A 72,089-nucleotide genomic window follows, 5' to 3' on the forward strand; every position below is an offset into this window, starting at 1 on the left:
TTCGTTCTTCTCATGTAAGCTCTTTGAATTATTTCTTGACCTGAATCGGATGCAAGATAACAATCCAAAGCAATAATACTATTGATACGTAAGCGTTCAACTTGTTAGGAAACATTTAAAACCACCTACGCAATAGTTAAACAAAAGACGTTATTGGAAATATACGAGACCGCTTGAAAGAAAAAATACCTATATTTCCAGGAACCCATATTTTACAAAGAAATGATTTAGAGAGAGAGAGAGAGCTCTTTTCGAAGAACGGAAAATTATTTCGCGTATTTATTCGTCAATTTGATAAATTCAATGCCAGTTTTTAGATATTTTTTAATATTTTCACAAGGAACATAGATATCTTATGTTCTGTTTTCTGGAAATTATTGTGCAGACTCCTAAAACTATATACATATTTTTTTAGTTATTAAAATTTCCTTAATAAGCGATATTCTACATTTTCTTTTCAAATCAATTACTGTACAAATATTTTTTACTTTGGCTGTATTCCATTCGCTTCCTACGTTCGATTGCACGTGTAGTATTGCCTTTGATATCCTTTACATGTCACTACGTCTAAAGTAAAGGAAAAGCAGAATACAAACAGGAAGAATATTTTCGCTTTTCGATTCGTTCCGTTCATTCTTTTTCATATTCTTTCGTAATACGGTGCAAATGAAGCGTGTTTTTTGCGTAGCAGTCAATATTTTCAACTCGTTTAAAATCGTCAAAGGATGGAAAATCGAGAGATAGCCGTGTGACCAACAATTAGCAAATGCAGCGTTAGCAGCTGCTGGTTCGCCTATGACAGCATTATTGATCGAAGAACCAGACGGTATCGATAAGGTTCACTCTTCATGGAAAAATTACACGATGCAGGGAAACTCGTTACAAAGATTATGCATGATCAGACTGAATGAAGAAATTTTTTATTGGAAGAATCGAGGGAGCTAAAGTAATGGGCACAGTAGCCAACTCCACTAAAAAGCAATTATAAAACTCAATCAAGTTCAGTTTCGATATCCAGACAATCTTTGAACTGTTAATCAAACGACCGCCCTTCCGGACGAAGCAGTCATCCGATAACAGGACACGATATCAAGTATACATCAAAGTAACAGGCCAAATTAGGTTCAAATGAATGTAGGCTTCGCCGCTGTTAGGTTGAAATATTTTCTTAAATAATTGGAAGCAAATTACGTGAGGTCTTTCATAAAGAAGTTAAACAGACTTTATCTGTATCAGTGAAATTGGGTTCAGTGGAGAAGACTAAGCCAAGATACTGATATATTACGTCTTTTTGCGTGAGGAGGGGAACATGCTGTGTTACGTATGCCCAGTGTGACCCGCGCCACTGGGTTATGTGGGGGACTCGGGCGGATGTGTTGCCATACCCCCACTAAAAACCTCTCCCTCCTACTTCCACTGCTTCAAGGGCGGACAAACCCCGGTAATACCTGTCGGCATTCATCAGGGTCGTCCTTCCTTTCATGCCCCATTGTATCTTCTTCTTCGGGCAGTTGCTACTCGCGTCATACTCTTAGCTAATTCAAATACTGGGCTGATGTAAAAAAAAAAAAAAAAAAAAACCAAACACCACACACGGAGTTCCCAAGCGGTCAACCACCCATCTTAGTACTATCCATCCGTGCTGCCCAGCGCGTTGCTTAAAACTTTCGTGATCGGACAGGAACGAGAGTGCACTTATCGCGGTTTGGGCGTTGGCCACTGATAAATTGCATCCGAAAGCAAGAAGGAACTGCAAACTAAACAAAAGACGATTCCTATAAAATTACTCCCTGGTCTTAAAGCCAGATATATTGTCAATTTGCCATTTAACAATAGCTGCTATTGCTCACCAATTTTACTAATACAGTCATGATGATCCTATCTCGTTACAGCGTACATGAAATTTCAAAATGTTTCATATGACACACGTACCTAATACATACATTAAAGGTGTCTATGAACATTCAAATACTTTCACTATACACACCTGATGAAGACAAACGAGAAAAGTGTCATGAATTTGTATTGAGGGAAGTTAATGATCGTTCCTCCACCCTGATACGGACTTCCATTGCGCGAATTCTGTCGGCTGATCTTTTTAAATTTCAATCAAGATGTTCGCCGACCGACTGTACGAGCCATTCACTCGTCACTGCCGGTGACAGCATTCGTTTCTTGCGTGACGTGTTATCGATCGCGAATTTTAGGTAGTTCTTGCGCTGGAAGTCTGCGGTTAACACGTATAGTTTCTTTCGCAAGCAATTATTAAGACATTAAGCCTTGTTGCAGCATGCAAGCATGCACTTTAAGAAAATTTTCGTAAGGAACTTTATGATAATTGAAGAAATAATACCTACATATATCAGCAGTTCTAAATTTCTGATATATGAAAGACAGTGGGGTGAATAATTTGTGCGATACACTATACAAGTCATTTATGAATAAAAATTGTATTATCGAAAAATTTATTTTGAATGTTAACGTATGTGATAAGTTTAATTTTGAGCGATTATGCTAGGAGCAATGTGGTAAGGTTGAAGATTGAATGTATCGATCGTAGTAAATTGCTATCTATTGTATACATTATATTTTATACTTCTTTTTGATGGTACGTATTTATAAAAAGGCTGAACTCCTCTTAAATGGCATAAAAATGAATATAGACAGTTATTTTTATGATTTCTTTCTATTAAAATTACGCAACTGATATACGTAACGTTATGCAATATCACGTAACTGATGATAGAAATTGTTTACTTCCTTTTCACAAACCTTTGACAGTATTCCAATTTAAATATGATGTTCCATCAAAGAGAAACTACGATTTTAACGCAATTAATTAAATAATAAACCAGATGTAGATGCTTTTTTGAATAAAAATAGTATAATGATAAAAAAAAAGAGACCTTAATATATAATAATAAAATTTCTTTGAATTTTTCGAAATATTCGATAACTCATTGAAATAATACACTTGTGTAGCTTGTATGATCTCGTAAAATTTTGTGCAGCCCTAATCAATAAACATTTCGTAGGATCATTCACAGAATTGCTTTTATGAAATTGTGCTTGAATTATGCCATGTGTAAAACCGGATGTTTAATTAAATCCTAACTTCAAACAGTACGTAATTCTGGGCCGTAATTTATATGCATATATTCTGATATATTTGATGATGTATTAAGTGAAGTACCATTTTAATTTTCAATATCAAACTCATTTTTAAAATCAATTTAATTTCACGATACAAAAATTGGAATAACAAAAATTGTGTAATCACTTCGATGTATTTCAACTGAAATGCAATACTTGCCTTTCGTGTATGTATAAGATCTAATATTATCTTTTAAAAGGGTGAACAATTGTTTCCTTGAAACGTTGAGTTTAGTATTTCGTAATTTCACAAAAATTCATAATAAGACAATTATTTTTCTATCACGAAAACGCAACCAACTCTTGTTAACAGGCTAATATTTAAAAAGGTAATAAAACAATATTTGATGCAACAGAATACTCGTTGTGAGTTTATGAGATCATTCTGATCTTCTAGTATATACAAATGTCCCAAGGGTTTATTTAAATTCCGATCCGTTAAATTTGCATTGTACTATTAAGTAAAGCAAGTGGCACATTAGCGATATTTAGATAAATGATCTCGTACTTCCTGTTATTTCAGGGCTAAAAGAAATTGGCTTCCGTAATTTCATTTACAAACACGAGAGACGAAAGGAATTTGTCCCGCTGTCGGTGTATCTATGCTATTAATCACACGGTTAAATCCCCGGATCTAATCCAAATGTGCTTAAAAGTGAAACTTCTCTATTAATATCTCCGTGGAATTTTATTTTTAGCTCTTTTCTTTTGCTGTAAATCTAACGGATAAATCGATTACTTTGATCTTAAAATTCTGCGAATAAATTGTTTAAAGTCAAAATATATGGACATTACGTCCGATCAAAAATGTTATGAAAATTATAATTATGGGTTGTTCAGAAAATTTACAGCGAAAGTTAAAAAAGTAAAAAAAGAAGTTAAACGAATAATATATGCACCGATTGAGTAATATATTATAGATGACTTTTAATATTTATAATTTCATGAGTCTTCCTTGAAAAATTGTTCGCCTTTTTCGGGAATAAATAATAATTTTTATAGACTTCTAAAGTATCTCGTTTCTCACCGTCGTTTTTTGACTAAGCTTGCTACGTAAATGCTACGATAAATAATAATGAGATTATACTATATTCAACGAATGAAACAGCTAAACAGCAACGATGGACAGCTAAGAAGTAAGAATTTCTTAAACATCGTCTGTCACTAAAAGAAAGAAACCAGTTTTATTAGCGAATTTTGGATATTTCTCCTCGATTCTCTTTCGTATTCAGTTCGAAATAACATTTGTTCGAGCATTTCGTTATTTAATGGAAGTTCACAACAAAGACGCTACGATGGTTTCGAACAATACGAAATAGAATTCGAAATGTAAATGAATATATTTACGTAAGTAGATAAGCATGTAGGTGTGTGTAAGCAACTTTGTAGTATAATATATTCAAATAATGTCAAAGCTATTCTCTGTTATTTAACTATAACAAAATGAAGTATAATAGAAAGTGCAAATTGTACCTTGCAATACAGATTTTTAAAATAAAACGAAGAGCATAATTGAAGGTGATCTCCTTTGTTCTATCGTACTCTCGACCTTTATTCTTACAATTTAAATTACACGATTCATTAAATCATATAACGACGTACATTTTCCTCGCTTTCTCAAACAGTTCATATCCTTGGTATTTTACAAAGTAGCGTAAAATAGACTCTTTTTTTACCAGATAATTATGAAAATATAATACAATAACTGTTTTATTATAATTTATACAGGCATATACTTTTAAATAATAGAAATGTAATTTTTCTTAGCAACATTAGCGAATCCTTGCTATAATAACTTCAGCGTGAAGATCCGTTTGATACCTTTCATTTAACACCCTTTAATACGTTTTATTCAAATTTCATTGACTGTTCGTTAAATATACCTGTAACGACTAATGATAATACATATTATGCGAGTTAATTAATGCACGATCGCTTGTATCTCGAGTACGAAAACAATTATTCAAATGAAATGAAAACAAAAGATAAAGTATAATATAATAAATAATGCAATAACACTGTATCATGAAGACGAATAAAAGCATAATTTATTGACTACAAACTTTCAATATAATCGTCGTTAACATTGATACGTTTTTGACGCGTAACAAATTTTTTTTATTCCGTCAGCGGAATTCTGCTGGCCTATTTTTGATGAAAGATTTCACAGCTGTCTTCTGCCCATCGTCGGGCTTCAAATGAATACCCTTCGATATCTTATTTAACTTCAGGCAAGGAATGGAAATTCGATGAATTTTTGTACGTATAACAGACAGTTCAGATCGGGTTGTCAGTTCACATCAGATATGGTTTTTCGATCGGTTCAGAATCTTTGCCGAATTAATAATAACCGAAAATAGCTTTCGCACAGTGCCGTACCTTCTGAAAATTCAACTGTCACGCGTATGATTACTTCCTTTATTTGTTCGTTCGTTCCGATATTTGTAGTTAGGAAAAATGAATTTAAATATTATTATCGGCGTCGTAGAAAGACAATCAACAGAGGAAATTGGTTATTTCTTATCGTAAAAGATCAACTGAGTTTGTATCGAATTCTCATGTCTCAATCAAGAAGAGATGAAATAAGAGTTTTTAATTATTTCCGGATGTCAATATTTTGATAATCTGTTAAAAAGAGTGGAAAAAGATTTAACAGAAGAGAACACAACTATGAGAACAAGCATCGGTTCCGAAGAGAGATTGATGATATGTTTGAGGTAAGTAAGTTTTATTAAATTTTATACTTAGTTTTATAATTAACTATAATGGCGATGTATTGATGATTTAATCAATGCAGACTGTTATCTTTATAAGGTTTTTATTCATAAAATTCATTTGGTGGTCTGGAAGCCAACCAGCCAATTTCGACTTGTTGGCAACGTCGTTCTAATCGAATCTCCCGAACGAAATTGATTGAACATAAAATATAGTCAAAATTGAACTGACTAAACTTTACTACGTGGCGAAGTTTATTCAACTGAGCAAACTCGGTGATGCGCTTTAACTTCTAATCTCACTAGTGATTTCCATGAAAGGCTCTTACAAACAATCAAAAAACACTTCCTGGAACAAATCCACCGCTCACTCAAATCATACCTAAGCAACTTTACAGTAAAAATAAAAGATGTATATTCTGAATTAAAAAAACATCAAGGCAGGGATACCGCAAGGAAGCGTCTTAGGCTCGATATTATGCACATTATACACGGTCGACACGCCAACATCTACCAACAGCAAAATACTGACATTTGCGGACGACAAGGCTGTACTAGTCAGGTACATTAATCCAGAAACAGCAGCCACATTACTGCAAGAGCACATCACAAAAATAGAAAAATGGCTACAAGTCAAAAACAAATAAATAAAAACCCCCAGTAAATGCAACCACATTACATTTACACTAAGAAAACGGAAACTACAAAATAAGGATAAAAAGAAAACAAATGTACTGGTTAACTAGTTAACTAGTCCAAACACATTGTTACGACCTTTCCCGGCGAGAGCCGGTTATGGGGGAACGCGTCAGCGAGAGGGGTAACTACGATTCTACTAATCGATGCTGCGAAATGGTCGCTCCCCGTGCGGTTCCGGTACAACCGGGGTGGCTCAATAAATGCAGCTGTGTTCTACATTCACATGCTTCTACACATATTCTACTCTCAACTGTAGAATACAGTTGCATTCATATATACATATATATATAAGTGTTAATCTCATATAAATATATATATATATATATATATATATATATATATATATATATATTTTTATATCAGATTAACACTTACAGCTTATACAGAAAGTATTGGTTTTAATCGTATCGGAAGTTACCGATAGAATGTTCGAGTGAGACCTTGTAAAATGTTACTTTTCGGAATGACAGTTCGCTTTAGACTGACTATCTTAGACCGATTCTTTGTTTTTCGGAAAGACAATCCCCACCACCCTAGGATTACGACACCGCACGCGCCAATGATCACGTAGGCCGATTTCTTTATAAAAACGAACAAATCGCAATCGATCTTTCTGGAAGTCGCGGCCAAGTGGCAACCAGACGCTCGTCGATACATTGTATGTTCATTGTATACCCGCCGGGAATGTAATACGGGAGACCCCGGGCGATGGTTAAAAATATGATCCGTAATGAATTCGCGGCGCAAAAACATCCTACGTGGCAAAACGACCGTTTCTGCAGTAACCATAAATGTGGGTCGTAGAGATTATTGAAGGTGCAGAGACACGTGGATGCCCGCTTGGCCCGGGCGCATGGCGCGTGGCGCGGTCAAGGCAAAATCCCACTCGACGTTACGCCCACCACAGAAAAATAAATAAATTAAAAGTCTACAATACAATGGTAAAATCAATTTGGACGTACTGAATACCACTATGGGGGACAGCAGCAATAAGCCACATGGATAAACCAGAATTTCTAGAATCCCAGATACTGAGAACAATAGTCAACGCCCCATGGTATGTCAGAAACGAGGATATACGCAGAATTAAAAATACCAACGGTGAAGGAGAACATTTTGGCAGGTATGCAGAAAAATACAAAAGACGAACGACAACACCTCGAAACCAGCGGGCTGCTGAAGCGAGCAAAATTCTCACAGAAAGAAGACTAAAAAGAACTGACCTCGCTGAAGAAATAAAATAATCAAACTCGAATATGGTATTCCGCTGGAGGTAGCCACCCACATGTTATTTAGCAGTTAAATTAAGAAAATTTACCAAATGTCCAGCTCGACAAATTGTAAAATACAAATTAAATAATAAAAAGAAGAAACTAATGATTGACTTCCGACCTTAACTCGAAAAAGCTAAAACTGTTGTTCTGCTCTCACCCGAGATCACGTCAACGAAATAATACACACGATGGAAAATAAACAATACTGTACAGCCGTATTCCTGGACATAGAGAAAGCATTCGACAAAATAAACCACGAAAGCCAACTACAAACACTCAAAGAATAATTCCCGGAACAAGTATACCAAATAATAAAATCATACATAAGCTTACAGAACCTTTACAATAGAAGTAAAGAACGCACATTCCGATGTCAGACATCAAAGCAGGGGTTCCGCAATGAAGCGTCCTAGGGATCGTACACGCTACATACACGGCCAACATACCAACAACTACCAATAGCAAAATATTGAGATTCGCGGACGACACAGCCGTACTAATCAGGCATATTAACCCTGTAACAGCAGGGTTAATATAATATAAGCCAAATTTTTCTTTTTTTTTTTACTCTGTTATGACATGCGAATTAAAATGTGATATCCCATCTAAAAGATGCAAAACGACCTTCGACTGGCTTTGAAAATTTTTAACTTTAACATTTTACATTTTTACACTTCTTATTACTATTTTATTTTATTTAATTTTATTTTTAATATTTCTTTTCCACTTATTACATTTCTCCGTATCATCTACCGTTTGGCAGTTATTACCAATTGCAGATATTTGTACAGACGCTACATATTTGGTGTAAACATTTGGCAATCTCTGTGTACATTTTCACATTCGTCTCGATCAATATAATCACGATAATTGCGTCTCATTGGTGTATTAATGACATTTCAGTGTTTTATATAGGATACAGAATGTATGCGAAAATGGATTGATAAATAACGCTCACGCGTCACGTAGCTCGAGGACAAAAATAGATGCAATGGTACCGGTAAGCCGGGAGCTTGTAGCTTCATTCCTCCCCTATACCATACCAAAAATCAATAACTGTACATGACGCAATTACAGATACCGTTTATGGGGAAGTTGAATATTGACACGATGTCAACGAGACTCAAGCAACGTGCAATAATCGATTTAATAACGAGAAACGTTATAACCGTTATATTATAATATTATTACCGAATCGATAATGAATAGCCGAGAGCAGCAGTTCTGTATTTACGCCTTACCTTCAGCTGCCGAACATATGAATTGATGGATTCAATATAGTTTGTAATAGCAATTACCATAAAAGCTTATTCACACTATGGTGGATCATTCATTCACCGCACAAATTATTTGTTTTGCGTAGTACCGCATGACACACACATTTCATATGCGGGCGCACAGTAAAGTTAAATTATTAAATGAATTTACACAAGCCAAGTTCAATTACAATTGTATGTAGCACCTTTTCCGAGGAATCAATTGCCAGTATCCTTCCTTAACAGAGTTGCCAACATGTTCAAAGCAAATTGGAAATCTCAAATTGCGCTCTGCCATGGTATTAGTTCAGAATATTGCCGTTATTATTTGAACTTAGTTAGTTAATTGGGAAGCGAGAAACTACAGGCAACTATAATCGAATTTCACTTCAGTGAATTCGTTTAATTATCGCGTTGTATTTGGCGCCCCTTTCTCAAGATCGATTGGCGAATGTTTAAGGCATCTAATACCAACGGACAGAATGTAAATTTAATTCTAACAAAAGGGGAAGAATTAAGATTTATTATTATGCTTAAACATATTATAATATAAGGCATTCAATAATATTCAAATTGCGACTTCTAAACGGATTACAGATTTTTCCTGACAAAGTTCCACCGTTCCCTCGAAAGCCCGTCATAATTCCTTCGGGAACATCTCTTAAGCGTTTCAATGAAATTGTCGAGCACAGCACTCTTCTGGTCCCCAGCAAACTCAATTTCAATAGAACTACATTTAGCATTAATTATATGCGTAAGATGGGATTTATTCAAATCATGTCGTATAATAAATATTCACAAGATATATGTATACATTAAATATATTGTAATTTCTGTTTTCAGCAGTTTCGCTACTTTTATATAAAACAATATAAAAATGTAAATGTATGTAAGGTGGTTGAAACGACATAGCGAGATCATAATATCGGTCAATAACTATTTAAATATTTTTGTGCTAAATATGCTATAAAAAAAAAATATATATGTTTATATGTACTTGTATTAAATATTTGTAAATTCTATATACATTATTAGATTGATTGCAAACTTTACCGATGACCGTAATAGTCGTCTACGTCGGTTAAAACTAAATCATAGATATTTATGCAAATTTTTGTAAATTTCAATATTAAATTTTTGTAACTTACAGAATGGAATTTAAAAAATGTTGCATCTACTAAATATTATAAAATCTACTATGTTCTCAATGGAGTTTACAATAAAACTTTACCGTTGAACAACGATCGTCTAAATAAACATAAGTCTGGCGATGTAATTAAACCTGTGTTTTATTTTGAACTACTGATAACGATGAAACTTTTCATGTTGACGATGGTATAAAGAGATACGTGCATCCGCAAAATGAGCAAATGTAGGAAGCGAGTAAATAAATTTCAGAATTGTTAAATATGAAAATTACCGTTACACTGTGGATTTTATCCAACATCATGTATTCTGAACACGACTAAAGGATTAAAACCCCGGCAGATATTTGTTTCGTCCGAAACAAATATATATATATAGAGAGAGAGAGAGAGAGAGAGAGAGAGACAGACAGACAGACAGACAGAGAGAGAGAGAGAGAGAGAGAGAGAGACAGAGACAGAGACAGAGACAGACAAAGTAACATAGATATGTATAGTAACATAATCTCTAAGCGACCTTCATCTCGTGAAGTTTATGCCTATGGAGATCGCAGGTTTTAGCAAACGTGGACGTTGAAACCAAAGAATATAAGGAAATATCTTCTATTGCAGTAATATCATTTATCCCTTACTTTCTCTTAGATTATCGTCTTTCACTTGCTTCGGCTAATTCATTACGAACGGTACTCGACTCGCTGACAAATTGAAAGCGATTACGTCTTCGGATCCTCTCGCGTGTCGTTTCAGATTTCAGATTTAATTTTCGAAACTAAATTCCACTTCAGGATCTTCTTACGTTATATACATAACCCTATTTTATCATTAATTATTCGAGGCGATAGAAAACAAAAATGTATGTAGTTGTTCGTGTGCTAAAATGGCTTTGTAAATTCTAAAAAAAAAAAAAAAAAGAAAAAGAAAAAGCCTTGGAAAAATGAAAAAACCTTTCTCAATACTGGCCGAATTTCATGTAAAATACTTTTCACGTTGTCACAGTTGAAAGAGATATTTTAGTAGACTTACTCGGATGGATCACCTAGCAGATTACTACACACATACGTTCATCCATATACACACACACATACGCTTCTACTATCGTGAAACATATTTTGCGTTAGTTAAAAACTACGCGTAGGAGAAGAAAACATTTTTCCACACAGTTGTTTGTAATACAATTTGGACGAGATATTTTGCAACGCAATATCGTTTACATGACGCTTTGTACGAGATAGCTCGCAGAGAAATATCGCTCATGTGGCGCTTTGAACGTGATATGTATGTTACACGTTTTTCACTAGAAAGAAAGATCTCGCAAATTCGAGGAACGAATCTCGCAGAATGATTCGCAGAAAAATTAATTTGTAAAATACTGCGTATTTATGAATATAAAAGAGCATCGGTTTCCACGAACAAGTAATCCTATTCCTTTGTCGTATGAAATAATTCAAAGCACGGTATTATGCATAATGGTACGTTACAATCGTTACAAAAGTACCTCGTTTTTTCTACGTAACTCATTCTCCTTACAACGTACGCAGTATTTTGTAGGATGGCATTTCTTTATCGTAGGAGCTATTTTCTTAGGGAAACATCGACATTTAATGCAAAAGAGGAACTTTTTCTGAGATCTTTTTGCTTTGCGATAAAAATTTTCAACTGGTGTAAAATACTTCTTTAATGATCCAGAAATAATGTCTTCTTTTATCTCGCGAAAAGTTTTTCCATCTTCGTGACAAGAGAATATTACAAGACAATTAAATATCGTTATGATAAGCAAATGTAGAAAATACTTCTCGTGCCATTTCATAAATTTACTTATGGTCAGATTCTCCCGTAAAATTTGATGGATTTCATTTGCTCCACTCATGTATGTGTTATAATCTAGAACGACATTGAGTTTCTGCCGGTATTGTCCCGTACCGTGATCGATATTAGTTGACATCACCAAGCGAGGAGAATGTACAGTAGCAAGGGTTGATACTAGCTTCTTGTCTTCCCACGCACAAAAAGCCACCGTTTCGTTATATCTGACTAGCATTTGTCCTTTTTTTCAATTTTTTTATATCTCTTGCAATCGTCCCGTAACGTGGCATTTCCTTTCGTTTTAGACGTACAATACCGCAAACGTTAGTTCCATTTTTATGTAATATTTCGTACAAGGCAGGAGACGAATGGTAATTATTGAGGAACAGAGTTCTTCCTTGTTGAAGCAAATGTTTCGTTAAATGTAATACAATTGAACCGTAGGCATCAAGTGGTTTGGAATTCAAGTCACGTAGCAATTGTCCACTTCGAATTGTATACATAGCCAGTTTCACATTCAGCCAAAACAAAGGTTTTTAGTCCAAAAGTTGCTCGTTTGTTAGGAATATACTGGTTATATGGCAGTCTATCTTCCCATAGCATCACGCTTTCATTAACGACGATATTTCTTTCTGGCCGATACGCGCTTTGAAAGCGTAACGGTAATCTGTCGATAACAGGTTGTACTTTGTACGTTACATCGATGTCTTTTCCATTTATTTTTCTCATTATCCTCGTCGTTAAAATTTAAGAATCGCAGGATTCGCAAGAATTTGTCTCGTGACATAACGTTTCTTATAAATTGAAAGCTGTACATGGGATCGGTATTCCAATACATAGAGATCGTAGGTAAATGGACTATACACGTATAAATAATAATAGGGATGGCGGAATACATATCAGTAACGGTAATATTATAAGGAAGCCTGGAGAAACCGTATTTCTCGAACGAAGCAAAGGAAATATCCCGCGTATTCGTTTATTAGTCAACGATATTGCGTCGACATATGTGTCTCTTTCGTGTTCCAAAGCGGTTAACAACATTTGAACCTGAGATATTTTGTTCAAAGCATCGCATGAATAATATACCGTGAGGTATTTCGTATAAAGCGTTATACGAAACGACATTGCGTTGTAAAATATTTCCTTCTCAAATACGAGAGGATTAAAAGGATAAACATAACAAATGGAATATTGAAACGACGAACAGAATAACAGAGACTGTTTACTTGGAGGTATAAAGTCTGATGAATTTGTTTTGTCCTTGTTTATCTTATCGATTTGAATTAAACGTAATTACCTTTACGTAATTATTATGAATACCTTGTACAGAAACCACTGTACGTTTCAAAAGTCTAAGAAATGAATTTTCGTTTGCAAATTTCACCTATAAATTAGTATACACAAGCAACTTGTACATGCAGATAGAGAAATTCCACTTATTTCCTTGCATTTTGTTTTAAGGATGAAAGGATAAAATGGCTGAACGTAATAATCCTTCTTTCATACCAATTTAATGTAAGAATCGTATCGTTGAATAAACACAAATACCTACAAATCGAAAAATTCTGTTTAAATGAATATGTATGTATATATGCATTTACAATCAAGTTCCATGAATTCGTATCCATGAATTGAAATTATTTTCATATATTCGAGAACAAAAGGACACGTATTTATACGTAACTATCGATACTATCGATTTATACGTAACTATATATAAGGAAAAGGTATGCTTGTTTCTTTCGTGAAATGCAGATATACACAATTATGTATAATTTCATGGTAAATAAATGTTTAAATAAATATTGCAGAGAGTAATTAGTAGATATACCAATAAGTATTTAAGTATTTATAAATATGGTCTACCAATAAGTATTTATATTTTATTTATTTCATATTTTTAATTTTCTCTTTACGTCAAAAGTTCTCTTCTCCTATCTCAATTATCCCAGAACTTTTCAGGTTTTTCGGCGAAAAACTTTATTGTATAATTTCTTGTGTCGACCAAAGAGTTACAGTCTTTATCATTAAGGGAATTTTGTAATGACCTGAATAGGGGAAAATTTGAGGGTCCAACGTCTGTTGAACACGGTGGGCGTGCTTCAACATCTTTTGTCGAGTAATCAAAGACGCGCAAAGCCACGCATTGTTCTGACGAAACTGAAACTTCTGGACGTTTTTGTTCAATTGCTGTCTCTAATTCGTCTCATTGCGAGCAATATCTTTCCGAATTTATCGTCTGGTCGTTTGTCGTCATAAACAGCGGATATATTGTTTCCTACTTGTGCAGCATTTTTGCCTTTTCGGTAAAAGAAAAGCATCAAATGCCTATAATGCACTTTGTTTCCTTAAAATATTTAGATTTGAAACTAACAAAAATTAATGTATTCTAAGCAAGCCTTTTTCTAAAGATGCATCAAATATCACCTTTTACGATATGTACACAATTCATTTGTTTTCAATCATTCTGATATATTCAGACCTGTTTTAATGCCACCTACTGAACATCGGCACGAAATTTCCCAACAACCCAATGTATCACGTAATATATAATTTAAATATCTTTATAAAACAATCTCGTAACTCCTGTATATATTGCGTATGATGGAGGCAGACATAGTTTTGCTTCTTTCTCCTTTTTATAATTTATCATGTGTCTGATAAAATCTCATACGCATAGTTCATAGAAATAACTCAAATCTAATTTCTATATCACAATATCGAATCTTGATTCTGTAAGTATGATAATATAACCATAGTGTTCAAAGAATAGGAAATCAAAATATATGACTATTTCAGCTTGTTGAAACAGTTTAATAATATGTAAAAATACAATTTTATAGTTTACATGTACATCTATGTTTATATGTATGTAAGTACATATATACCATTGATCGTTTTAGATAATAAATGCTGTAAACATACTGTAAAATAAAAATAGGGATAAATAGAAGCTTTTTAAGTTTATGTAATATGTAAATAGCAAATCTGAAAGATCCTAAGAAGTGTATCAGAAAAAGTATAGAATCCAAAAATGACCAAATATTATTTCATTTTATAAGAGTTTTATTTGAAGAAGCTATTACATCTTTATATACTGTAACATTAAATTTGAATACAAGTTTATCTTAGGATAAGTTAAGTTAGTAATTTTGTTATATACGTACATAAAATAATACAAAATATATAAAACTAAATTCTATTTGTTTGTTGCTCATATTCTGGAAATATATAAGTGGAGTATAAACATATAAACATATTGTGGAGTTCTCTGATTTTAATACCACCCAATATCGATAAATGTTATATATATATATATATATATATATATATGCAGTATCGAGGGAAAACCCTAAGAAATTGAGATCTACTTGACCATGGATTGTTCACGTCTCTGAAACTTGTGCGTGCCGGGCATACCGGAGTCATGCTATAAGGGGAGGCCGTTAATTAATTGAGAAGCGAGTATTGTCAGGTTGCCAAGGAGTGTGGTCAGCGTGAAAAAGAGCGTTGGAACCGTTGTAACGAGAGTAGCGAATGACAAATGGTGACTACGTGTATATAGATTGGCCGTACATCATACTTGATTTTGTGTTGACGTGAACGATATTAAAACCTACTAGCACTATACTCTCCCCCATTACATTACACGATATGTACACACACACACACACACACACACACACACACACACACACACACACACACACACACACACACACACACACACACACACACACACACACACACACACACACACACACACACACACACACACACACACACACACACACACACACATCATATATCGTGTAATGTAAAACTTATATACTCCTCTCCGTACCTCTCTGTACCCCTCGGATCAATTTTTGTTTTTAAAGAGAGCTATTCATTTACTTCATACCTCTATTAAGTACACGTCCTTGCCCTGACCGTGACCGCGTCCCATTAATCTAGGGCATCCATAAATCTAGGGCACCCATAAATCTAGGGCACCCATATTCGGATTAAATCATAAATAATTATTTCTCAGCTTTATTATTTAAATACAGCTATAATAATAATAAAAAAAAAACTGGACTAAAGTATTTATATTTCCAAACATTTCAAAAGAAAAACTCCAATGTCCTTTCATCTCCGACATATATGTATATATATATTAAAATGTCACACCTACTTTTATCATCAAGTGACATTAAAAAACACAATGTATTGCGTTATCACATTCTCTGCAATTTCCGTATTATTAGCGAGAAGGGAGGTAGTATATTCAGGTAGATTACGAAAGGAACTAATATAATTGTGCTCGACAGAGATGTAACAGGTGCAACTACGCTGCGTGTTATTCATAACGAACAGTGCTTCGGCATCTCGAACATCTACACATCTTGATTTGCAAATAGCTATGCACAGTTGCAACAGATTTAATAAGGTCTCAGAACACTTAACTCGTCCTTCAACGTTTTACAACTTGCAAGATTTCTACGTTGAAAGATACATTATCAATTTGCCAATAAGTTACTTTCAAACACAAACTTATTATTTGTATATTAATTGTTGTTAATATCTTCTCTAATTATAGATATACTTATTATTATTTTTTTTTTTTTGCATCGTAATAATTATTATTACGCGTTTTCTTATTATCTGAATGATGTAATTTTATTACAATTATTAAGTTGTAAATACTGAATTTATTCAAAAATAATGAAGCAAAGATAATTGTTCAGAATCAATTAAATGTATGAAGCAAATTCAATACATTGTACATTATGCATCGCAACATTTCTTTCGTTACAAAAAAAAAGTTATTAATTCATGAATTTAATTAGTACTGATTAGTATTTTTCTTCTCAACTATAAACGAGTTATATAAGACCTATGCTTAATGAAAGGATATATCTGTTACCCACATAAACTCGTTATTCTCAATAAATTGCAGACATTCGATATTTTATTAAGTTTCCTCATCCACTAGCAGCAGCTCATCAATAATGAAAGTTCGTTATTGATCCAAGAATTGATATATCATAAAGAGTATGTGCGTATAGCAGCATCGAGAAAATGTTCAAAATCGTTTCTTTTTTCTTCGAAAACGAAGCGTCTTCGACTTGTTTTCTCACGATTGTATGAAATAGATACAATGGCTCATAAAAGTATTTTGCAACTACTATTTTTATGATAGAAAAGCCAAAAACCAATCTGAAAATATACATAAAAGTTATTTACAAACATATATTTAATAAAGATTAGCACACAGCATTAATAGCCTCCTTGGTATGCCTAGAAAAAATCTCAAAAGTGGTTCCAGTAAATATTTAGGCTTATTTCATACATATGGAAAATGTTTGATGAAATGTTAAATGACTGTTTAAATACTTTATTGATTTCTACAAAATATCTGCATACTTGTGTTAGGTGTTTTGTAATATCTATGTATATTTTCAGATTTGCTAAAAACTTTACCAATATAGCTATGACAATCGGATTTTGTTACAATACTAATGACATTTCAAAATGTTTCTTTCAAGACATATAGTATATTCATAAAAGGTGTCTTCTGCAAGAATATGAATACCTTCATGAGCAACTGTATAAAAAGAATGCCGTTACTTGACTCCTATTTTAATCTTCTAAAAGCTTTCCTGATCTTTCGTGGATTGAGTAATCGAGTGGGACTGATCATTGGGCGGTAATTGATGGTGGCAGTATTTTGTTGTACTAGAGTAGACGCAGTATTTTGTTTTACTAGAGTAGACGCAGTATTTCGTTGTACTCGAGTAGACGCAGTATCTCGTTGTACTTGAGTAGGTGCACTAAAACAACACATGGCAACACATTTTTTTATGGAAAAAAGATCCTGCTATTAATGTGTAAAATAATTTTATATTTTGTACATACTTAAATTCATAAACACTAAAACGGAACGATGGTCTAGTATTGGGATTAAAATTAAATCCTTCGGACTGGATTGAACCAGGTTCCTAAAAAGGAAATCATATATTAATCATAATAATGTTAATCATTTGTAAAACACAATCATTAACATAGTTGGTATCGCGAACCTCTAATATACTACAATACAATTTTGTAAATTTCTTTCTATACCGCTGTAAAAGTGCTTTCAAAAATAGGAATACAGTAACTCTTATCAGGTCATCGCATTATTCGAAATACTGTTTATCGATAAGTCATGATAGTCATATCTTATGATAGTAGCAATGGAATTTGAAAATGTTACGTATAACGTATATAATATTAGGTTGTCCGAAAAGTTTCTTTCGTTTTATAAGGAAATAATAGATGCACAACATTTTCTGTTTTATATTATTTTACTGAATTTTGAATGAAACGAAAGAAACTTTTGCGACAGCCTAATCTATTGCTAAAAGATTTTTACGAATGTTCGGTGTGTACAGAAGAGTGTACAAAGGGTGTACAGAATATAACAGAATAAATCGATTATCGAATATGCTAGGAATTTTTTCAGTGACTTAATACTTTTAGTTTACTTACAGCTGTATGATCTCCTGGTGACGAATCAAAATTAAACGCGCATTCTAGAGGAATAGATGATGAAGTAGACAATTGTTGACTTTGGGTAACAGGTTGCGATGTAGAAAATGAACTTGTAGTTGGACATTGCGGAAATGCTGCTAGTTCCTGATTAGGTCCGTTAAATGTATAATCGGTGGAATCAATCGATATTTGAATCTGAGTCGATACAGGGGGTATCATATTCGTAGGAAAATTGAATCGAGTCCCAGGCATTACAGCCGGTTCAGTAGGAATGACGTTAAATATAAATTTTTGATGTACACGTATAAGAGGCGTTGACTCGCCGGTAGACGTTCTAACAGTACTATCACCAGATACTGCTGATGTCACTGACAATGTGCCACGTACAGTTGGCATCCCGAGTGTTGTATTATATGTTGTTTCTTTTTGGTTTGTTGGTGTTGAATCGCAAGCTGCAGGTTTATTTTCTAGCACTGGAGAAGTGCAAGATTTACGTGAAATTGCGCCACCAAATTCACATTGTTTATTAGATAAACTAAAAGTAGCTGGTTTTAAAATTGATGATTTGGATGTTCGAGAATTATGCAAAGTTTGTGCTGCAGTAGGTACTTGAAATGCTGGACTTGATAATGTTGTTGTCGTTGTTGATTTCCACCAGAAAGGCGTAGATCTACTTTCTGCGTTATCACACGCTGACTCTTTACTTTTTGACGTTGGAGAACCAAGAAACTGGCTCGTACTTGTGTCACCAAATGAATATTGTTTTTTAGATAAACTAAAAGTAGGTGGTTTTAAAATTGATGATTTGGATGTTTCAGATTTATGCAAAGTTTGTGCTGCAGTAGGTACTTGGAATGCTGGACTTGATAATGTTGTTGTCGTTGTTGCTTTCCAACAGAAAGGCGTAGATCTACTCTCTGCGTTATCACGCGCTGACTCTTTACTTTCTGACGTTGGAGAACCAAGAAACTGACTCGTACTTGTGTCACCAAATGAATATTGTTTTTTAGATAAACTAAAAGTAACTGGTGTTAAAATTGACGATTTGGGAGCTGGAAATTCAAGGTTATTCCATTTATCGGTCCATTCTTCTTGGCATGCACATGAAACTGGTTCAAGTGTTTGTGCAGTTTTTACGTATTTATTATTTGACAATGTTAGAGCATTAAAAGCGTTAGAAATATGTAATGTATCTACTATTGTACTAGAAGTCTTAATCGCTGGAAATTCTGGCATTGAGTCTTTCTTCAGATTTTCTGAATCTTGCTTTACATCGGCCTTTGCATCATCACCTTCAATTCTTCGAAATTTATTTCTATTTTCTGAGATCGACGAAGCTGTATTTGTATTTTTTCCTCCTTCAAACATGTCGCATATAAAGTTACTTTTAGATATTGTAACATCAATCTCCTGTTGGCCATCTCTGTTAATATCAAATTTAACATTGGCAATATTTGCAGAGATAGATTTAGTCGACGTTGTACCTGGAAATGATTAAATCCTGATAGCAATATTAGCAGTAGAGTTAGCTATATTACAATTTGGACAAAAATAACAGAAATAATCGAATTAACAATTAATGCAGTGAACTGTATAGAAAATGTTTTATTATATATTTCACATATTTTTATAATGTCTTCCTTTTTTAATTGTCCTCGTAATATTATACAAATTCGGAAATTTTAAATTGTACAAAATAGTAGGTCACATTAATATTCGGACCGTCTAAACCAGAATTACTTTTTAGAAATTGGACCAGAGGACTTGAATTTCTTGGAGAAGTTAAAAGGATTAGATTACCAAATGATATGGAAGATAGACTTGGAAAGAAATTGCAATTAGTTGGGATTGCGAAGAAAACAGTAATAGTCATTTGTCATGACATTTTTATCTAAACCTGTAATGACTATTACGATCTTCTAACGATACGTTTCGTAGACTTATGTAGGTTATGTACATGCTTCAAGTTTCATCGAAATCAATTGATGCAGAAAGATGTAAGAATTGTTAGATAGATGTAGAATTGATAGATGTGGAAAACAGGTTTCGTTATTTGCAATTTTATAAATATTGCAGTTTTCGCCATTTTGAATATTTAGTTTATACCAATATTGATCGACGAACATTGAGCGCACAGTAGGGGTTAATTAATCAAAATGAAACATTTCATACCACATTATTTACGACGATTAAAAGCAGTTCAGTGAGCATTTAAAGTATTAATCACTTAGAATATAACACGATTTACATATCCACATTTAACACATAGTTAGACAAGCAGAATACACAAATCTGTAGTTAACAGTTATAAATCAATATGAATGATATATGAAATTCGAGATAAAACACAGGATAACCGAATAAGCCAACGCCCAAATCACATTGAGTACACTCGTTCCCGTCACTTAATCAAAATAGTATGGGACATGATCACAAACAGAACATTCCTAATGACCGAGGGTTCTCATACATCGAACAAAGAATTCACCATAAAAAACGGACTCCAACAAGGAACTGTAAACTCCCCGCTACTCTTCAACATATACAACAGTGACATATTAAACCTGTTCGACATGAACAAATCTACCCACAAACGCTCCATAGCCTTCGCAGACGACCTAATCATCTACGTAACAGGCCGTAAAACTAAAACAATAAACACAGACCTCCAAGAACTATTCGACAAAATCAACGATTACTACCACACATGGAAACTAAGAATCAACGCAAACAAATGCGAAAGCATACTGTTCAAACCCAAAACCAGCGAAATCGGCCCAGCAGAAAGAAAACACTGCAAAAATTTCCAATTAAAAGAAAAGTCATCCGAAGAGTCAATCATACCACACAAAAACTGCGTAAAGTACCTAGGCATAAACATAGATGACAAACTAAATTACAAACAACACATAGAAACCCAACTCGCCAAGGCCAATAAAGCATTCTGGAGAGCAAAAAGACTATTTTACTCGAAACATCTCAAGAGCAATGTAAAAACATTATGCTACCAAGCTCTAATTAGGCCAATTATAACATACGGTTGCCCAATCTGGTACAACATACCAGCATCGCTAATGGAGAGAATTCGCGTTTTCGAAAGAAAATGCATTAGAGCTTGCCAAAATGCGTACAGATCCGAACAGAGCGGATACAAAAAATATATAAAAAACAAAAAAATCTACGACCTAGCCAACATTCACCGCATTGACTGTCACATACTAAAACTAGCAAGAAATCATTTCGCACAAACGTCAAAAATAAAAGAAAACAGCCTAATCTTCAGCGGCTTATACCCAAACGTACTATATTACAAAAATACAATGACAACAGGCTACATCCCCTCAGAAGCGTTCCTATACCTAGACGAAAAAAATTACCTCCAAGACCAAAACAATATCCCGATAATTTTCCACATAAAAAGAAAAATAGGGATAAAGACAATACTCTACGAGGAAAACTTAAACGGACTGACTGCAGACACCAGGTGGAGGTACAACATGGCCCTCCCCCAAAAAGACACTAAAGACAAACACAGAAAAAACACAAAAAAATATTGGTGGATTCCAAACCCATAAGAAAATATAAGTGAAAACTACCAATTCGACAAAAAACCATTCCTACCACCGTGTAACCTAGATGTAAGTACTGTAAATATGTAAATACTGTAATCATTGTAAATAATATAATTTAACACCCCCCTCCAAAATCCCCTCTCATCCCCTTCCCTCTCATCCCCCCCCCAAAATCCCACAACGCATAAAAGTAATACACCGAGGAGTCCTGTTTTGCGGCCAAGTTTCAGGACAAAATACAACACACACAAGAATACACAAAAATCACGCACCAATGCGACTTAAACCCAAAAAACAAAAAAATAAACGCAAAAACCGAAAATCCACGACACATTAGACCATGGCTACGTCGTACCGACGCGTATCGGTACTTTTGCCTAAACACACTATACTCAAATTCATTGTTTATTGTGAATCTTAAAAATGTACAAAAAATCAAATATTGGCTAAATAAACTATTTAAAAAAAAAAAAAAAAAAAAAACACTCGTTCCCGTCCGAACACGAGAAACTTAAGCAACGCTGGGCACGGGTGGGGTAGTACTAAGATAGGTGACCACTAGGAGGGAACTGCGTGTGGTGTTGGTTTTTTCAGAGGAGATCAGCCCAACATTGAACTGGTTGAGAAGATGAAGCGAGCAGTAATTGAACGAAGAAGGAGATACGGAGCATGAAAAAGGACAACCCCCTGATGATTGCCGACGCCGGGTATTTACTGGGGTTGTCAGCCCTCAAAGCAGAGAAAGGAAGGCGGGGAAGGGTTTTTAGTGGGTATGGCAACAACATCCGCCCGAGTCCCCCACATAACCCCAGTGATGCGGGTCACTGGGTATGCGTAACAGCATTTTTTCCCCTCCTCACGCAAAAAAAAGGAAAAAAGGACAACCGAATAAAATAGCCAAGCATAATATGATAGTTTGATAATGGAATCTTGAAGCAGTTTCCTTCGTTCAATGTTACACTATTTTCTTTTACTATTTATGAACAAGGCAATTGTCGAAATGATTGCAAAATGTATTATAATAAAACAGATCGTATTTTTACGGATTAGCAGTTGTGACCGATTTGTAGATTTGTTTAACAATTGCAGTGACATCGTGATGAATTGTGGGGATACACTCCGGCATAATACAGGCTCAGAATCGCGTAATGATAGAAAAACTTTTCCTCCTTTTCCTTTTTTTTTTTTTTTACGAGTTTTTAAGATCATCATTTTCCGAAAATGGAATTCTATCGTATGTTCTTTTATATTTTCTCTAATCGTTACATTTATTTATTCTTTATAGAATAATATTAAGATTCTTTGCCTTAAAATGCCTTCGTACTTACGTAACTCATTTTGAGATAGCAGAGGCATGATCATTATGAATATGTTTTCACACACGGACAATAATTCAGTCAGGTAGCAGGTGGCAGGTAGCAGGTACATAAAACATATAATTTAACAAACACGAAGATGGCACCCAGCTGGGGGCAGCCACCCACCTGCTATATTTTATTTTTATTCTTTTATTACCAATAAATAAGATATAATATTTTACCAAATGTCCTTCAGGACAAATTGTAAAAACCAAGATAAACTAAAAAAAGATAAAAAAAAATAAAAAAAACGTAGCATGCAGAGCTGAATTTTATCTGTCCACTTTGAAGAATCACTACGGTTGAAACGAGGATAAAAAGTCGCATTTATATTGTTTCATTTTAGTACACACAAATGGAAACAGCGTTTATCCGTCGCATCTGTGCGAAGTGAAATATAAATTCGCCGAAAGCGACGTTTTCCGACGAATTGTTCGCTGTATCGATCCGCAGTGAGAGAGTGTAAATTTGACTTTACTTAGAACTCGCAACTACGAGGAACAGTAAGTAATTCCAACATAGAAATTCTCCACGAATTCCAATCTAAAACCTTAAGATCCTTAATAAATGCACCTTTGTACGTAAACCCTCCAATTAGTCAACTACTCGAGTTGTTGGAACAGATCCGCAGGCTAAAAAGACATTATATCTTATACCTAAGCACTAGATTCAAATAGAATCAAATATATTATAAATACTTCTTAATCATGTTATAGTATCACGTCAGATAAATTTATTTAAAATTCTCTAACGAGAATTGATTGTAAAATAAACGCAAATAAAAAAAAAAAAAACATATAACTTGACCAAACTACTGACCGCGTTTGACTGACCGCGTCTATACAAAGCATCTGTCGATAACTGCTGCTTAAAACAACTGCAAAACGATTGACAAAGGAAACTAATGTATAAGCATCTTTTGTGTGCTTTATTGATACCGTTCAACGTTCAATATTTTTCATCATATAATTGCAATCCTCTAAAGTTACCTCGAGAATATCGGTATTAAATAACTATTTAATTATTTAGTTATAACTAAAAGTTCCTAACATAATTACAATGTTTCATCTACTTTGTTACAAATGTGTAGCTGATAAAGTTACCTTATTGCAATTACGACGCAATAACTGCAAAATAAAGACTGTCCTTATACTTATATTATAAAAATCGTGCAAATAGAATAACAACGGATTGGTGTCCATTTTTTTCTTTTTTTTTTTGTTTTTTTTTTTTTTTTTTTTTTTTTTTCTTTTTGGATTACCGATAACTGATAAATTAACGTATTACGAACGTTTTACAGATTAAAACCACTAACAAGCTTTAGGATTTTTATCTGATTTTAGTAAGCACGGTTACCTTCGAATAACAGTAATCCTGTTTTCAACTGTGCATTTTTACACCCGGATGAATATATACTGAAGCAATCGCTTGATGTAAGTTTACCGTTAGACAAGGCATATCCTTGATAAGATCCTACTTACTACCAGTATTATATTCCACTAATTATGGATTAACGAGGCAGCCATTCTACATGGCAGTATAAGCAGGAAATGTAGAGTAGGATTCGTTTATACGATACTAGGTTAAAATTGACTTGAACTTCCCTTGAAAGCTTAAAATGGAGTTAAAATCTTTGCCAAATATGTCTTGAACTTGTATGATTCTGAATTATTTATTAATTCGGTTTGGTTTCTAAAGTGGGAGTGAACGATCGATAAAAGGTTCTACATCCTGAAATAAGTCAAGAATTTATAGAATGTGTTTTCACACGGCGCTTAAGTGAATACAGGCAAAAGTGAATCAATAAGAGAAGTTATTCTGCATTTCAAACTAAATCGAAAATGTAGAATAAAATTTCATAGTACCGTTTCTGGGAAAATAAGATTTGAAAATTTATCGAGTAGACGTGCAGCAAGTCGATTCTTAATTCAACGCATTAAACTCTATTTTCTTAAAGACGAAGCTTTACATAGAAGAAACTTGTTTTACATCTTTATTTTCGCAAGCATTAGCCAAATTCACATACATTAAACGAATTTGATTCTCTTGAAAAATCAGATAAATGGAAGAATGTTATTCTTCACTGCATACTTTTTACTTATTTTTGGAGATGGAATACCTCGTATTCCACATCTATCCTTCAAATTTTATTTTCCGTATAATATCTCGTATAATTTCGTACTAAGATGCAAGCAAGATGCTAGCAAGCCGCCCTTGAGAGAAGGTTGCTGGCGGGAAGCGTCGTTCCGAGAAAAGTAGATTTCCCCGTACCTCCTCTTAGATGGATGGTAGATTTAAGGACTTATTAAAAATAAAGACTATTTGTCCGTTTGAAGGATTTTAATTAACGAAATTCTAAGAATTATAGCGGGTGTTCGGTCTAGCTGAACATGTCCCGTGGAAATGCATCGCCATCTGGTAATTATCTTGCCCGAAGAATAGGGTCTGTGTGTGGCGAGCCTCGGGGTAGATATCCATTACAACGTTCACTGTCAAGTATCGCTACGACTATTTCTTTTTAAAGGGAGCTATACAATTATTCTGTACCTTTGTTAAGTAAAACGTTTATTCCGTGGTCGTGGCTGCATCTGACAACCAGTTATCGCCTCGAATCCAAACTCGTTATCGCAAATCTCACACAATTATAATCGATTTAATTCACAAAGGTTTATAATAATCGGTTTAATTTATAAAGACAGTATTGGGATATTTTTCAACGAATTCCAAGGGGGGAGGCCCGGTGTCCTTTCATCTCCGACATATTTATATATATATATTGAGGTTTTCACGTACGAAAAGTTAAATTTATATATATTCTATACAATATTCCATAGAGTAACATTAGAAAGCGTTTTGCAATAATATCTTCAATCGTAGTAGTGTACATGTTCTTCCACTTAATTTCAATTTCGATTATGCTTTGTGAAAAGGCAGTAGTTCCTACGCTCGATAAGAACATAAAATTACAAATTTCACGTTTTCAACATTAACTGATAATTTAACGGGTAAAACCAATTTTAACGAGCGTTCGATCTAATCTTCAAATCACGTGTTTTTCTATAAATGCATCGAACCACTTCGAAACAATGATGGAAAGATTTTACGATAAAATACAAATATACATAAATATCTTAATAATTACCGTTAATAATTACCTAAATCGTCTAACAATATAATCACGCGCTATCCATTGCAAGACGAACCAAATACGCTTAACTTTCAGATTGTAGAAGTTTGATAAAACGTTTTTTTATATATATATATATATATATATATATATATATATATATATTTCGTTGCATAATTTCGATACGAGATTAAATATTTCTTGTTTGAAGTAAAAATAGCAAATAAAAAGATTAATTACTCCAAGTAACTTTATTTGAAAATAACGCTTGAAAACGAATTATTATTGCTAGAATTGCATTTAATATCGTGCAAATATACATACAATTTCGCCATTACTAGCTTTATTACACATTCTGCAGTAGGTATTCTCAGAAGTAGGTATTTAAACTAAATACTGCGAGATAGAATGCTTGTCTTGTGAACAATTTAAGTTTCCAAGTCTGTGCAAATTATTGCGAAGCTTATAAAATGAGGTATGTGAGATATTCATAAGCTTATTCCACGGAATTTAATACACGGTTATACTGTAAATTTAATGCTTGAAAAGAGGAAGGTTTTTCTTCGAGTCGGGTTGTATACTACCGCATAAAAATTTAATCCTTTACACCACGTTAACGTTTAGATACATTATTTCATTATATATTTCGTCATATACTTTGCAATATATATCGCAAGATATATTTTATTCGCAACATTATTGCAATGATTTTATTCTTTATAACCAATATTGCAATATTGTATTTAGAAGTATTAGGACATTGGTGTGAAATTTGACGATTAACATGCAAAATATAAAAGTCAGAGTATCAACAGAAATCCACTTATATTTTCTCACGTGATCTGTAACTAGAGGTAACTTCAAAATCGTAATTTTATTTTTATACTTCCATGTATAATTCGTTAATTATTATAATAATCTTATAATATAGAATCACTTATTAATCAATCAATAACCGCTGTATACATATCTTGTAGTTTTATCTTTGTATCATTATTTCGTAATATGTTGGATGTAATTTACGATAATGTTATTGTATCTTTATGTTAAATAATGTATTCTGCTTATTAACTTGCAGTATGATATGATTATGTATTATAATTTAGTCGCTGGAACCGTGTCATTTGCTATTGCCAATAATTAAATTCTGGACGTTTGTGCATATTAAATTTACAGAAAACGTATGATATATATATATACGCATATAAAATATGCGCAGTGCGTCAGCAGTACGTCAGTACATCATACAAGCTAATATGTCGAACATTATTATACATATAATATTTAACGATCAATATTTAACAGCACTTCTATAATTATTCTGATATGCGCAGTTTGCGCGATAAATTATCAGGTTTTTGCCCAAATTTGTAAATGTCAACTGATGAAGTTTATGCAGAACAAGGACGTAAAGTTGGATATTCACTATTATACACGTATAAGATGACAGTTGGATACTGTTGAAAATATTGATGATAGAAAAAAATGTTAAGAAAATCGAAAATATTGCACGGGGAAGAAAATTTAGTGTAATTGAATTTTTTGTACGAGGGCATTTCAAGTTCGCTAAACATAATGATGAATTCAACGACTATACTCATTCAAGGTCATTCAAAATCAATCTAAGTCACAGAAAATTTGGTGGTGTTCGTGGTCGATTTTACGAAGCCCACAAGGATTCTCTGTTGCTCGGTACATATTTCCTTGTTCCTTTGATTTTGTTAGTTATGGTACACGGTCGCTATCTACGAGGTTCCGCGAAAGGAAATCTACGTGGGCCATTCGTTTACCTTCTCGGTACATTATGTCAAAAGTAAAATTTTGTAAATAAGCCCACCACCTGTAAACCCCGTCATTCACTTTATTACTGGTTCCCTTCAACGAATTACAATCAATAACAACAAGAAATTCCCGTCCATGTAGATAGTGGCGAAAATGTTTAACGGCGTTTACAACTGCCAACGTCTCTAGTTCATACGAATGATACGTAGAATCCACGGGACTAGTTTTCTTACTATACTATACTATTCTATTAGCCGGTTTTTACCGTCGACCTTATTGGTCAAAATAGCCCCGTATCCACGCGATCTAACGTTAGGATGTAATTCTATCGGATAATTAATTAGGGTCGAACATCATTTACGCCAGTTCATCAGTCAGGACGGAAATTACCTTTTGGCTTATATTTTCATGTTTATCTGTCCAATTTAAGGTAAGCAACAAGATACGAGTAGGCGAGGTCGCCCAAGACCTTGGGAACAGCCAAACGACGTCGTTACGTACTCGTATTGCCCGTTGGGGGTGAAAACTGCTGTACATTCTGTAGAATTAGGATGAATGGGAATTTCATGGAACCCGCTGGCCATGTTCGGGCTAATAAGAAGTAGAAGATATCGATCCGCGACATTATTTTTATTTAGTTTCCGAAAATCTACGCACAATCTGCCCGAGCCGTCCTTTTTCTTTACGAGTTTTCTTTACATAACCGTGAATTACTAGGCCTTATAATTTTTACTCTAATTAATTCGCTTATTCTATCACGCATTATTCTTCGCTCTTTCTCGCTCAATCTATAAGGGCTTCTTCCTTGCGCGGCAACGTTTGGATCAATAAACCGTATTTCTAGCTGGCTCGTATCTACACGAGAGCGTGGGAAGCCCGTAACGAATGAACTTTTGAACTTTTCGAGAACAAAGATCAAACGACTTTAACCATGATCAAGTACCTCGGTATCAACTTCATAAACATCGATCTTCTTCTCAGCGGTTTTGTCACAGACATTAACAACTTTTGTTTTACAAAGAGCAAGACATTTTCTGTAATATTCACGTTAAAAGCTTGTCTTAAAATTTCACGATCAATCATGATATCATATTCCAAGTAAGTAACTATCAGCAAGGACATGAAAAATGATTTCCCATGTAAAACCATTAATACATACTGTGAACAAAATTTGTGATGTACATTTAATACAAGTGTTTTCTATCTATCCCTCGCAGTATTACTAAATCACTCATTCTTTTGCCGGAAAATTTTGGGGCTGCGGATTCTTCAATTAGTGAGCATTCAGCTCCCGAAACGATGTTAAATTCGAACGATTCACCCAGATGATTTAATCTACCAATTGGATCTTCCTCTACGCGGGAGTCTACTCGACGTTCGTTATTACAATCGTAGTTTTTTCTCCACAATAACGGACAATTAGGCGCGACATATCCCTTCTAGCGGCACTTGAAGCAAGATACCGTCGACGATGTGGCTGATCGATTTTCATCAGAGTTTCGTATATTCTTCACCTGCTCTAATTTTATCCTCTTGCGACAACCCGACATTCGATGTCCGTAGTGGCCACAGTGATGGCACTTTATCCGGGGCTTTCTGACGAAGCCGTCGGCTTCTCCTCGTCGCAGAGAAATCACATTTCACTCTGAAATTGATCTTCCGTCTCTATGTCATTCGTGAGTGCTAGTCGTTAGGAGAGTCGATCTTGTAGGCCGAGGCAAAGAGCGGCGGCATTAATTATTTCGGCCGTCAATAAATTTTGCCATCTTGTCTTCAGAAGGGAACGGAGACGATTACCGTAAGCTCCTGAGGATTCGCTCTTCGACAGTCCTTCCTTGTATATCTCCATTAGCGCCGAGGTCGCCGTCTCTTGGCCACCAAAACGCGTGATGAAAAGTTCATTAATTACCGGCTAGGTAATTTCTTCATCGTTCAGTACTTGCGTAATCCAATGCGCTGCAGAACCCTCTAAAGCACGATTCAAGGCAGAAAATAACTCGCTGCCTCGTAAAGGATTTTCTTTCATCATTAGGTTAACGATTATGCACCATGCAGCCGGGTCGGCGCTCACGATACCGGGGTTAAAACGTGGTAGCGTTAAATTTCCAAGTCCGCCGCTCGATCTTTGTTCTCGCGGCTGGGTCAACTCGCGCACAATAGGTCACGAGCTGTTGCATCGTTACAATCGGCACTGATCCCACTTCTGTGATGTCGGGTTATCATCAAGATTAAAGTTAGGGGCATATAATGAATCTTCAGAGGAATTATTCATCGTTGTCACACAATCGAGGTAACGTTTATTAACACAAGTATGGATGTGACAATAACTATATAATAAGTATGGATGTTCGATAACGAATCCGCGGTCAACGGGATAACAGATGTACTTTGCTTAGTTTTTTTCATTTTCAATAACTATCATCGACGATGGAAATTCTTTTTGACTAAGAATAATCACTAGCGTTATCGGCGATAAAAAACATTTTTGGATTATTTCTGACCAAATGGTTGGCAAAGCTGATATACATCTAAGAACAATTTATTTGTTATATATATGCAAAATGGAGAGGATAGTCGTAGTACAATCGGAAACAGGCTGATTCTACATGAAAAAATAAGTCGAAACTGTACAATAAAATTTGTTCATATGACGCTTCGTTTCTGAGAAAATCAAATTTGAAAATTTGTCAAGCATACTTTAATTTTCCTATGTTTTTCCTATATTTTTTTACTTATTTTCAAATGAAATTTAAATCCCTGTCGATTATTTACCCTTATCCGGAATTAAGCAAATTTAGGTATATTTGTCAAATCTTCAAAGTCGATTTTCTTGAAAGCGAAGCCGCAGACGAACGAATACCATACGAAATTGCTTTCATATTTTCCACGTGGAATCACCCCTGCCCGGTCGTACTGCGACTACCGCTCCATCTCGTGTAATAAAATTTTTCGATATGAAATAGCATTTATATCAACTTTTATTCTTACAGTAGATTTCAATTTAATATCTATAATTCGAGAGGGTAACATTTTTGTCCAAATATTGGCTTCGTAAAGACGTCAAAATCCGTAAACGTCAAGCTTTGACAAATAATTTGAAACTTGGTAAACTAGATTGAAGATCTTTCAATTCGTTACGTTTCTACGTTCTCGTGATCCCACGAAAAACAGTTTACAAGCTTCAACGTTCTGTCTCTCATGCTACAACCCCTGGTTAACTCCCCAATCTAATTTTTCTGCGCTGATTTGATTCGCTTGCCGAGCGGATTTCAAATTGTATCTACCGATCGATTTGTTGACCAGGCACGTTTCACTTTCGCGACACGACGACTGCGTTTATTCGCAGCAAACGTATTACGTTACATGGAATGTAAAAGCTCCAACACGATACGAGAACAAAGAGGGGCTCTAGTCCCGTTGAAAATGTTTCCGCGGTCGAGGCATACGAGCCGACTCTCCACCTCACTCGCTTTTTCCCTGCCTCGTCCATGATAAAACCAATAGATCGCCTTGGTCGAACAGGAAAAAATTTGATCTCATCTTGTTAATATGAACGTTCCTCCTCCTTAAGCACCAAATGCCGAAGATTTTATGGAAATGGCACGGCTGTTATATTCTTTCGAGGGGGAGCAATGATCGCATAGGCACTATCGGTTTCCATTATACGTCTCGATTCCATATTGTCGATCGCCTATTTGAGGGGGTTGAACGATAGGCGGAAGTATCAGAGGTCGAGGGTTGAAGCTTAGGGAAACGGAGATTGTAACTACAGGTCGGTTAGAGGTATTGCATCGTAATGTTCCGTTGCAGTGTACCGTTGCTCGTAAGTATAGTTCATAAACGTTGGTAATCTGTGACGATATCATTGATAGCTGATAATGTATCTAGGCAATTGAAACGATTTGCGACAACATTATTTAGATTTGTTTGAAGTGTAGAAATTAATGGTAAATATGATTATAATTAGAAGTCTAGTATAGTAATTAAAAAAACTATTGGCACATACTGTTATTCTCCAATGAAGCAGTCTTCCCTCAGATTTTGTTCGTCAAACTTTTGTAACCATATTAAAGTACTACTGATATGAAAATGATATTGATAATGAAATGTAGTATATTTTGACCTAATTAATTAGCATGTAAATGCTGTAATAAATAGAATGGTATGCCGATAGTTTCTGTAGCCACGTGTGCCTTTTTATGCAATCACCAAACTATAATAATAAATTATCTATTAAAAAACAGCAACATTATATTTTCCCATCTAGCGTGTACAATTTGCTATTTAAATATCGCTGATTTTAATATCGGAAGTCAAATTACAACTGAAAGAGATCTGCAAGATTTCTCTTTATCTAATTTATAATCAAAAGATTAAAAAGTTAAAAAATTTTTAGCTGAAGACTTCGTCAATAGTTTTGTAATATTTTACGATTACAAACACCAGTTTTATTGTTGCGTATTAGCTTCGAAAAATTAATTCAATCCGACCATAATATATTATTATATGAAACTAAAGTAATTACGAATGTAGTTATAATAATTTATTCTTAATTTTGTAAAATATACATCAAAAATAAACAAGTGTCTTAATACTTTTTAAGAGTAATGCACACTTTGGTCGATTTGTATGAACAAGACACAAATGCTACTAAAACACATGGTAGAACAAATAAACATCCAGGACCACTTTATTCTCTGTTACAGTCATCCCTGAATATCATAACAGCCTGTTATGCCCGGAGCTATCAAATATTATGGAAGAGTCATGTTACCGAAAGAATCCATTGTTTTTAGCTCACTCGGTGATAAAGCTATATATACAGTAGATATGATGGAAACGGATTGAATAAATTGATAGATAGAATATTGCGATTAACCGAGGCAATAATATTTAATGTTATTTAACACCTAGATCAATCACGTATTCAATTCAATCAGTACGACACTGATATAGTTTTAAATGAATAATTATTCCACAACAGGATTATGAAAGATGATTAATTCATACGTTTTAGTAACATTCGTGCATTGTCAAGACAAATCAATTAACATATCCAAATACATAGGAGCGAAATCCTACGTAAACATTACAATTTGGTTTAGACACATGTTTAATTTCAGAATATTATAATTTTAATTGATGTTCTACACTTTATACGACGTATGTTATTAATAATAACATGCACAGATTTTGTTATATAGTATACTTTAATGTCACGATCGTTTATCATATATATGTGAATTTTTAACAAATTAAAAACGGATAAAACGTAGAATATAGATAAATAAATGTGACGGATGTAAGTGCAATGAAACAAATCAGCCTATTTCTACAACAAACTGAAATTTAACTTTCAGAAAGACTTTTAACAAACTAGGATTTAACCTAGCCGTTTAGAATGTTGTTCATCCTTATAAAAAGTAACCAATTTTTGTTCTCTTTCCATCAATGACGTACGTATTACGCGCAAATTCTGTCAAACATTTTTAAATACAAAGTGTAAGAATTGTCGATATTTCCAGGGAAATTCAAATTACTTTTCACTGAAATTTCATTGAAGCTTTGGAACGAAATATTTAATTTTTTGTTTCGACATAAATTGATTTATTTTTAGACATTTACAATTTCTATTTATTTGACAATCATCAAATAACGTGCCACACAAACTGTTGTCGTTTAATATTTTGCGACAGTGTTTAAAGAATTCATAGCTAGAAGATAAAGTACGCATTATAGGACTGTGTAAAATAGTACGTAGCAATTGAAATGCTGCACAAAGGAAATTATTTGATCGTTGACCCAATAGAAGTGAAATAGAAATAATTATGTCGTGTCTTATTATCGAGAAATAACCCTTTATCCTTGTTGAAAAATGTATAATAAAATTGGCCAAAATGTACGCCATGCTGTTGTGAGAAATTTATACGTTTCTAACGGATATTCCCGTTTTAAAATTTCATTAGTTACCGCTAAGGACATTTCAATAAATCTTCCGACGAGAAGAGTAAACAGATAAACAAATTTAAAATCAGAATAATTATTTGCAGAAAGAGAGGAATGTGTTTTTCGATCAAATATGGGAGCATACACATCAGAAAATTTAGTCCAACGTAAAACCAGAGAAAATTAATACCGCTGCAAAACCAATACACGTAATCCTCTCAGATATTAAACCGCCAATGTAATTTATTTTTGCTCCTCGCTACTTTTAATTTAGTTTTTATCTTTCCGCTAAATTTCATAAGATTTTTCATAAATTTTCATAAATTTTCACAAGTCTAATTTCCATATGTGCATAGTATTATAATATTTATACGTATCTAATATTTGCGTATTATTTTTCTATATTATATTATATTATATTATATTATATTATATTATATTATATTAATAAATATTTTTACGTTATCCCTTTTATACGTATACACCTGCTAAATACTATAAAAAATACTACACTTTGAATGTTTCAAATATTTGTATATCGTCTCTTCAATTTTTACGTCTTTAAAATTGAACATTATTGATTATGACATTATTTCCTATTATATCCTATTATGGAAATTGTTAATTTTAGAGTCATCATTCTTATGGATCTGAATACATTTCTATGCGTACATTATTTTCGTTATAGTCTCCCTATTATCGTATTATAATAGACAGATCCATTGGTTATAAGTTAGACATATACGTACATTTTGCCTGTTTATTCTTTCCAATTTCAAATCTTAGTGCACAAATTGCAGATTTTTCGTATCTGTAGTCAATGATTGACCGGATTTGAAAGTAGTATATAAAAACTGACTGTTGCAGTTTTTCAGCAATGTCATATGATTCTTACAATATGACGACCAGATGCGTAAGTAGATGTGTAGAAAAAAAGATGAAAATAGTATAATAAATAGGAACAAGTTATATATAGATATGTAGATAATATATACACTATATATATGTTGCTCTCAACTGTTACAAAGACTTCGCGATATCAATGCTAGTAATATTTACTTATATTTTTATAATTATCGATAAATGTACTACAGAAATTGCGAACCACGCGAATAAGTGAACGCAAAAAAAAAAAAAAAAAAAAAAAAAGAAAAAAGAAGAAAAAAAGAAAAAAAGAAATTTTTTCAGGAAGTACCGAACCCTCTGATAATTCCTGTAAAATTCTACCGTAATTCAACACTCACTTGTAAAATTCTACCGTAATTCAACCCTCACTGTGTTGCTTCCTACGCGCGAATAGAAGCTGGAGGATGCGCCAACGCGGTATGGATGACGGAAGGGGGAAGTTATCGATCGTCCGCCGCAAACACGGTCGAGGAGGCACGCTTCAAAAGAAACGTCCAAGCTACTGATGTTTAGAATAGTTGCGAAAGAACGTTTATGCAATACCTTAAGGACTAGAGACGATATTCTTTCGCTTTACCGACCATAACAGAGCCGATCCTCGCTGTCGAAGATTATACATTCCGTGAATCGACGAGCTGGCCATCGTTGACGTAATTTAACACCGTATCAAAGACTTTAAAAGTATTATAGTTCCTGTCAAACGAGCATCTAGTATCGAGATAACGAACCATTATTTTCCTATAGTACGTCATCATACGCCGTTTTATAATAGGTTCGATCGCGCGATGTAACACGATTTTGGTACCGTTTATCGTCTCACATGCGAAATGAATTTTACTTTTACTATGCATGACTTTCTGTATCAAGACTCTGATGAATTTTAACCTATTAACTAGGGTCATCCTTTGATCAAAAACTTCTATAACCGATCAAAGTCAACGACAAAACCAGCACAGCATAGACGCAATAACTTATATTATATTATTATATTATAATAATATAATAATTTTTGTAACCTCTATATAGATTTTCAGACTCGTTACAAATTTGAGCAGCGTAGTCACGATATATTTGTGTTTTATTACAATATTGGCGAAACTTCAAAATGTTACGTATAGCAAATAGAATATATGTAAGTCGCAACATGTGGACGATTTTGTCGATTTACATCAACAATTCACGAATGTTACTAAAATATATAGATAAATGACAAATTAATAATCAAAGCCATATTTATTATCTTCTTGTGGAATCATTAGATTTTTTAAATTACGCATAACGGTTGTTACGTCGAATGACACCCTCATCGACCGGATCATCTACCGCGGGCAGACTGGCAACCAGATGTTCGCACATTGTCACGGCGCCCCTTCAATGTCGTGTTTCTAACCGTCGCTAGCGGTCCGCCGGCGTCGTATATCAATACAATGTATCGACGAGTTTATGGTTGCCACCTGGCCGCGAGTTCCAGAGACTTTTATCTCTTGTGACGCTCATATTAGTGTATGACTAATCGTTGAATATAGACGATATTTTAACCTATTAACACAGTGATAAATTCATTAAACCGCTCCGGTTATCCTAATCGAAACACGAGGAACCACTACTTCGCGGTGTCGATTACACGAATCGTAGCGAGAATTTACCCCTCTCGCTGACGCGTTTTCCCCGCGACCGCGTCTCTCCGCGGCCGCGTCTCTCCGCAAACGGTCGTAACAACGTTCGACGAGATAAATACGTCACATAAATACGTGATAGATACGTTTGCATATGGCCTTATACATAAATATGCAAAACATGCATCATACAAAGAACGTGAAATAAAACAATACATTTTTATAGTCTGCTAATCATTCTAACAAACTTCTATCTTTATATATTTCATTTTATTTATTATTTATTTATTAATTTCGTTCTCCTATTTGCATTCTATAAAAAAGCACATTTGCATAAACGTCAGCAGTGTCATAACATGTACAACGTACATATCTATAAAAATGTTCTATGGTAAATGTCGGAAAACTTTCATGAGCCACTGTGTGTAAGTAGTACTTGACGTAACTGACAAGCAAAACATACATGGTGAACAAAGGAAAGAGAGAAAAAGGAAAAGAAAAGGAAAGAAAGAAAGAAAGAAAAGGAAAGAAAGAAAGAAAGAAAAAGAAAGAAAAAGAAAGAAAAAGAAAGAAAGAAAGAAAGAAATATTATAATGCAAACTGTAACAGCAGGTAGAACCGCAGAAAAATTCGACTCGATAACCGCAGGAATATCAATGAGCCGGTCGCATTCTTCGATTACAAATAGTTGTTATTGTGACACACGGCAAGCAGAACGTAATTTGCGTTGCTCGTTCGCGATGTGACTGTTAAAACAAACGAGTAACCGGCCCGTGGCTGTTCACTTCGAGAACATCAGAGCTCGTAATGGATGACAGCTATTAGTGTCTGGTGCACGCCCGAAAATTGCTGGCGTTAACTTTATCATCGTGGTCAGTGAAACTGTTGATTATTGTCGGTTACGGTTTAAACGGTATTGGACCATGCTGCAACAAATCATTGGAACGCATCGATTGCCCGGCTAAGCTTCACGCGATTGCTTTTTTCACGCACCGAGTGTGCCGATGGATATGATTAAAAATCAAATTTCGAATAATTTCATACTGGCCAAGGCAGATAGAAAATTGTTAACCTGTTGATAACTAGGTCATTTCTGAACCAGAAACGTCTACAATTAATGAATTAAAAATTTACAAAAAGAATCAACCTCGGTTAAATTAATTATAGTATTTGCAAATATACGTATATAAGTATTGTATACGTATGTACATATGTATGTACGTATGTACATCATTCGACAAGTAACGTCGAATTTTTAAAATGTAAAAATTTAGTTACATTCATTGACGAGTATATACCATTTGTTTCGTTCCTGGAACATGTTCTACCACTGAGGTAATTTTTAAATCCCTCTTTTATAAATATAAATAATGGAAAATATTCCTCTTAACTGGAAATTTTTCCGTAAATGAAACCTGTTAACGTAGCGCTTGAAAATAATAGCATTTATTCTTTTAATTACCAATTCTCGGTTTCTGCAGTTACCATTTCATTTTTATATTGAATTTCTATATTGAAAACATTGATACGTATATTAAATCCCAAATTGAAAACGATATTGATACAATATTTAGCTATTAACCGGTGTATACGGCAGTACACAATGTAGAATATACTAAATTTCATTTTTGGAAGAAATAAAAATTATTCTATAACTTTGAATAAAATTTATATTTAATGCACTAAAATATTGTTTTAAACGAAATAGTTTACTTTCGTAATTTTAAATATACACTGTCCGATTTTATGATAATATTTTCACCTAATATTAATATTCGGATATTAATCCATCGTAACCAAGTCGTCCATAGTTCATTTACGCGACTAAAGCGCAAATGTCGTCGCTATATTCAAAATGCCGTTGATTGGAAAATTAACGGTGTACACGGCAACCGATCAATATGCGTCCTGTACAAACCACTTTCAGACGGATGCAAACGAAATCAGAGTTAAACCTATACTGAAACGGTTCGGTGCAATCAAAACGCATAAACGCTTGTAATTTTAGTAGCTCATCGAAGTGATATAATTTACGGGAGACGTCATTTCGACGTATTTCGAATTTCATGCGGAAAATTACACGAGCCATTTACATTTCTCTCCCATTAACTTTCATCCATTTAGCAATATAAATGTATATCGAAATTCATTTTTTGCAAAGCTTTCCAGTTTCCAAGCTTTCTGTGTAGTATACCTATATCTATACGCGTCTATTTGACGCATTCGAAATGTGCGTAAACCTAGTGTTAAAGTTGTTATATTTTAAAATCAAACAAACGATCATCTCCAATCAATTTCCTTAATCCAACAGTTCTCGGGGAAATAAAGAATATCTAAGTTTTTCAAGTTGGAACTAGATGAACAATCGGAGACAGATACGGCAATCCAATTTACACGTTTTGCATCGTTTTGATAAATAGTTACACGAGATATCATCTCCTCCACAGTGTCACCCGAGGAATATTATCTCGACCATTTATTAAATATTTCAGCCATAGAAACGAAAGAGTTAAGTAAATACCTGAGCTGCTGTAATTAAAAACTGTAACTGAAAAAGAAAATCGTACAATCTGTGTAACCTAACCCCTCCCTATCTCATAGGTACTATATCTTAAAGGAAAAGCTTATTGCTTATTGCTAAAATTTACTCGAAGATGTAATTTAATTTAACAGGAATAAAAAAGTGAAACACAGCGCACAGATTAGTTGATGACACTTTTGTCACGACATTACGACTGTTCAAAATTCTACAGATATTATCAATATATACATAAACAAGTATACACATATACGTAAATATTTCTGTTTTTTATAAAGATAAGGCTCATAACCGCCAGAAATAAAATTTGAATCAAAAATATTATCCAAATAACATTTTCTAAAGTAAATATCTACAACAAATATTGCAAGAATTATCCGGTTCTAAAATTGTTTGTTCGCTGATATTTCAAGTAGCGCACGCTTTAAATTCTTCCTCCATTTCAGCAGATCCCGAATTTAATTTATTACGAATACAGAGCTTTATCGAAGTTTTGCTTCCTGACCTAAATGATATAATCAACCATAAGGAAACCTTAAAGGAATTTAATAAAACAAAGTCGTAAGAAAAATTAAACAAGTTACCTATTATTGGCATATACATGATACTTGATACTTAAAACAATTCATGGTAATTATTTAGAAAGCTGCCGCCGTCTTGAATTTTTATGCTTTTTTAATATATTGTCGGGCTCATGATTCTAAACAACTTTTTCCTGCACGTATAACCGCTGCTCGGTCTTAATATCCGAGACATTTGCAAAAATCTGTCGATATTACAGTGAATTGTACCTATTGCACGATTATGCGCCCGAGACAACGTATGCTGATTGTCGACCGCTGTGAAGTCTAATCCAATAAAATAACAGCTAACCCAAACCTAATTCTCATCTTTTGTTTATAGTTTATATGTATAGGTTAGAATTAGGTATCATTTTATCAGGCCATTTTATCACCAATGAGATATAAGACTACCAAATGTCCTTCAGGGCAAATTGTAAAAACCAAAATAAAATAAAATAAAATAAAAAAAAAAAGAAAAAAAAAGGAAAATATCTTGAAAACTACAAGAGTCCGGCAGTAAAAAGTTGTTAAAAATGTTGATTTCTACAACATATGAAAAAATTATGGAAATCCAAAACAGCAGCGTTCTAAATAATTACACAATTTTCTATATAAATTCTACTTTTCTTAATTACATTCCCAAAAATATCAATTTGCATAAAAATCCAGAATCTAGTAATAAATAATTTCTTGCTTAAGTATTCTTGTGATCTGTACAAAATATATGTATACTTGTACTAGGTATCTTGTAATTTTTATATATTTTTTCAGATTCGCTTCAAACTTCACCAATATAAAAATAATAGTCGAATCTCATAACAGTTTTAACGGAATTTCAAAATGTTTCGTACAACACGCATAATATGTAATATCAAAAAATATGTGCATGACTGTTCAAATGTTTTCGTGCGTCTGTGCATAAATAAGCAAAAAAAGAAAAAGCGAGAGAAGGAAAACTAACGAGGATTAACTTCGCCATCTCGATCTAATCCCATAATAATGTAGGGTCGACCAATGAGAAATGGGCTTATCCTATAATCACGAAGCCGACCCATGAAATATTGAGCGATAAGATATGTTGGATAGACATCCTATGGTGAAACGTTAGTATTCCTTTCACTAGAGTGGTTCTCAAAGATTAAAAGATGATTGTAGCCAGGTCTGATAGTCGGAGAACGGTTTTTACACGGTCGAAACCCTCGTCCTCTGGTAATACACTTTTACTGTGACGCAATCCACCTGCTACGTACATTTATCGAGGGAACGCGAAATGCGAGCGACAGTATAAAGTACGAGAAGCAGACTTACCGTCCAGGTGTCGATGCTTTTGTTTGAGGACGATCTTTCCCAGATAGCAGACGTTACTCCTCGCAAAAGATATACCAATTTCGTTCACAGTCCTCATGTTCGTTCGGTAAACACTGACAACAAAAAGGAAAATTTCATGTTAAATAGAAAGAATATAGTATTACGAACATTAATACGAACGTGACTTTTTCGACGCTTTTAGAATTTCGAGATCACACATCAGACTATATTGGCATTTCTATGCATTGTATGATTTTGTTGGGAAAATCAGCAACATACAACATTTTTCTGTATATTCTGTAAATCTAAGAGACTCTTTTTGTTAAAATGTTCTTCCATTGAAAAAGATTTTTATTTTATAGAATTTAGAAAAGTTTATGTAATTTCAGAAAACGAATAAAAATAAGTTTACATAAATCAATAATTTGAATATTGTTTACTTCCTCTTTTTACATAGAATTAATAGTAAAACTATTGTTAATATTCTCCTGTGTGAATTTTTTTCAATTTAAATTGTCCTTTAAATAGAATATTTTTTTGCATTTATGCAACAGTTAAAAAAGATTATGAACTTAAAGACACCTTGTAAAAACTTCAAATTAATTTTCAAACTAAAGGTTTAATATATCTCCATTTACGATTTGAAATTTAAGATAATACCACAATTATCTTTGTTAAAAGCACCACATGAAGCCTTTTATAGAAAGAAACTGAAACTAACAGTTCAACATAAGATCATAATTTATCAACTATTTCCTCTCATTTAATTTGCTTAATTTTCGACATTGAAATAGATGCTTTTCTTTTACTGTTATATAAGTTCTTAAAATATGCAAACGAAAAGTCTTGTAAATATTTCAAAATTTCACGTAATGCAATATACTTTCATTCGAAAATTTCGTTTTCTTAACTTAGAAGTTAAAAACTGTATTTTTTGTCTTATGTCGTAGTTCTAAGTACTTAAGCTCGAGCCCTAGTTTATCGTACTTTAAAATGGCAGATCCCAAGAGCATAGCACAATGAAAAATAGTCTTAAAATTATATGCTCCTGAGAATCATGTAATTTCAACACGTTCCTTATATTGAATAATAGCTATTAATGGTAATAACTATTGCTAATTGTAATTAGTCCGTTTGTAGCATGTAACCAATTGCATATATATGTAGAAGATGAAAGGACACCGGGCCTTCCCCTTGGAATTCTTTGGAAAATTTCCCAACACTATCTTTATAAATTAAACCGATCATCATAAATCTGTAGTCATCAGAAATCTTTATAAATTAAACTGATCTTTATAAATCTTTAGTCCTTATAAATCTTTGTGAATTAAACCGATTATAATCGTCCGAGATTTGCGATAATGAGCTTGGGCTCGAGGCGACCACTAGTCGCCGAACGTAGCCGCGGTCACGGGATGAACGTTTTACCTAACAGAGGTATAGAATTGCATAGATCTCCTTAAAAAGAAACAGTTGTACCGACATCCAGCAGTAAACATTCCAACCGTCTTTGCCCCGTGGCTCGCCACACACAGACCCAATTATTCCCGCAACATGATTGCCAGATGTCGATGCATCATTCACAGTATATGTTCAGCTAGCCTGAGGACCCGCTATAAATTTTAGGATTTAATTGACTAAGGTCCTTCAAATTGACAAACAGTCTTTATCCTAACAGTCCGGAAGATACGGCAGATCTGCTTTCCTCACGAACGACGTTTCCCGCTAGCAACTTTCTTTCAATGGCGGCTAGCATCTTTCTCTAACCACCAACATAGAAATTTCTGTTTTAATTAACAGATTATTTGCGACCAACTCTTATATAGAATTTTAAGTAAATACATAGAAATTAACCAATTAACGGCAACGTTCATTTCCCTCACTTTCTGAACGAGGGTTGTCCTCGACGAATCCGATCATCTCGTGACCTGAGACACACCCCATCATAGTTTTTCTCTGTAGCATCACTGTGATGGAGAGGAACATTCTCGTGCGATCTCATCAGCGAGTAAAACAACGTCCTTACGATCAGTGGATATTTCACGTTTTTAGCAAACAGTCCGACTTAGACTTTGGAAGAAAGTATATTCGTTATCCCGTTAACCGCGGATTCGTTATTGAACCTAAAAACATTGTTGATAGTATCTCGAATATCTAACTATCACGGTTACTTGTTAAATTCTGTGATCTTGTTTTTTATGTTACAAATATTTCAATTTATATTTTGTAGACTTACCATCTTTTCCAGTTGGCAACCAAATTCCTTGATTTATAATGAACGATGGATTTTAAGCCTGTATTATTGCCGAGAACTAGTATTGGTTCGGGTTGACTTCCATTTGCTATGGACGACTCCATTTTTTTATAAGCAATGATTGCTACAATGTCTTGTTGAAATTCGATGTGAACGAGAAATAGTCTGTAAATGAATTTAAACACATAATTAATATATAAAATACAATTGTGCGAGGTATCATAAATTTAATTACAAAATATATAACTCCTTCACCTGTGATATGACCTAGTTGTAAGATCATTTGTAGTTAATTCTATGCAACCACCACCTCTGAAAGAGAACTCGCTGCAAAATTCGAAGCTATTTACATATAGCATTGGCATTTTATTTTCAATATTTACAACATTTTTTAATACTCGAACAACATTCTTCCTCGTTTCATAAACATAATGTATCGGTTCTTCTGAACACTCATTTCGATCGTTTTCACTTTTCGGTTCTGGAAGTTGAGGCGATGATGTAAATTTCATGTGCGGTATAGGTACTGAAATTTGTGGATTTTGCAGGGATAAATTGTAAAATGGTTTGTGTTTAAATCTGTTTCCATCCCTTTCATATAGTGCCTGCATAAAATATGTGCATCTCAGTTATAATATATTCATGTAATAAATTCAGTTTTTTTTTTTTTTTTTTTTTTTTTTTTTTATGGTTTATTTTGGTTTTTACAATTTGTCATGAAGGACATTTGGTAAAGTGTTATATCTCATTGGTAATAAAAAAAATAAAATAAAAATAAATATAGCATGTGGGTGGCTACCCTCAGCAGGGTGCCAACTTCGTGTTTTCTAAGTTATATCTTTTATGATAAATTCAGTTTGTTAAAAATAATGTGTTTGTCAAAATTTGACATACCTGACCACAGCGATAATACATGCTACCACTGCCACGGCAAAATGATGTTTTGAATACCTCTTCTTCGTAGATAGATACATGAACATATAAATAAGGAAACAACTGTGCCCAAAATAGATCTTCTACTTCTTGGAATGTCTTAGATCCGAAAAATTCGTGAGTCCAACCTGGACCAAAAAGTGCAACAGAAAGTCCTTCGTGTCGTATTTTTTGTAAAGCCTGTAGATTATAATGGTTTAATGAAATATTAAACGATATTATATTATATGCTACAATAAAATAAGTAATATTGTAATTACATATGATGAATTAAATCCACCACCGCCAGGACAACCTCTTCCCCAAATATCAAGTCCTACATAAATATCATAAATATCTCTGCTGTGATTTTTTGCAAGTGCCAAACTGTTTTTCAATTTTGATTTCATCCAGTTATAATTCAAGTAAATGGCATCGCAGTTTAAAAAGAAATCTCTGAAACATTGTATTCAGAACATTAAATAAAATTTACAAACAGAAACAATTGTAAAAGTATAAGAGTGTAATAAGCTTACATGTTTTTACTGTTAAGCTTATTTTGCCAATTTAATTTTCCTTCATTGGTTACGCCATCGTACCATATAATTTCAGAATTTCTAATTGCTTCATGAATATTTTCTGTTAGATATTTTACAAAATAAATTAAATTATTAACTTGCTCACTTTTAATGGTATTTTCAATATTTAATAACCAGCCATCAAACTTATAAAATTTTGCAACAAGTATTAGTGCATCTGCAAATCTTCTTACTTCTTCCTGAGATTCAAGTATAACATCCCAGATACCTTTCTCTTTCCGTAATTACAGTACCAAGAACTTTTACACCATGATTATGTGCTGCATTAATCCATCCAAAAGGGGGCACAGTTATGAAATGATGACTAAAATACACAAAAGTGTCAATAACACTCCAGTGATAAAAATAGGTAAGAATCATAAGATTCTGATCCATATATAAATCTGAAAAATCACGGGTATATTATGTATAATATATGAATTAATAAATATAGTGATTTCTATTACCTGTCTTCTAGGTAGCCACCTTTCATATCATGACAGAGCAACGTTTTCGGATGTACTTCTCTATCCAATTTTTCTAACCGCGTTCTTCCTGCGCTTATTTCTAAACCACTGTACACATAATCAGTTGAATCTCGTAGTTCTCCAATTTCTGGCCATGGTTTCAAGTTACCCACGTTATCGAATAATTCTTTTAAGTTTTTGAAAGGTTGTGACTCTGTAACTTCCATCCTCATCTCTCTGAATTATACTGTTCCACAGATCACTTTCAAATAGTTTTTAATTCATTAACTCAAACAAAGGTTTCTCTTCTTATTTTGGTTCACCGGAAACTTGTATATACATGCGAAGCAGATAGTGTTCCCATCTAACGGAACTGGCATATCAAATTACGTCTCATGATATAATACCATTATCTACCAACTGCTAATGGGCAAAAAGATGTTCATTTCTCTATCTGAAACAAAGTATACAAAATAAAATTATGAATTTATAATGCTCCTACATCAATGTTTATATGATTGTTTCGACTTTGAAAGTAATATTCTTATTTACGCAAGTATATATTCTTTAATATTTTGCAAAAATTATATCGAAACAAACAATTTGGAATAAACATAACTAAGTAAATACTTTAACTTTTTTTTATATTTAATTAAATATTTTATTTGATTTGAGTAGAATTTAACATCTAACCTTTACGTTTAAAATATTACTCTTTCTCATTTTCTCTTTCAATGTTATTTCTTCTGCTTCCGTTTTATGATATTTATGACATTTCTTAGTTCAGGTATAAGTAACTTTTTCGTAATTTATAAAAAATGACACTCTTTTTAATTATCGTACACTATTAATCCATTACATGTAATTTAACTTTGTAATTTAACTTTTAGCAATTTAAGATATGTGCATGTACAGAGTAATTTTCTTCCTAAGAATAATCATTCGATATTACGATAATTCCAAAAACTTAAATTAATTTGCAAATAACGTAATGCACAGCCATACACAAGCCATACAAGTTATACTTATGTCCTTTAAGTCACCAGAAATAAATTTTAAATTTTATATTATATATTAATATATATTATAGGGAGAAGCACTATACAAAATAATAATGTTAAAGACATACATGTAATTTATTAGTATAGATACTTACTATATGCAAAGCTTTCTCTTCAAAGATAATATGTCGGCTACCAAACGATCGACGGCAACCGAGCGCATTTCTGGTACTGATAATAATAGTATAGTTACAAGACAGTTGTGTATCTATGTCCAACTATAAAATATGAAATTCGGTGCTTGGTCTCGCGGCATGTCGCATGTCTCATGAGACATAAAATGTATCGTCTACGGTCTACTATGTGAATATATTAATAAACTTAACAAATTTGTTATTATTTTCTCTAGGTAATTTTTCTCCCTCAAGATTCCGAGGAAAGTACTGAACTGTTGACTCGTTACCAGTGTTGACAACATTTCATCATTTGTCACCTTTCCCACTTCATAGTCAGGTTTTTCAAACCAAGAGCGGCATATGGTACATTTGTATTGTACGTGCGAGAGGGAGGTAACGTATAGCACAACCACACACAAGTATGTATCCCCTTCATAGTATGTATGCGAGCGTTGTACGATGGCCTAGGACTCCGTTGAGAGAAAAGAGAGAAGCGCAGTGTGAAAATCTTATGCCCTAGATCTCTGGCGAGTATCACACGTGTAGAGCAATTACGTGAATATTAGAAAAGTGAAGTTCCTTATAATACCTCTCCAAGTCCTCTCCATATTTTAATAGCCGTAAATTGGCGCAGCAGCGCCAAAATTTGAAAGAATAAGGAAACACATATGTACGTATCTTTCTTTTGTGAGACAGAAGAGCTTTATTTTTCGGGTCTTCCAACGTTGCCGTCTGAAGCGTGCTTTCCATTTGCGACTAGCCACGCGATTATAAAATCCATTGCCGAATATTGCACAATTTTTATTCGTACTACCGCGATTAAGGATCGCGCGCGACTCTAAAATTACGACTCACCTCGACAAGTCAGTCGCCTGCAACTACAAAGTATACGGAACATGTACGTGCTATTATATCCATCGTCAGAAGAATCGCGCGGGACCGAACGTCATTTTGCTGCTAGAAGTGTCGGCACTCCTTTATAAACGTCATATCGATTAAATAAAAAAAAACGGGAGTTTTTCTTACATTTCCTCTGTATCTTAAAAATTATTTATCATACGTGAAAAAGTGTCAGTAGAAGATTGTAGATAATAAAATTATCTATAAAATGAGACTCGTTACGTAATGATAAGTTTACAATTTTTATGCTATACATTAGTAGATAGTGCAAAGATTTTTTTCTTAAGTCGTTTATAACGTTAGTTAAAATTGTCATACAATATTGAGGTTTTATGGTATCAGTCATATCAAAATAGGATACAAAATTTCAAATCGATTCGTTTGTTAGTTTTTGTAAAATTAATTAATCAATTTACGAAACGGGAAATTTTTAATTTGTAAGAAAATTATGTGAGTTTACCTTAGTTTATGCTCCGATCTTCTACGCTATGTAGAAGACTTACTCTTCTATTACTAACATTCAACAGATATAAGTATAGTTCAGTGATTCTTTCAGTCTATTAATGAATGTAACTATAATGAATGTAATCATAACATTGCGTACAAATTTTTCTGGAAACGGAATAAAATTAGTATTAACGTCGAATGTGTTATAAGATACTAAGAGGAATTTATACGACAAACAATTAATTTAATATATTTTTACAAATAATTAATTTATTTATATAGGTTATGTTGTTTTCAAACGTGCAACAAAAAGTGAATCAACTTCAAAACAATAGTTAAAATGTACTTTATACTGAAATAAGACACATTTGTATTAACGATATGCTGATGTTACATTTGTCACATAAAAAATATATTATTTATATTTTATAAATGTTAAAAAGTTGATTAATTTGAATATATATAATTTTGAAATTAAATGGAACCGCCTTTATTACAAACCGAAATAGCTCAGTTGGGAGAGCGTTAGACTGAAGATCTAGATGTCCCCGGTTCGACTCCGGGTTTCGGCAGTTTTCCTTTTCTTTCATCTATTTTTTTTTGTAAATATTTACGTCTTATGTTCAAGTACATGCTATTCAACTAAGAGATATATTTTGTATGTCTTTGGACGAATCATTTTCACATATTTCCGACGATTAACAAAAATTGTTAATATTATTGATAAAAATTATTTAATTTTCGGTCTGATACACGTTTGAGCATTAAAAATATCCAAAAAATTATTTTTTAAATAAAAAGTCAAGGCGACCTTGAGTTTTTAAATGGCATTTTGGACTCCACAGAGTAGCAGCTAACGTCAAGACGAATTCAACGTCCTACAATACTATGACTTTTAGATGACCTTCAGATTTACAAATCCGATTTACAAATATGATATGGAAAATTATCCCATTTCTATTAAAACATATATTAGATATAAGACTAATACTGCCAAATGAATAAGTTTTTAAATTTATCCAACGATTATAATAATATTGTCTTGTACTACATCATTACACGTTAGAATGAACTAATACTGTTAACTTAAACTTGTTAAACTTAAATTTCTGAGTTCAAGATCATCTCAAAATGATCTCAGAATCATAATCAATCATGACGATCTCAACTTTTTATCGGAAAAAAATTTGTAATTTACAAACATGTAGTTGATCGAAAATTATCTAACTTTTGTGCAAAACATTCCTTCCAGAAATTGTAGGAAATGCCGCTCAGAAATACTTGAGTATCAGAAATATTTGAAAATTGGCGGTTAAACTTACAGGATATACCCTGTATATATTATTTGAAACATACGTTTGAGATTGAAATAATACTGCAGTAAGTAATACTAAATGAATATACATATATAAATAATAATAAAATTATTGAAAGAACTAAAAACATTTATTGTATATATTTTATTATGTATTTACATATATATTAAGATCTATGTATTTTTGAATGAAATAAGTATGTATAGTAATAATTACATTAGAGATCCTGTTTACCATTTAATAAATAAGATTTCAATAACTTTCTAGCTATTTTAGGTAGTATAACAATTTTTCAGAAGATTATATGCATTCATCTATTACAGATTATCTATGCTAACATGAACATGAAAACTTATAGCTTTTTGCAAAATATTTAATGTTTGATTACATATTTTTTTTGTTTTTTTTTGTTTTTATGTGATTAGTTTTTTATTTTATTTTGGTTATTTTACAATTTGTCCTTGTGGACATTTGGTAAAGTGTTATATCTCGTTGGTGAAGAAAAAAAAATAAAATAAAATAAAAAATAAATATAGCATGTGGGTGGCTACCCCCAGCGGGGTGCCAGCTTCGTTTTTTCTAAGTTATATCTTTTATGTTTTGATTACATATGTAGATAAAAATATAAGCAACAATTTTTCAATAGTAACGGTAACAGGAAAAAAATGAAACTATAAACTTAGTATCGTAAAAACATCGTATCTATAATAATATTAATTAATATATATTAATTAATATAATTAAATTAATCATTGGTAGAAATTGGTATCAACAAAAATCTATTATATTTACATTTATTGTTTCTAGCCAATATACTAACAATATAACTTTTATATAATATAACTATAATAATTTATTATAATATAACTTTTGGAATATTTAGAATTGGATTTTATTCCAGTTGTTAGTGAGTAATATCCATTTTCCATGTCGTTATTTCGTATAATGTTCTTTTTTAAGTATTTATGACAGTGAAAAGATTTTTCTATGATAGTATTTGCGTTAATACGTGATCATGTTTATGGTTGAAATAATAACGTTCTTTGAAACCGATGGGCTACATATCTGGCTAATGCGTCTGACAGCGACGAATACTCTCATGCGAGTAAACACTAAACGACCCGGTTTTCGGACGAAAAACAATACAGATTGGAATTACTTTGCGTACATAATACACGAAAAAACTGAATCATGGTTGAACGAGAATTTTCAGATAATATATTATCGTTTTCGAATCGGTAAAAAAATTGATGGAAAGCCAAATTGTCTTTTAAACTTATATCGGTATATACACTTACATATGTGGAACGCATAATAATAATATTTTTTAGTGAGTGTTACTGGTGTGCACTTTTCACTCACCACTGAATCCGGCTCGAAGGACCAAATGTTACAACCGTTCGTGGAGAGACGCCGTCGCGAGGAAAACGCGTCCGACGGGAGGCGTAAATTCTCGCTACGATTCGGTTAATCGATGCCGCGAAATAGTCGTTCCCCTTGTTTCGGTTAACGTAACAGGGGTGGTTTAATGAATGAAACCTGTTAACACTGTGTTAACAGGTTGATATATCGTCTATATTCAACAATCACTTATACAATAATATAAACGTCACAAAGTATTTGGCGATACGTACAATTAATGTGTTACAGAGAAATTCTACCCGACTTTACGATGTCTCTCGATGAATTCGTTGGATTAAGCGACTTTATTCGTCAGTATGCAGCTCTCGATGTATGCGGTTATACCTTAGAAACTGATTGATTTACGGGTAGAGTGGTTGTTCTACTTGTTGATTGCTTGGACGATCAGAACGAACTGACTTGAAAGTGATGATGCTGTGTCGGAGGAGAGTTAAGGAAGGGTGTGTCTAACGCACACAATCAGCGGATTTGTTAATGACATGTTTTTGCCGGAAAAGTGAGGGTAATAGATGTTATTTCCATTGGCTACTAAAATCGTCGATGGACTAAGAAGGGTCTTAACTACCCCTTGAAGGGAAGCTGACAGTAGGTGGCATTGCCCGTGTGCAAAATTAACTTTAAGCGAAATTTTTTAAACACGAATAAAAAGTAGAGGCGAGAAGAATCTGAATAACTGTAATTTGACCTTTCTTTAAAAAAATTAATTGTTAATTAAATTTTCGAATTGTTCACGATAGATTGAAATCTACAGATATAGGTAAATATGCTTTGCCAATATATTAAAGATCAGATAAATAACAATTCATTGCTATTCGAAATAAATACATAAGATCATTCTGTTCGAATGTAAAGTTTGTTAACAATAGATAATAACATTAAATCTCTACATTACTAAAAATGGAAATAAATTTTTATAACAGCGAACTTTGTTTTAATTTCAATACAAAATTTTAATTTTTCAGTTCAAGAAGGTAATTCACTTAATGGAAGACATATTTCCATGCATTAATCATACATATGTATATTAAAAACAAAGTGGTATGAACCATAGGCTTTTATATGCTTTACATAATTTGATAAGCTGACCCAAAATTAAGATTGTATTGATATAGAGTGTACAAAAATCGTTGGTTTTATAATCATTTAATGCGCATGCAAAATCTGTCCCAAATTCGAAATGGAAGAAGTCATCTACGAATATTTTTCTGAAAAGATGAACATTGAAAAAAAAGAAATTTAAAGGACTGAAATGAAACATTCTCTTTTGATCAAATTCAAGTAACAACTAAATGCTTTAAAATTATTTGGAGAATTTTTGTATTAAAAGTTCTAATGAAAGAATATGAGAAATTGTTTGGGAAATTTTTCAGTCTTTCAGTTTATGAATTGAAATTGCGATCCTTCTTTCAGGTAAAATATGTTCTTATAAAAGTGGATTGTAACTTAATAATTAATTCCATAATTATTTAATTTAAAGAAGAAGTTAAAAACTCGTAAATGACTAAACTTACATTTAATAAAAAAAAAAAAAAAACTGAGTAAAAATTAAAAGGTTTGTAATATGAAAAACTATATTAAATAATGTAACTATGAAATGTACATAACAAAAATTTTTTAAATTTAAAAACATGTAACAATGTAGCTTTTTTCTTCGAAAATTATAAAATAAATTCAATTGCTACCTAATTAAATAAAATTAAAATAATATCAATTTTAATAATAATATTTATATTATATATATTATACATTATATTAACAATAATAAAATTTAATAATAATATTAATATTATTCTTGATGGAATTATTCATAATTTCATTATTTTTTCTTGTGTTTATTTTATTTCATAAAAAATATGTATATCAAAAATAAAATTTAAATATAAAGTTTAATTGTTCAATCTTCATTCATTATACTTAAACAAAGTATACGCTTAATGCGATTAGGTTTCCAATCTCTCCTCGTTATATACATTGCAACATAAATTTCATTTATTTTTCAGAAACTGTATTCCGTAATGGATTTAATTAAGGGTTCCTAACACTGAAACCATGATCTATGCGCTACAACTATTTAACGTTGGAAAATTAGATCTTTTATATGGACACTGGTAACTTTTGACATGTTGTTTCAGCACATGTCGATATCGTTATCCTTGTTTTGTTAAAAAAGGATGATACATATACCAATTTATTTCAAAACATTGTAATTGTCATATCAATCTTTAATATAGCCAATATTGAAACAATTATAATACAAAATACAGATATTAATACAAAATGTTATATGTACGATATTTCAACAAAGATATGAGAAGTTATTTAATATCAAAATTCTATACAAGAAAGGGTATCAAAATAATAAAGGAAAAAAGGAATGAAAACAATTACCAATATTAACTTCATTATTCTATCATTACGTTAGAATTTAATGGAAAGTAGCTTTAAAAATCATAAACATATCTTTAAAAAATGCCACAATATTATTATTAGTTCGTTCTGATCGTCCAAGCAATCAATAAGTGGAACAACCACTCTACCCGTAAACCAAACAGTTTCTAAGGTATAACCGCATACATCGAGAGCTGCATACTGACGAATAAAGTCGCTTAATCCAACGAATTCATCGAGAGACATCGTAAAGTCGGGTAGAATTTCTCTGTAACACATTAATTGTACGTATCGCCAAATACTTTGTGACGCTTATATTATTGTATAAGTGAGTGTTGAATATAGACGATATATCAACCTGTTAACACAGTGTTAACAGGTTTCATTCATTAAACCACCCCTGTTACGTTAACCGAAACAAGGGGAACGACTATTTCGCGGCATCGATTAACCGAATCGTAGCGAGAATTTACGCCTCCCGTCGGACGCGTTTTCCTCGCGACGGCGTCTCTCCGCGAATGGTCGTAACACATATTATCATATTATTCTCGTAAGTTACTTACATAACTTATTATATACCTGTGTTTTGAGAGTTTCGTATAATAAAAACAATAAACATTTTTTGTTTCTAGAAGTTACAATGATTGTCGCATTCCTACCTTAACCTTTACTCTATTAACGAGCAATCGTCTTTCGAAACACGTCGCAGCTCATAAATATGTAAATGCATAATGTCTATAATCATCATAAATGAGAAAATTACGTTTTTCTATAAATGTGTTTTTCAATCTATAAACTCAGATTTGATGTTCTCGCGTGCCTGTTGCTCTGCAGCGCATATGTATGTGCTCACTCGTTAAAGCATATATACGCACACAAGCACACCCATATGCACGCACATACTCCCACGTTCGAAATGGAAATCGCGTATTACACGGGGATAAACTAAAAAAGGAAAACCACGTCGAATGTCAGATTTGCCTGACAACAGGAGCTTGCAAAGTATGTTTCCATGGTATCCACGGTATCCATGGATCTCATATACGCACACAGGCAAAGGCACTTTTTAAATCTGAGAAAAAATTAGGCGAGGGTTGCGTGGGGTTAATAATGGCCATTCGCGCGATCCTGATTGGTCAATACTCGCTCGTGCGCGTTGCTGCTTTTTCGCAAACGGTGCAAGCAGGCTCCGTGCGCTGTGCTCTGTGTTCAGTCGAGTTCCATCGTCTGGCGAAGAAAGTAGCCAGCTTCATTAAATCGTCATTATGGGTACATTCACAATCATCCTTGTTTACTGGTTCGAACGACACATCGGCAGTCGATACCATTGTAAGTAATGTTTTTTCGATTTAACCCTCGATTTAACAGATTCACGAATTTATAACTATTTATTTCATTAGTCGTGATTCTTCGCGTCGCGTGTTATCGATGCTTCAAATGCACTGTTCCTTGGTTGATCAATCGTTCTTTGATTTCTTTCGTAATTGGTTAATTTTCGATGCTGAAATCGCGTTCTACTTATTCTGTTAATTTTTGTGGCCGCGCTCTTTTTATCGTATTACGGAAAATACGACTTTTGAGTCTCGGTGTGTTTTACTTTCGGGAAATATCGTCCCGCTACAAATCCCTTAAAAGTCTCTTTATGATAATCCTATATAACATGTAAATTTCATCCGCGACTTTCTATAGGGAGATACGAAAATCGCCGCCGGCTAATAATTGTTGATCTAGGAAATGTAAAGACGTGATTGATAGTTGGTAACTGAATGTTGTTGTTTTCATTTAATATTGTAGAATTTCATAGGTTGATATAAAATGTTTTTAATTGAACAATTATGAAATACATATTTCATGTGAGAAATTTCAAACAAGAATAAAAATGTATATAAATTTCAGCGAGTTGCAGAATATCGGGGATAATTTATAATACATGAATTCAATGTTATTCGATTCTGGAAATAAATATAAAAATAGTGCAAATAATTTTTTAGCATCTAACACATTTTACACGTATAATATATATATATATATAGATGACGCACAAATCCCATTCTGCAATACCTTTTCAACGGGTGCGCGGATTAACGCATAGTCCTTCCAAATCAATTTTCTCGCGATTCAAAGGAAAACCAGCCGCAAGGACGAATATTGTTTTCGATAAATCAGCATTTTCGCGAGACAATAGAAAAGTGCTCATTTCATGCACACGCTGGGGAAGAAGTAGTTCGCGTACGTTCGGACTCTTAAGCATCTACTTGCCCGTTCTTTTTTCACGCTTTTTCCCGCTTTTCCCGCGTTTCTCCTGCTTTTTCCCTGCTTTTCTCCCGCCTTTTTTCTTGTATTCTCCGGTTCGAAATCCCGCTGGGAGAAGCACAATCGCTAACGGGTCTCATTTTCCGCTCTCATACGAGAGCAACATGCTATTTTCCGTCTCATTCCCTTTTTCTCTCCGTTTATCCGTTCCTTGTTGTTTGCACGTTCGTCCGTGCATCGAGTGCCCCACACGACTAACCGCGGAATCTCCTAACTTTCGATATCTCTAGCAGGATTTTTCTGGCATCCTATCAAGTTCTGTAGAAAATTGAAACGTCCTTCTATCGTTTTTATCGTATTGTTTTGATTTTTTTTCGCCTCTCGTCTCTTCATTTTAATTCGCGTGTACGATTCGATAATAGGAGACGTATTAATTTATCGGTTACTCAGATTCGTATGACGATGACGGTAATGCGGTGTGATTACAGCGAGATATATTATTGAACGTGTTAATAAATTGAAAATTGTGGTTTATGTATGTGGTTTATGTTTATGTATTCATGGGAATAACATATGTCCCAGATGTCTTCATCGAGCTTCCTTCAACCTTTGTCTACACCTTCCATCTGTTCTGCTCTGTTCTATTTACCTCCTCCTGCTTATCTCGTACTTACGTTATATTCGATAGTACTTATGTGTTTTGTTAGAGTTGACACGCGTGTCTGTCGCTTCAAAGTGCAGACTGTACTCTTTTTTCGTGGAATAGAATCTCAATGGTACTGCTGGGAAATAGAAAAAATTCGATATATTCCGCTGAATACTATTCTCTTTTACATTGTTCGTACAGCATAGCGTAGGAGGCTTGTAATATAGCGTTCTTTGTATCGTAAATTAAGTTAATTGTAAGTACTATGATTTTTCGGTAATTCAATCCAATCTTTTCACTTGGAGTTTGTATGTAATTCACGAGTTTGCCAAATTAAATTATCGATAGGTTTTTATCATTGTTAATTAACCAAATGCATGCTAATTGATACACGTACAAAATGTTAGGTATTTAATTAGCAAACATTTTGAGGGCATCCTGTTTAGCTACTTATAATTTATTATTATTACAAAAACAGATTCTAGGTTTTACATACCTAGATAGTGTTAACAAATAAAGTAACTTCTCTTGCTGTAATTCCTACGGTTTGTAGTATCCGCGTGCAATACAAATTTTCCATATAAAATAATTAGAAACACACATTCTTCAAACGTAATTTAGACGACTGTTACATGACAGTAACATACAATATTATAATTTTTAAAATATTCAATATATTTCAATATCTGGCTCATAAACATTTCGAAACAATTACTACCCGTATTTATAGCGCATACTATTTACGTCAACACTAAAATTACTTTATTAAAGAAGGTTTGTGAAGAACATTCTCTTCTATACAAAATTTGCACTTTCATTGAATATTTGATGATATAATTTTTGTATGTTTGGAAAGAGATATAATATAAAAATTAGTCTTTGTTATTACAACAACTGCCTTTAATTACTACCGCGGGTTTGTCCTTTTATAGTCTACGTGAGCATGGTTGAACTTACTTTCGTAAGTTCGTCTACCGCAAGGGGGTAGCGTAAGTAATAACACAAATTCTCAAAAATAACTTTTCTAACTTTTCAATTCTGAAGTTGATCAATTGTGCTTCCGAGTGGCTCATATAATTTTGCTCTTGTTCCTCACTTTTGTCATCTACATGTAGTTCTAGTCTACTCTTAATGGAAACCGATCTCGATTGGTTAATATCCCCGTATCGTCCACAGCTTAATAGCCAATCACGTGGCATGGCCACGATGATGTTCATTTGTTTTGCGGGACAATGTGCCATCCAATTTTCTTCGCGTACGATCGATTTCTCCGGCCAACAAGGATGCATGTCTTCCGATGTTCTCCCGTTTGTTAGCTGTCCTTCCTCCTGAACGCAGCCCTATTTCAAGATTGGCTGGTCCATAATCGACCACCCCATCGTAGTTTATTTATTCCTAAGGTTATTTATTTGGGTGACTAGGTTTTCTTCAATATCTGCTTCATAACAGTTCGTCGATTTTAGTTATAGTATTATTATAGCTTTACCATTGTAGCTATTATGAAAAAAGCCGAACAGTTTTTATCATTTCTTTTATTCGTGACAGATAATGATGGTAATATTAATGGGTAGATAATAAATTTTAGTAAAATGTTAGTAGCTAAACGCGCACCATTGTCACAAGTTATTTAGTCATTAAAGACTGTAATTGCTTTATCCCATTAGGATTTTAGATTTACGTAGTTATATAGGTATACATAAATATACATATACTACATATACTCAAGCTTAAACCACGCTTCAATTGAATACTTAGGATAAAAACGATATACACTTTTTGCTGCTGCGCAGAAAACAGTTTCTTTCAAAATATGATAGTAATGATTCTGTTGAGAATTGTGGATCTTAGTCGCCGAAATAAATGTATAGAACCATTTACATTACACGTAGAAATGATATTAAAATAGTTTCATATTTATTTAATATGTGATTTACAAAATATTCGTAGATACCCATTGCACGTGTCTCAGCACGTCTCACTATCTTTTTCCCGCCATGCGTATGCAACAGTTGCATTCCTCTGTTCTGCGGGACACTGCGCATGCACGTATTCCCCCCCACACACACTCATACTTATATGCGTGTCGCTGCTTCGCAGCTAATCCAGAGTAACACACAAAATTACATATATCTCAATAGATTCATCGTTACATAACGAAACTTCATCGTATTCTTTCCATATTTCAATTCGAACATTTTTAACTGATAATGCAAGTGATCTTCCGTGTAAATTGTGAAAATCGTTAAAAGAATGAAATTTTACATTAAAATATTAAAGTAACTATGGTAAAAAGAATACAGTTTCAATCGAACAGTAAATATGAAATTGTTAAGATAGTAAATTATTTATACAAGTATGTAAATTCAGTGCAAACTTCAATTAAACGTAGTAACTAGTTTGTGATTCAACAGGTGTCACCTGTTCATTCAACAGGTGTTACCATTTAATATTTCTATATGACTATACGCAACGAAAAAAATAGAATGTAAACAAATTTTTTTTTTTCATTCATTAAATATTACAGCAAGTATTTAATATATTTTTGTATTTATATAAGTTTGTTATATTTTATACACATATTCCTCATGACAATCATGACAATCGTGTCTTACAATGCTAAAATGTAAGAATGTCTCATATAACATGAGTAAGTGTTGAAACGCTTCTGTTAGCCAGTGTGCATATTAAAGATGGTTAGTTCTAGCGTTAAAAAGCCTGACGAAACGGTATTGTTAATATTTAATAAGCTAAAAACACTGGTTTCTGTGAATGATATTAAAATAACAATTAAACTGGAACAGCGGAAAGCGGTCGGACGTTTGGAATACCTTCGAAAAGAACAGAATGAGCAGAGAAGCTTCATTCCTCTGTGAACTCGGGGTAAACAAATCCATCGGCTTTAGGCACATTTGAAATATTTAGGTTAGTAGGTAAATCCACCGGGTGGGCGCGCTAGGCCCGATGATCGATATCGAATCAGTGTCTGATGCTCGTCTCGCCGAGTGACGGTGCAACGAACGCACCACCAAGTGATTAAACGTGACTTTGACGCGACTAGACAGTGATTAATCGGTTGCCTGACGAATCTACGATATGCGTAATGGAGACAGTCTACGTGCTTTATCCTCTACAGTCTATACCTAAATACGAACGCTCGATTACATTATATCGGTTCGATGAAAAATATTAGAAAATGCACGACACTGGCTGCAGTATAAAATAGACAAAGCTTTTATGTTTGTGGATAATATGTGGAATCGTTAAATGTACGATTTGCTTGTCTTTCTTCGAAACTTTTTAATGTAAATGTTTAACTCTCTATGGAAATCTTGAATAAATATTTTGTGGTTATGGTAAGAAACAGTGAATTAGTTGGCTATGTATTTCGTGCTTAGTTTCTATAAATGTATTTCCAAATTATTTCCAGTTCTTGTATTTACTTTTAATGCATCGATATCGATATGCAAGGGAATTATTTTATTACGTAATATATAATAATCAGTAAATATCGATTAAGTTTCTTGTACCCCTGAATCTGTGTTATAAGACTTTGAGCTATTAAATTCTAATTTTATATTCTAATTAGATGACGGAAAGAAGTATGTATGTATATCAATGTTTCACATATAACGATCGAATAAGAATTTCACAAAAATGCAAAGAAATATTTCTCTGAGCTTATTAAATGAAATTTTATTAAAACTATTGTTACAAGTATTGCAGTGATATATAACAATCATTTAATAGACCAAATAAGTGTGTAAGATAAAATATTTATACATAATACTAACATTTAATAAGGGAAACAACATTTTAGGTCATAAACGATATATTAAAGTCGAAATCGATGCTACATTCAGTGACAGTAAGAAGAACAAAATTCTTCTAGAAATATGTATATTATAAGAATAGACATATTTTGTTAACGATTTATATAATGCTTTTAGTTAAATTGCTAACTTATTTGTATATTTGATTATAAATTATTCGTAAAAAGTAATTAGAATTATATGAATATGATGATTAAATCAATATAAATTAACGATTAAAAACGTGTGACGCTGCGCAAGGATAATATCTGCTGAAACCTGTGTTACACGTAGAGTTTGAGAAAGTAACACGTAATACTTTAATTTAATTTAAATAATACATTCTCTTTTCTTCTTGTAAATATTCAAATTCAAGACCACAAGGGAAAAACGATAGGTTGCATTTTTTTTCTCTTCATATTATATTTTAAAATTCTTTACTTTCATTAGTTTCAATGGGTAAATATAGGTAACACGATTAAATATTATTGCATCGTTCAATGACAGCAATAGGAAAGAAAAGGAATATTATACACATTAGATTACAGATTACTTTCATTCGTACAGATTTCAGAAGATTTATTGTATTATTAATTTTGGAGTATTAATTGTTTTAATATTTACAAAATTGTCTCAGCACATATAGAAATTTGTTAATAAAAGAAGAAAAAGCTTTGCACTGACACAGCAAGTACTTGATCACTTAACACACTCGCAAGGAATAATAAAACAATACGCGATTCACCGATAATTTCAGCCGTGCGGTGTTGCGCGCTTTTTAAAATACAAGAAAACGATACAACACCATGCGCCGCCGTAAATCGGAATCGTTGCACTCACACCAATGAATCCAATCAGCGAATCAACAGAGCGCGATAATTTCGTGCCGCGACAATTTCGTTTCATCGACATCGATGAAAAATCGATATATGATAAACATCGATGCTGAATTATGCTGATATCTAGCGATGGGATAAAGTTCAATACGTACCTAGTACCTACTTATAAATCTAAGTCAAATTCAATACTCGCAGTTCCTTTTGTAGACTGTTCTATAAATAGCTGTTAAGCTTCGAAGATTTAGAAATCTACTCGTTCATATACAACTATCACAATCGAACCCGATTACTTGTAGCAAGTCATACATTATTCCACAAATACACTTTGCACTAGTCTAATAATATGCACTACTAAATCAAAGAACATCGCATATACACTAGCTGAATATTAAATTTAATATGCAAATAATCAGAAGTTAGATATAAAGACTTGAAAATCGAAAACAATAAAAGATGATATAGAGGAAGAATAATTGCAAATAAGCGATGAATATGGAAGTTATCATATTAAATCAATACTGTGATAAAGACCAATATTCATTGGCAGTCGGAGTTCGAACCATTTCGCCCATTTAAATCCAAAAGGGAGACGGTTTATATTCTTGGAATAAAACCAGAAATAGTGTGTCCCACTTCCATTCGTTAACTCGGAGTGCTTTGTCAGTGCAAGTAACTCAAGTTAGTGCGAAGAGACTGCTTTCTTCATTAAAATGTAGAGTGTTCATCTTATTACCAGCGACCGTTTTTCGCGTAAGTGACAGGCGAACGAAGAAAATGAAAGAAGAGGTTCGCCTCTACTATCACTTAATAGCTTTAATAGAATTTCCTGGTACAAAAATTTATAATTAGAGATATTATATACTTATTACGCTATTCGATATTTCATAGCGTAAACTTTCAATTGAAATAACTCAGAATAACTCATTGATACCTACACATTGATACCTACAACAAACATTTGCTTATTTTTGACAAAATGTACTTTAATTACAAAATTGCAATGAAGTCAAACTGCAATAATTTTGTGCTGCATAATCAACATAGCTACCTATAATAGTATATTATAACCCTATTCAATCATTTTGCACACTGTATATTTGCAGATCCTTTCATTTCTGAATTATAAGGTATATAAAGCCGTATTAAGGTATATAAAGCCATATAAGGCTGTTTGGACCTATGGGATCCAATTATGGGGAATAGCGAGTAATTCCAACATAGAAATTCTCCAACGATTCCAATCAAAAACTCTAAGATCCTTAATAGATGCATCTTGGTATGTTACCAACGAAACGATACATCGCGACCTTAAGATACCTACAGTTAAAGAAGAAATATCCAAATTCAGTAATAGATATAACACAAAAATTAACAACCACCAAAATCCACTAGTTACTCAATTACTTGACACGACGGATCGGATCCGCAGGCTAAAAAGACATTACCCTCTAGATTTAAACATTCGATTCAACTAGAATCAAACATACGATAATCATTTATTATACGCGTTATAGTACCACGCCAGAATAATTTACTTATAATTCTCAATGAGAATTGATTTTAAACCACTTCCAAATAAAAAAAACATTATAAGGTAGATTAAGGCAGGTCTTTTTAACTGACAAAAAAGCTTCAAATGTTAATACAGTCAGATATTTAAATATCTAATGTATGTAGTAGTATATATAGTAAATATTCAAATATATTATTGCTATATTTGTAATAACTAATTAGATTTATATACCTTTTTTTAATCTAATTTGTACTCTACAATTTGGCCAACTGGACATTTGGTCAATTGTTCTAACTTTGTTAAGTAATATTTTTCTCTTCAACTGTACAAGCGAGACTAGATGAGAAATTAAATTGAAATAACGAAGAACAGGTTTCGGTTAAGCATAAGATCAAGTAGAAGAGACAGCTTTATAATCAGACACATACGCCTATAAGAAAATAGGCAGGCATGTGTGTAAGAAGGTTGCTCAAATATGAAATATTAATGAAGCGTGCAATTATATTAATGGTATTCTTCATGAATATTATTAAACATGAAGAGTACACGAATAATTTTTCTTAATTATAAATAAATATGTATCAAAAGATAGCTAGAAAATGAATAAAAAAGAGTCATTACACATACTTAAAACTATATACAAGTACTGTAGTATATTACAAACGTCCAAACGTCGGGATGATCATATCGTGGTGGAGGTTTTAGCCTGTACGAATCCGGCACTACCCGGTGCCCTCTCCACGGAAGGCGCGGGACGCCTATGAAGGTTTCCTCCGCGAAAAAAGAAAACAACAAAAAGGATAGAAATTATTGGAAATCCGAAATTTCTAATATTTCTGAATAAATAAACATATCGTAACGAGAATTTACGACTCTCGTTGGCACGCTCTACCGCGACCGCGTTCTCTTCCCAAACGGTCGATCGATCAACTATATATGTACTAATTGCTAAAAGAGTTATTAGTTAATGATTATTCTCTTTATTGTAATCATTATAATTATAATTATATGATTAAATTATATTTATGTGTAGCACATTTATACAATAATTTTGTTCTTTAATAATAACAGTAATAATTTAGAAAAGATACGTTAGCGTTGAAATTTTTTCAAACAAGAGTGTAAAAAAAAATCGAAATATCTTATTAAGTTTCTGCCATGAAGTCAAACGGCTTTCATTTGAAACATTTTTTAGCATTTCTGTTACTTACAGAAATAATCGTGTGTACACATTTAAAACGGACATATTGTACATAACTTATACGAATGTATTGCTAACTCCTATGTTGCTAACCTCGGATTTTTGTACCTCAATCTCATTCTCACCTTGACAGATAAAAATGATTCGCAATCCTTTAAGGAAATGTTCAACATAAAATTTACAAAACATATCACGCATCTCAATAACAAATTTTTATTTTATATTTAGCTCAAACTCGAGATATTTTTACCGCTAAAAAGGTACAATTGGGTAAAAAATGACCGAAAGACGGCAATAGATTTAAATCTTTCCTGTCGTATACGTTTTCCAATAATTTTATTTCTCCAACGAATATTTGAATTAACGATATCCTGCCATTTCTCCGTTCAGAGAATTCCCACTTGACGAAATTCTTCTACTTCTGAAAATTCTAGATAATTCATCATTCATCATTCCATAAAAGTAAAATAGTCCTCGACATTCGTTCTTCTAAAATTATTTCTACGATATGATCAAAGGATAAAAAGTTTGCCTTTATCCGTTGATTTTGATTGGTCAGAAAGCTGATCAAAAGATTGGTTTCAGTCAATTTCAGTTGCCACTTTGTCTACCGACTTCGTTCTCTAACATTGGTTCCAACTGTTTAGATGAACCTGATGAACCTGAGGACAGTATGGATGAAGGAATTGCATTATCGCCGACGTACGAGGCCTCCAGTAGCTCGAATGACTCGAGTAGCTCGGCTGGCCCGAGTGGCTTGGCTGGCCCGAGTGGCTTGGCTGGCCCGAGTGGCTTGGCTGGCCCGAGGGGCTTGGCTGGCCCGAGTGGCTCGAGAAGGTCCAACAACGATAACAGTATGCAACCTCGTAACGAAGTGGTACGTACACAAATCTATTTACGATCAATTTCTCATCCTTTTTTTCGCTTTTTGTACTTCAGCAAATTGACTTTTCTGATCACGAAATGATCAGAAAACGAGATGATCACTGTCCATGAAACGATGCCAAACGGTTCTTATTTTCATATTCTGTGTAAAATAAAATATCTTGATACTTTGAAGAATAAAAGATAAAAAAAAAGTAAAAAAGAATAAAATACTTTGATAATGTTTGCGTCCACCAGGATTTATACATATGAAATCCAACAGAGGTTTGCTCCTGCTGTCAAATGAAATGTTTACACATATCGTTGGATAAAGGGCTTTGAAAAATGCACCGGATATAGGATATTCGTTGGATCTGTCGCAATATCGTCTAGCCATGTTTAAGCCAATTACAATTGCACGACGTGAAACTTTTATTTACGAATGTAAGCTATGTGCGTGATAATTTAGGTATTATTCTAATATCATTAGGTTATTTTTATATACAAGCTTTAATAATTTAATATTTTTTACTTTAACATAGCTATTTCTATCTTCTAATATTTTTGATTTTAATATAGAAACTGGAATCTTGACTAATTTTATCAAATATTATGTATTCAGGGATACTGAAAGTAGTATATCACTTAAGTTAAGCAGTTGGGGGAAATTTTTCTTGAAACAGCAATTTTTAGTTACCGATGACATGATTAAATATTGTCAAATAATATTGAAATAATGATATTTTACAGACATGGAAGTTTACGAAAAATTCGTTAATTCAACGTATTTTTTCAATATTTCTTTACTTTCTCTTATCATTTCATATATTTATGTTCATTCTATCGGCATTCTATATCGAATAAAATTTTAGAAAAAGCGACATAAATATTCTGCAGAAATTGGAAATTGCACAGTTGGAGCAAGAAAAAATGTTGATAACGTTGAATAGAAGTACGAAAAAGAGTTAATAATCTCAGAACTAATATGTTTTTAATCTATAACAAAAATGATCATTTCATTAATTATTGATGGTAGTAGATATAATAATCGATAGCAGTAGAATGTAATTTACTAAATTGGTTTTCTATATTTATATAAACTATATAACTTGCTGCAACTTATTGTACATTTCTTAAACTTTTAGAAAGGAATTATAAATTGGTAATTTTAATCATTCAAGTAATTCTAGCATCAAAAGTTTCTTAACATATATTTCATTTTTATGTAAACTGTATGAAAAATTAAAAACTAGTAATTTCGATGATTCTAATAATTCCACCGCTTCGAGGATATATCTTTATTAATAATTTGTGCATTTGTATGAACTATATCATTTATTATATGGTCATAAAACGCAATGGTAAGAAAAATTGCTGGTTGATAATTTTAATCACGCTAGTAGCTAAAGCAAATCACATTAAAACAAGCTTCACCGTGTAAAAACTCAATAATCTCGTTGGTTCGATCCAGTGTCGCATAGTATCACGGATTCGAAACAAGTTCCGTCATTTTATCGACTGGATTATTGCGTTACGATCTTGCTACCTTACAAAAGTTTCCGTAAACTGTGCGTCACCGTGTCGAGAGCAACAGGCGTGTCACGTTCCAATAATGATATCGGCGTAACGCTGAGCGAGCGAACACACGGATGAGATAGAAGGTCAATAACGAACGAATAAACGAACGAAAGACGATCTGAACGAGGTTCTGACGACAATTCCACCGTTGAAATGAAATACGTGCAACGAAACGATTATAAAGTTCATTGCCAACGTCTTGGTGGTTACACGTTGAAGGGATTGGATAGCAAGTTTTGGATCTATACTGGGTGTCCCAATTAAACGTAGTATCTACCTTATTTACGATTGTATGCAAATACTTCTCAGGACAAAGTTGAACCATTTCAATGGGCATGTGTGTAATGCTAGAAAGAAATTTTTCGTTTTCTTTTCTTTTCTTTTTTTTTTTTTTTTTTTTTTTTTTTAGGAGATTTCTAGTCGTTTCAAGTTATCGGTATTTTTGTTAAATAGAGCTCCATATATTTGTTTATACCAATGGATTGTTCTTTGCGCGAAAGTATCAAGGTAATTGCGTAAGAAATGCTTGTTTAAAAGATATTCCGATTTTATTTAATTTCATCGAATGTAGCGTAGGAAAGACAGGGAAACATAAACCGTGTATCACTTCGCGCCGTTTTACGAGTTTTACAAAATTAAGGTCAAAATTAAGGTCTTTTAAACTAAGCATTTTCAGATACCTTAATACCTTAATACTTTTATATAAAGAATGAAGAGTGTATCGATCACCCCTTGAAATCTCGTGAAAAATCATCGTTGCGAGCTACCCTTGAAATACAATAGTTGCCTTCAGAAGTGTTTTTTCGCACAATCGTAAATAAGGCAGATATTTAGGTGATCTCATTTGTGAGACACCCTGTATAAGTTCAATTTTTTTTATATCTTTTGAAATTTATGATTTTTGAAAAATCTGTTTTTATGTTATTTATCTTCTCAAAATGAATATCATTACACTTTTTTTCATAAAACAAAAGAAAATGATCAAATAATGAATTATATATGTAGTAACTTTAAGTATATTGTTTAATTCTCACAAAATTAAAAGTGTCTGGTAACAATAGTTTTTATGCATATATTTATGCAATTGCTTACTTGTTACAAGTTTGCTGTTCTAGTTGTATTGCATGAAATATAACTATGTAGTACATCTAGAACAGAAATCCTGTGGCAGGTCTCAGCGTCATATGTGGTAGATAAATATTTATATATATATACAGTGCTTGTCCCATCGATACAAATAAATAGTAATCGAACGGAGCCAAGTCTGGTGAGTAAGCCGCGTGCGTAAGTATTTCCCAACTGAACGCTTCGATCGTTTCCTTGACCGGTTTTGCTGTATGCGATGGTGCATTATCATGGAGCAAAATTACTTTGTGTTGCCTTTTTTCATATTCTGGTCGTTTTTCACGCAAAGCTCGATTCAAATCGATCGTTTGTTGTCGGTAGCGCTCAGTATTAACGGTTTCGCCAGGTTTTAACAGCTCATGATAGATCACATCCTTCTGATCCCACCAAACACAGAGCATCGTTTTCCGTCCATAGCGATTTGTTCTTGTAGCCGATGTCGGTGGTAAAGCTGATACCAACTAGTAAAGCTGATCCTTTATCGTATGCTTCACGTGCATATAGAGATTATTTAATCGGACATTGTTTATGTATTTTAACCGGTACTGTTGGAGATGCTCATTTATCTTCAATATTAGAATATGGACAAACTATTATGGCTTCTGCTGGAATAGATGCTGGACTTTTATGTACTGACAAAGTTACAGTTACACGTAAGTTTAAATAAACTCTTGTTTAATGAGTTCATTGGTGGTATTGGATGGCATTAAATTTCTTTCTTCCTTTTTTTTCTTTAACTAATAAATAGAATTTGGTGAATTAATGTTTTAGATTGCGAAGATGAAATTGGATTATGGTGGGGAGCAGTTATATATGTAGCAGCATGTTGGAGATTGAAAGAAGACGATTCACAAGCATGGAGCATTGTTGAAAGCAAATTTCCTTATGAAAAATGTTATCAACTTTGCAATAATAATAATAGTATTAGTCCACTACCATATATTGTTTTAAATGCTTTGCAAGCAGCAAAAGCGACTACTAAATCAGTCTCTATGCGTTTTATTGATCAGGCAGGAATATTGCTTGATCAATGTTTGGTTTATTATAATTGCAAGCAACAGTCATCCCAAAACGTTTTGGTAAGATATTTAAATATTATGTTTATAATATATTAATATATTCAATTCTTTTATACAAAAATTATTATAATTACTTATATCTTTTTGCAATGCTTTTATTTTACACAGATAATAAAATTAGAAATTATGAAGTAATAAATTATATAACATATGATTCGAATACGGAAATAAAATATTTAATTTTTTTTATATTTTTTGAAATTTATGATTTTTGAAAAATCTGTTTTTATGTTATTTATCTTCTCAAAATGAATATCATTACACTTTTTTTCATAAAACAAAAGAAAATGATCAAATAATGAATTATATATGTAGTAACTTTAAGTATATTGTTTAATTCTCACAAAATTAAAAGTGTCTGGTAACAATAGTTTTCATGCATATATTTATGCAATTGCTTACTTGTTACAAGTTTGCTGTTCTAGTTGTATTGCATGAAATATAACTATGTAGTACATCTAGAACAGAAATCCTGTGGCAGGTCTCAGCGTCATATGTGGTAGATAAATATTTATATATATATACAGTGCTTGTCCCATCGATACAAATAAATAGTAATCGAACGGAGCCAAGTCTGGTGAGTAAGCCGCGTGCGTAAGTATTTCCCAACTGAACGCTTCGATCGTTTCCTTGACCGGTTTTGCTGTATGCGATGGTGCATTATCATGGAGCAAAATTACTTTGTGTTGCCTTTTTTCATATTCTGGTCGTTTTTCACGCAAAGCTCGATTCAAATCGATCGTTTGTTGTCGGTAGCGCTCAGTATTAACGGTTTCGCCAGGTTTTAACAGCTCATGATAGATCACATCCTTCTGATCCCACCAAACACAGAGCATCGTTTTCCGTCCATAGCGATTTGTTCTTGTAGCCGATGTCGGTGGTAAAGCTGATACCAACTAGTAAAGCTGATCCTTTATCGTATGCTTCACGTGCATATAGAGATTATTTAATCGGACATTGTTTACGTATTTTAACCGGTACTGTTGGAGATGCTCATTTATCTTCAATATTAGAATATGGACAAACTATTATGGCTTCTGCTGGAATAGATGCTGGATTTTTATGTACTGACAAAGTTACAGTTACACGTAAGTTTAAATAAACTCTTGTTTAATGAGTTCATTGGTGGTATTGGATGGCATTAAATTTCTTTCTTCCTTTTTTTTCTTTAACTAATAAATAGAATTTGGTGAATTAATGTTTTAGATTGCGAAGATGAAATTGGATTATGGTGGGGAGCAGTTATATACAAGCATGTTGGAGATTGAAAGAAGACGATTCACAAGCATGGAGCATTGTTGAAAGCAAATTTCCTTATGAAAAATGTTATCAACTTTGCAATAATAATAATAGTATTAGTCCACTACCATATATTGTTTTAAATGCTTTGCAAGCAGCAAAAGCGACTACTAAATCAGTCTCTATGCGTTTTATTGATCAGGCAGGAATATTGCTTGAACAATGTTTGGTTTATTATAATTGCAAGCAACAGTCATCCCAAAACGTTTTGGTAAGATATTTAAATATTATGTTTATAATATATTAATATATTCAATTCTTTTATACAAAAATTATTATAATTACTTATATCTTTTTGCAATGCTTTTATTTTACACAGATAATAAAATTAGAAATTATGAAGTAATAAATTATATAACATATGATTCGAATACGGAAATAAAATATTTAATTTTTTTTATATCTTTTGAAATTTATGATTTTTGAAAAATCTGTTTTTATGTTATTTATCTTCTCAAAATGAATATCATTACACTTTTTTTCATAAAACAAAAGAAAATGATCAAATAATGAATTATATATGTAGTAACTTTAAGTATATTGTTTAATTCTCACAAAATTAAAAGTGTCTGGTAACAATAGTTTTTATGCATATATTTATGCAATTGCTTACTTGTTACAAGTTTACTGTCCTATTTGTATTGCATGAAATATAACTATGTAGTACATCTAGAACAGAAATCCTGTGGCAGGTCTCAGCGTCATATGTGGTAGATAAATATTTATATATATATACAGTGCTTGTCCCATCGATACAAATAAATAGTAATCGAACGGAGCCAAGTCTGGTGAGTAAGCCGCGTGCGTAAGTATTTCCCAACTGAACGCTTCGATCGTTTCCTTGACCGGTTTTGCTGTATGCGATGGTGCATTATCATGGAGCAAAATTACTTTGTGTTGCCTTTTTTCATATTCTGGTCGTTTTTCACGCAAAGCTCGATTCAAATCGATCGTTTGTTGTCGGTAGCGCTCAGTATTAACGGTTTCGCCAGGTTTTAACAGCTCATGATAGATCACATCCTTCTGATCCCACCAAACACAGAGCATCGTTTTCCGTCCATAGCGATTTGTTCTTGTAGCCGATGTCGGTGGTAAAGCTGATACCAACTAGTAAAGCTGATCCTTTATCGTATGCTTCACGTGCATATAGAGATTATTTAATCGGACATTGTTTACGTATTTTAACCGGTACTGTTGGAGATGCTCATTTATCTTCAATATTAGAATATGGACAAACTATTATGGCTTCTGCTGGAATAGATGCTGGATTTTTATGTACTGACAAAGTTACAGTTACACGTAAGTTTAAATAAACTCTTGTTTAATGAGTTCATTGGTGGTATTGGATGGCATTAAATTTCTTTCTTCCTTTTTTTTCTTTAACTAATAAATAGAATTTGGTGAATTAATGTTTTAGATTGCGAAGATGAAATTGGATTATGGTGGGGAGCAGTTATATATGTAGCAGCATGTTGGAGATTGAAAGAAGACGATTCACAAGCATGGAGCATTGTTGAAAGCAAATTTCCTTATGAAAAATGTTATCAACTTTGCAATAATAATAATAGTATTAGTCCACTACCATATATTGTTTTAAATGCTTTGCAAGCAGCAAAAGCGACTACTAAATCAGTCTCTATGCGTTTTATTGATCAGGCAGGAATATTGCTTGATCAATGTTTGGTTTATTATAATTGCAAGCAACAGTCATCCCAAAACGTTTTGGTAAGATATTTAAATATTATGTTTATAATATATTAATATATTCAATTCTTTTATACAAAAATTATTATAATTACTTATATCTTTTTGCAATGCTTTTATTTTACACAGATAATAAAATTAGAAATTATGAAGTAATAAATTATATAACATATGATTCGAATACGGAAATAAAATATTTAATTTTTTTTATATCTTTTGAAATTTATGATTTTTGAAAAATCTGTTTTTATGTTATTTATCTTCTCAAAATGAATATCATTACACTTTTTTTCATAAAACAAAAGAAAATGATCAAATAATGAATTATATATGTAGTAACTTTAAGTATATTGTTTAATTCTCACAAAATTAAAAGTGTCTGGTAACAATAGTTTTTATGCATATATTTATGCAATTGCTTACTTGTTACAAGTTTGCTGTTCTAGTTGTATTGCATGAAATATAACTATGTAGTACATCTAGAACAGAAATCCTGTGGCAGGTCTCAGCGTCATATGTGGTAGATAAATATTTATATATATATACAATGCTTGTCCCATCGATACAAATAAATAGTAATCGAACGGAGCCAAGTCTGGTGAGTAAGCCGCGTGCGTAAGTATTTCCCAACTGAACGCTTCGATCGTTTCCTTGACCGGTTTTGCTGTATGCGATGGTGCATTATCATGGAGCAAAATTACTTTGTGTTGCCTTTTTTCATATTCTGGTCGTTTTTCACGCAAAGCTCGATTCAAATCGATCGTTTGTTGTCGGTAGCGCTCAGTATTAACGGTTTCGCCAGGTTTTAACAGCTCATGATAGATCACATCCTTCTGATCCCACCAAACACAGAGCATCGTTTTCCGTCCATAGCGATTTGTTCTTGTAGCCGATGTCGGTGGTAAAGCTGATACCAACTAGTAAAGCTGATCCTTTATCGTATGCTTCACGTGCATATAGAGATTATTTAATCGGACATTGTTTACGTATTTTAACCGGTACTGTTGGAGATGCTCATTTATCTTCAATATTAGA

At 33.0% G+C, this 72,089-nt stretch overlaps 3 protein-coding genes, 1 non-coding gene and 1 pseudogene across 4 annotated transcripts in view; 4 read left to right on the forward strand and 1 right to left on the reverse strand.

The window, feature by feature from the left end:
• Window positions 1-16,728: 16,728 nt before the first annotated feature.
• On the reverse strand, window positions 16,729-45,944 carry LOC132915829 (uncharacterized; annotated as a pseudogene).
• Window positions 45,945-48,517: 2,573 nt separating this feature from the next.
• On the forward strand, window positions 48,518-48,590 carry Trnaf-gaa (transfer RNA phenylalanine (anticodon GAA)). The gene has a single exon. It is a non-coding gene; the product is annotated as a tRNA-Phe (tRNA).
• Window positions 48,591-67,524: 18,934 nt separating this feature from the next.
• LOC132915800 (uncharacterized) lies at window positions 67,525-68,240 on the forward strand. The gene is made up of 2 exons (XM_060975589.1): window positions 67,525-67,625; window positions 67,744-68,240. Exons 1-2 carry the CDS (start codon window positions 67,568-67,570, stop codon window positions 68,085-68,087), a joined length of 402 nt encoding a protein of 133 aa, XP_060831572.1. The 5' UTR covers window positions 67,525-67,567; the 3' UTR covers window positions 68,088-68,240.
• Window positions 68,241-70,461: 2,221 nt separating this feature from the next.
• Window positions 70,462-71,264, forward strand: LOC132915815 (uncharacterized). The gene is made up of 2 exons (XM_060975600.1): window positions 70,462-70,649; window positions 70,768-71,264. Exons 1-2 carry the CDS (start codon window positions 70,592-70,594, stop codon window positions 71,109-71,111), a joined length of 402 nt encoding a protein of 133 aa, XP_060831583.1. The 5' UTR covers window positions 70,462-70,591; the 3' UTR covers window positions 71,112-71,264.
• A 711-nt stretch (window positions 71,265-71,975) lies between these two features.
• Window positions 71,976-72,089, forward strand: part of LOC132915814 (uncharacterized) — an 803-nt gene continuing 689 nt past the window's right edge. The window contains exon 1 of the mRNA XM_060975599.1: window positions 71,976-72,089. This exon is cut by the window's right edge and continues 74 nt beyond it. The gene's annotated coding sequence lies outside the window, so the exon portion shown is untranslated.

The sequence above is a fragment of the Bombus pascuorum genome, unplaced genomic scaffold (genome assembly GCF_905332965.1).
Source record: "Bombus pascuorum unplaced genomic scaffold, iyBomPasc1.1, whole genome shotgun sequence".
NCBI lineage: Eukaryota > Metazoa > Arthropoda > Insecta > Hymenoptera > Apidae > Bombus > Bombus pascuorum.

Bases quoted from the DNA above. Each gene is read 5' to 3' on its own strand.
- LOC132915815 (XM_060975600.1), top strand. From the start codon at position 70,592: ATGGCTTCTGCTGGAATAGATGCTGGATTTTTATGTACTGACAAAGTT. The intron at 70,650-70,767 runs GTAAGTTTAAAT...TTAATGTTTTAG, and splicing joins TGACAAAGTTACAGTTACAC to ATTGCGAAGATGAAATTGGA.
- LOC132915800 (XM_060975589.1), top strand. From the start codon at position 67,568: ATGGCTTCTGCTGGAATAGATGCTGGACTTTTATGTACTGACAAAGTT. The intron at 67,626-67,743 runs GTAAGTTTAAAT...TTAATGTTTTAG, and splicing joins TGACAAAGTTACAGTTACAC to ATTGCGAAGATGAAATTGGA.